This window comes from Enhydra lutris, unplaced genomic scaffold (genome assembly GCF_002288905.1).
Source record: "Enhydra lutris kenyoni isolate GAN:26980312 unplaced genomic scaffold, ASM228890v2 scaffoldscaffold10, whole genome shotgun sequence".
Classification (NCBI taxonomy): Eukaryota; Metazoa; Chordata; class Mammalia; order Carnivora; family Mustelidae; genus Enhydra; species Enhydra lutris.
This window is the reverse complement of record NW_019154094.1, coordinates 430,712-497,999: the sequence shown is the minus strand read 5'-3', so window position 1 is coordinate 497,999 and position 67,288 is coordinate 430,712. Positions and strand designations below refer to the sequence as shown.

General features: G+C 46.9%; 3 protein-coding genes across 7 annotated transcripts; 1 reads left to right on the top strand and 2 right to left on the bottom strand.

Annotated features, from left to right (window-relative positions):
• Nucleotides 1-19,692: 19,692 nt before the first annotated feature.
• On the top strand, nucleotides 19,693-29,954 carry LOC111143983 (ilvB acetolactate synthase like). Of its 4 annotated transcripts, none has more exons than XM_022498042.1 (16): nucleotides 19,693-19,703; nucleotides 20,367-20,514; nucleotides 21,706-21,907; nucleotides 22,033-22,160; nucleotides 22,247-22,385; nucleotides 22,476-22,587; nucleotides 25,875-25,974; nucleotides 26,110-26,207; nucleotides 26,326-26,462; nucleotides 27,491-27,625; nucleotides 28,408-28,522; nucleotides 28,622-28,791; nucleotides 28,868-28,938; nucleotides 29,021-29,092; nucleotides 29,264-29,369; nucleotides 29,484-29,954. In XM_022498042.1, exons 2-16 carry the CDS (start codon nucleotides 20,380-20,382, stop codon nucleotides 29,660-29,662), a joined length of 1,899 nt encoding a protein of 632 aa, XP_022353750.1. In that variant the 5' UTR covers nucleotides 19,693-19,703; nucleotides 20,367-20,379; the 3' UTR covers nucleotides 29,663-29,954. The 4 variants fall into 4 exon arrangements, with proteins under 4 accessions (XP_022353750.1, XP_022353748.1, XP_022353747.1 ...); XM_022498040.1 differs by lacking the exon at nucleotides 19,693-19,703 and adding an exon at nucleotides 19,773-19,795 and having other exon boundaries at nucleotides 20,370-20,514; XM_022498039.1 differs by lacking the exon at nucleotides 19,693-19,703 and adding an exon at nucleotides 19,806-20,060 and having other exon boundaries at nucleotides 20,370-20,514.
• A 48-nt stretch (nucleotides 29,955-30,002) lies between these two features.
• LOC111143982 (synapse defective Rho GTPase homolog 1) lies at nucleotides 30,003-36,824 on the bottom strand. Of its 2 annotated transcripts, XM_022498038.1 has the most exons (9): nucleotides 36,737-36,824; nucleotides 36,611-36,617; nucleotides 34,789-34,922; nucleotides 34,043-34,687; nucleotides 33,675-33,889; nucleotides 32,928-33,054; nucleotides 32,557-32,717; nucleotides 31,746-31,971; nucleotides 30,003-31,393 (listed from the first exon to the last, which is right to left on the bottom strand). In XM_022498038.1, the coding sequence occupies exons 1-9, from the start codon at nucleotides 36,822-36,824 to the stop codon at nucleotides 30,996-30,998; spliced, it is 2,001 nt and encodes a 666-aa protein (XP_022353746.1). In that variant the 3' UTR covers nucleotides 30,003-30,995. The 2 variants fall into 2 exon arrangements, with proteins under 2 accessions (XP_022353746.1, XP_022353745.1); XM_022498037.1 differs by lacking the exon at nucleotides 36,611-36,617 and having other exon boundaries at nucleotides 34,789-35,130.
• An 8,974-nt stretch (nucleotides 36,825-45,798) lies between these two features.
• LOC111144345 (olfactory receptor 1I1) lies at nucleotides 45,799-46,749 on the bottom strand. Its single transcript, XM_022498603.1, has one exon. The coding sequence runs from the start codon at nucleotides 46,747-46,749 to the stop codon at nucleotides 45,799-45,801; it is 951 nt and encodes a 316-aa protein (XP_022354311.1).
• Between the last annotated feature and the right edge of the window lie 20,539 nt (nucleotides 46,750-67,288).

Sequence of the window (67,288 nt, the reverse complement as noted above, 5' to 3'; positions counted from 1 at the left end):
TATTTATTTTTTTTAAAGATTTTATTTATTTATTTGACAGAGAGAAAGAGAGATCACAAGTAGGCAGAGAGGCAGGCAGAGAGAGAGAGGGAAGCAGACTCCCCGTTCAGCAGAGAGCCTGATGTGGGGCTCGACCCCAGGACCCTGAGATCATGACCTGAGCTGAAGGCAGAGGCTTAACCCACTGAGCCACCCAGGCGCCCCTTGATTTTGATTTTTTAAAGAGATTTTATTTATTTATTTGTCAGAGAGAGAGCACAAGCAGGGGGAAGGGCAGGCAGAGGGAGAAGCAGTTTCTCCACTGAGCAAGGAGCTCTATGAGGGGCTCAATCGTAGGACCCTGCGCAGAAGGCAGACGCTTAATCAACTGAGCCATCCAGGCATCCCAATCTGTTCTTTATAATTAAGCATCTGTAACTTGATTTCTCTCTCTCTTATTTTTCTCCCTTTGTTTGTTTTGTTTACTTTGCTTCTTAAATTCCACATGAGTGAAATCGTATGGTGTTTGTCTCTCTGACTGATTTCGCTCAGCGTTATACTCTCTGGTTCCATCCACATCGTTGCAAATGTTAAGACTTCATTCTGTTTTTATGGCTGAATCATATTCCATGGTATATATATATACCATCTCTATTTAATTCATTCACCAGTTGTTCAACTCTTGATTTCATCTGGGGTCATGATCCTGGGAGTTGTGGGATGGAGTCCCACATCAGGCTCTGGGCTTGGTGGGGAGTCTACTTGGGGTTTTCTCTCTTTCTCTTCCTCTGTCCTTCTCCCACTCCTGTGCTCTCTCTCTTTTTAAAGATTTTATTTATTTGACAGAGAGAGAGATAGCGAGAACAGGAACACAAGCAGGGGAAGTGGGAGAGGGAGAATCAGGCTTCTTGACATACAGGGAGCCTGATGTGGGGCTCAATCCCAGGACCCTGGGATCTTGACCTGAGCTGAAGGCAGACACTTAAAGACTGAGTCACCCAGGCGGCCCCCCTCTCGTTCTAAAATAAATTAAATCTTTAAAAACATTATGGTAAATGAATAAGCCAGATATAAAAGTACAAATATATGATTCCACTTACATGAAATATCTAGAATAAGCAAATTTATAGGGACAGAAAGTAGATTTGAGGTTACCAGAGACTGGGAGTAGGGGGGGATGAAGAATCATTGTTTCTGCTATCCTCATTCTTCCAAAATAAATTCTCTACTTTTTGAAATTATAGCCACCCTAGTATATGTGAAATAGCTTAGTCATTCACTTTTGTCTAATTAAACCTGATGATGGATTGAAATCCTCCTGAGCATCTTCTCTGACCACTGTGGGATGAAATAAGAAATCAGTGACAGAAGGAAACTGGACACTTGCAAAATATGTAGCAATGAAACAATACACTCTTTTTTAAAAAAGATCTTATTTATTTATTTGACACACAGAGAGAGAAGTCACAAGTAGGCAGAGAAGCAGGCAGAGAAAGAGGGGGAAGCAGGCTCTCCGCTAAGCAAAGAACCCGATGCAGGACTCGATCCTAGGACCCTGAGATCATGACCAGAGCCGAAGGCAGAGGCTTAACCCACTGAGCCACCCAGGTGCCCCTAAACACTACACTCTTAAACAATGGATCAAAGAAGATTATAAGTTAGATTGGAAAATAGTGTGAGATGAATGAACATTAAAACACAACATACCAAAACTTATGGGATACAGCAAAAGCAGTGCTCAGAGGGAAAGTCATAGCTGTAAGTGTTTCCATTAAAAAGGAAGAAAGAGGGTCGCCTGGGTGGCTCAGTGGGTTGAGCCTCTGCCTTCGGCTCAGATCATGATCTCAGGGTCCTGGGATCGAGTCCCACACTGGGCTCTCTGCTCAGTGGGGAGCCTGCTTCGTCCTCTCTCTCTGCCTGCCTCTCTGCCTACTTACTCTCTGTCAAATAAATAAATAAATAAATAAATAAAATCTTTAAAGAGGAAGAAAGATACATAATCAACAACCTAACTATACATGCCAAGGAATTAGAAACAAAAGAACAAGCTAAACACTGAGGATGGGGTTTCCACCTTGAGATTCACCAGCAAGATATGGTCTGTGTGTTATATGCTGTATCTTCCATTTGTCAGAGCAAGACCACCCTTTTGTGTTCATCTCTGTCTCAGGAGACCAACCTGTATGGATCACATTGATGGGCTCTCTGCCTTCTGGCTTCTGGTTGGGTTTGGTCAATGAGAGGCACTGTCAGGAGATGGAGGGTAGGAGGAGACACAGGCCAGGGTATTACTCTCTCCAGTCCCTCTCTACATGTGTCCATGGGTGGCCACTCTTAGTCAGAGGTCACAGTGTTTTCCACACAACCAATCTTTCTGGCTATAACCATGGTTTCCTTAGTTTCTTTAGGCATGTAGGTGCTGACAGCTCTCCAGTGCTGCTAGTTCTGGGGTGCTGCTCCAGCCCCTAACTCTGCTCACACCTTTACAAACAGCACCCACACTCCTTTTAAAAATATTTTATTTATTTATTTGACAGAGAGAGGTACGATGAGAGAAGGAGCCAATTAGGGGGAGTGCGAGAGTGAGAAGCAAGTTTCCTGCTGAGCAGGGAGCCCAATGTGGGGCTTGATCCGAGGACCCTAGGATCATGACCTAAGCCTGAAGGCAGACGCTTAATGACTGAGCCGCCGAGGTGCCCCTATGAACAGCCCCTTTTTAAAAACTGCCCTTCCAGTACCCACTCAGAGTGTATCACAATTTCCTGTTGGATCCTTTTGATACACTTACAAATGGAATTCCTTAATAAAAGAACAAAACACCTCATAAAACTTTCCCTATTGACATATCTCTGATTGCCCTGGGGAAACCAAGCCACTGTCTCTGACAACCCTGACTTCTCACGTGAATGCCTGTGCCTTGCCTGGGACATGCCTCTCCTTGCTTCTCTGTTTTCTAACTCTGCTAACTCTGCTACTCATTCTGTGTATTTACTTGTACTTGATTGTATGACTTTTTCAGGGATAAGATTAAAAAAATCCCAAACAGATGTGTTTATTGAAATCCTCTGCATTCCCCTGGAATGATTCTGCCATTGTGGTCCTGCAGAAAAAAGAGGGCAATGCCTACTTCAGGAAGGTGTCAGCAGGGGGTGGGGTGGGGTGGACTGCTTTTGCAGTAGCAGAAGAAGAGAAGAAGAGAGGGTGCACGTAGAAGCTGGGGAAACAAAAGGTCAACACTGGAGTCCTGAAATGCAGAAGAGGGCACAATATGGCAAAGAGCCTTGAAGATAGTCCCCAGTGATCCTATCTCCTGGTGCTTATGACCTCATGTAATTCCCTCCCCTTGAGTAACTAGCTTCTAACCAACAAAATATGAAAATATTGAGGGAATGTCATTTTTGTGGTCAGGTTACAAAGACTCTGGCTTCACTCCTGCTACTGGACACTTTCCCTTACTGGTTTTGATGGAGCAAATTGCACACAAGAGTTAGAGAAGCCCACTGAGAGTAGCCTTCAGCCAACAGTAAGACCCTGAGGCCCTGAGTTCAATGGCTCTTGAGGAACACAGTCCAGTCTGAAAACAAATAAGTGAACTAGGAAAAGGATCCTTCCCCACTTGAGTCTTCAGATAAGACCTCAGTCCTGGCCAACATTCTGATCACAGCCTGTGAGAGGCTGTGTCACAGAGGTCCTTGGTAAGCCTTGCTCAGATTCCTGATCTACACAAATGTTGAGATAATAAGTGTGTGTGATTTTAAGTCATTAAGTTTTGGGTAATATGTTATGCAGCAATAGATAACTAATAAAGGTATATTTTTTGGGGTGAAAAAGTAAGGGTCTTCTTTTCTCCTCCTTGGAATGAGTTTTTGGAAGAGCCTTTCATGTCAGGTGGTTCACCCAACATTTGTTTTTCTCCCCCCTACCCTTTAAAAAAAACCATTTATTTATTTTCTTGAGAGAGGGTAGGGAGACAGAGGGAGGGGGAGAGAAGCCCAAGCAGACTCCACACTGAGCATGGAACCCAACATAGGGCTTGATCTTATGAGTCTGAGACCATGACCTGAGCTGAAACAAGAGAAACCAAGAGTCAGATGCCCCACCAACTGGCAGCTCTTTTCCTGCTAGTATGATTTTGGGTTCTGGAGATTGTTGTAGAAACTGATTAGTTACAAATAGTACATGAACATCATGTTGGGAATCATAGACTGTAGTGTTCCTTTAGTGTTACTGTGCTGTCTTGATCCCTCTTCCCTGGAAAATGGAAATTTATTATGTGTGTTTGTGGGAGGATAAGGCTTTTAACCTCTCTCTTTTCCAAGGGAAGCATTGGCAAAATCCAAGAAAGAATGAGTCTGGACAAAATGATGAATTAAAAGTTATGCTATCACACCCACTGGGATGGTTAGTACAAACCCCACCCCCAGAAGGTAACAAATGTTGGTGAGGATGTTGGTAAACTGGAACCCTTGTGTCCTATGTGTGTGTGTGAAATGGTGTAGTTGCTGTGGAAATCATTATGGTGGTTCCTCTAAAAATGTAGGAGTATGTAATGATTCCACTTCTGGATATATATCTAGAAGAATTCAAAGCAGGGTCTCAAAGAGATGTTTGCATGTCCATGTTCATAGCAGCATTATCTACAATGGCCAAAAGGTGGAAGTAATTGTTCACTGACAGATAAATGGATAAACAAAATGTGGTCTATCCATCTGATGGAATATTATTCAGCATTAAAAAAGAAGGAAATTTTGGGGTGCATGGATGGTTCAATCTGTTAAGTGGCCACTTTTGGCTCAGGTCATGATCCCAGGGTCCTGCAGTTGAGCCCCACGTTGGGATCCCTGCTGAGCAGAGTGCCTGCTTCTCCCTCTCCTTCTGCCTGCTGCTCTGCCTACCTGTGCTCTCTATCTCTCTGTCAAATAAATAAAAAATAAAATCTTAAAAAAAAAAAAAAAAGGAAGGCGTCTGGGTGGCTCAGTTGGTTAGGCGACTGCCTTCATCTCGGGTCATGATCCTGGAGTCCTGGGATTGAGTCCCCCATTGGGGGAGTCTGCTTCTGCCTCTGACCTTCTCCCCTCTCATGCTCTCTCTTAGTCTCTCTCTCTCAAATAAATAAAGTCTTTAAAGAAAAGAAAAGGAAGGAAATTCTGACCCAGGCTGCCACATGGATGAATGGATGAGCCTTGAGGACATTATGTTAAATGAAATAAGTCAGACACAAAAGGACAAGATTATGGGAGTCTGCTCATATGGTCAAAGTCATAGAGACAGAAAGTAGAACAGTGGGAGGCGGGGGCTGAGGGACATGGAGGAATGGGGAGTTGTTGTTTCATGGGGACAGAGTTTCAGTTTTTTTTTTTTTTAAAGATTTTATTTATTTATTTGACAGAGAGAAATCAGAAGTAGGCAGAGAGGCAGGCAGAGAGAGGTGGGGGAAGCAGACTCCCTGCTGAGCAGAGAGTCCGATGCGGGGCTCGATCCTAGGACCCTGAGATCATGACCTGAGCCGAAGGCAGAGGCTTAAACCACTGAGCCACCCAGGCGCCCATAGAGTATCGGTTTTTAAAGAGGAAGAGTTTTAGAGACATTCTAGAGACATTCTAGAGAATGTACTTAGCACTACTGATCTGTACACTTAAAGGGGTCAGTGGATTACATGTTAAGATGGTAAATTTCATGTTATGTGTATTTTACCATAACTAAAATTGAAAAGTAGCACTGAGGCAGGAATGCCATGTGTGGCAGTTGATATTGGCAAGAGAAGGATTTGTTTATCTTGCAGATATCTTGGTGCTGATGAATCTGAAAGCAGCTCCCTAGACAAGCAGAACCAGAAGGACAGGTGCCGCTGTTCTTACTGTCATAGACTATGCCCACACCATTCCTTCTCCTGCATGCAGCACCCTTGCCCGGGGATGTAGCCCAGCCAGTCATCTGTTCACTGTGTAGTGTTTGAAATAGGAGCTTTCTTCTTCAAGCCTTGCAGTGGCTTCTCCCATTCTGGCCACCCATGAGCTTTTTATTTTTTTTCTTTTTTTTTTTTTTAAAGATTTTATTTATTTATTTGACAGACAGAGATCACAAGTAGGCAGAGAGGCAGGTGGGGTTGGGGGGAGGCAGGCTCCCTGCTGAGCAGAGAGCCCGATGCGGGGCTCGATCCCAGGACTCTGGGATCATGACCTGAGCCGAAGGCAGAGGCTTTAACCTACTGAGCCACCCATGCGCCCCGCCACCCATGAACTTTAGAAATCTCCAATCTCTGCGTGAAATAGATGTTAAAACCACAATGAACAACAACAACGACAAAACAACAAACCTCAGCGGGGGCCTGGGAAGCTCACAGAAGTCGCTGAATTTAGCAACTTAAAACTTTTGTTAGGCTCCTCCCCTTGCTGTAAGCCAATTGGTTGTACCACTGTCTTCCGCGGCCCTGGGCTCTGCCCTCCCTGAGCCTCCTCACTGTGCCCTCCATCACCGCTTCCGAAGTTTTCTCAGTACATCTCCTGCGGCTATGGTTTTGGGGACCTCATCGTGAAACACTGGGGCATTGTTTTATGAGCCCACTAGTCAACATTTTTTTTTTTTTAAGATCTTATTTATTTGACAAAGAGAGAGAGACAGCATGAGCAGGGGGAGGGGGAGGCAAAGGCAGAGGGAGAAGCAGCCTCCCCGCTGAGCAGGGAGCCTGATGTGGAGCTCGATCCCAGAACCCTGGGATCATCATCTTAGCAGAAGGCAGATGCTTAACTGAATGAGCCACCCAGGCGCCCCCTCAACAGTCATTTACAGGCTCTCAGTTTTTCTAAAAAATTTAGGAGGTGCTCCATCTTTGTGTGTCCAGGCAGCTCCAAGTGCAAGCAAGCACAGCCAAAGATTTCCTCTCCCTCGGTTCTCTTTTGTTTCCATTTCTTTTATTGTGGTAAACTACCCGTAATGTAGAATCAACCGTCTTAACCACTTTTTACCTGTACAGTTCAGTGGCATTAAATACATTCAGAATGTTATGCAAACATCCCTGCCATCCTTCTCCAGAACTCTTCCTCTTGTAAAACGGAAACTCTTTCTCAATTAAACACTAATTCCATTCCTCCCTCCCTGCCAGCCCTGACAACTGTGCTTCTACTTCCTGTCTTCATGAATTTGACCACTCTAAGGACCGCATGTGAAAGGACTCATACCACCTTTGTCTTTTGGGGATGGCCTTATTTCACTTAGCATCAGGTCCTCACGGTTCATCCGTCTGAGATAGGTTGATTCATTTATTTGAGAGTGAGAGAGAACGAACACACATACGATTGGGGAGGAGGGGCAGAGGGAGAGGGAGAGAGAATCATCAAGTAGACTCCCCGCTGAGCGTGGAGCTGGAGGAGGGGCTCGATTTCACGACCCTGAGATCATGACCTGAGCTGAAGGCAAGAGTTGAATGCTTGACTGACAGCACCATCCAGGTGCCCCTGGCATTAACTTTTATATCAGTTATTGTACTGTGGGAGCTGCTATAACAAGGAGATTCCAAAACACAGCAGCTGAAACTGGATGTTGCAGTCTCTAGGTGGTGATTGGTTCCGTGCTGGTCAAGTGATTCCTCTTTCCTTATAAACCATGTCTTCAATCCCTGGTCCAAAGTAAGTTCTTTACGTCGCACCATTATATCTACAACCCATGCTACAGGAAAGGGTGTAAGGCTCAAAGGAGCACATGCTCTTTCCTCTGAAGGGCACAGTGTGGATGTGGTGGTCGTCACATCTGTTCCTGTCCCATGGCCAGAACTTGGACTCTTTGGCAGACAGCAAGGGTGTCTGGACACATGCTTTTTAGGGGGATTGACATGTGCTGGGCCACATCTTGGGAGTCCTATTTATTTTTATTTTTAAAAGGAAGCTCTACTTACTTTTTTTTAAGGTAAGCTCATGGGGCTTGAACTCACAAGCCCAAAACCAAGAGTGGCATGCTCTACTGCCTGAGCCAGCCCAGCACCCCCTGGGAGTTGTATTTTTAAAGGAGGGAGGTGAGAATAATTTTTGGCAGGAAAGTAGCAACACATTACTTGTATCCGCCCATGGATCAAGATTGCTATTTCCGGGACACCTGGGTGGCTCAGTGGTTAGGTCTCTGCCTTCGGCTCAGGTCATAATCCCAGGGTCCTGGGATCGAGCCCCGCATCGGGCTCTCTGCTCAGCGGGGAGCCTGCTTCCTCCTCTCTCTCTGCCTGCCTCTCTGCCCACTTGTGATCTCTGTCTGTCAAATAAATAAAATCTTTAAAAAAAAAATTGCTATTTCCATTATATTGGTGAGAAACACTGAGAGTTTAAAAACCTCGCCCCATATCACACAGCTACTGAAGACCGAAGGTGGGATTCCGTCCCATGTGCTGTGTGCTCTTAGGAACCTTCCCAGTTCACTGGGAGCCAGGAGCCAGTGGAACGAAGAGATCACACATGATCTGAAAGAAATGTGGGATGAAAAGTGGAAGGGAGAGTAGAGCAAAGACATTCCCAGATTTCCATCTCATGTCATTTGATGGGTGACTCAAGAGAATAAAAAAATTCGGACAAATTTCTAGATGCTGTGTGTTCATGATTATCTACTTTCTCTCTTTTTTTAAAAAAGATTTTTTTATTTATTTGACCAAGAGTGATAGCAAGAGAGGGAATACAAGCAGTGGGAGTGGGAGAGGGAGAAGCAGGCTACCTGATGTGGGGCTGGATCCCAGGGCCCTAAGATCATGACCTGAGCCGAAGGCAGGGGCTTAACGACTGAGCCACCCAGGCGCCCCTGACTATCTGTCTACTCTTAAAACTTTCCTTCTGGGAATGGAAAGTTCTTTTAATCCCTTCAGCCTCTGGGGATACTAAAGAAGAGACACATTTGGGTGGGGTGTGTTTCAAGACTACACCTCTCTTCTCTGCCAATAATAATTGCCTTCCACTTTATAATACATAATGTAAGATACAGTATAATGTAACGGTAGTAGATGCCTGCTACATCAGTGAGAGCATTCCACAGTGTGGTGATAGCCCAGTCTGACCATTCACCTAGTGAGGGGTGTATTGTTTTGTTATTTGAGATTTTGACCATTACAAATAAAGCTGATCGTAGAGTGTTTGATTTCCATTTCAACTTTCTTTTCTTTTTTCAATTTGTATTTTTTTCAATTTATTTTTTAAATTTTTTATTTGACTAAGATGACAAGCAGAGAGGCAGGCAGAGAGAGAGGGGGAAGCAGGCTCCCCGCTGAGCAGAGAGCCCAGTGCAGGGCTCCATCCCAGGACTCTGGGGTCATGACCTAAGCTGAAGGCAGAGACTTTAACCCACTGAGCCACCCAGGCACCCCTCAATTTGTATTTTAAAGGTCACATTAAGCACGTTAAAATTTTTGTAGAATGCTTCTATTTTTCTTTTAGATTTGGGAATCAGATGATTCATAAATCACTAAGAACTACCAGAAACTTAGCACGGGCACCTCATTTGATTGCACATAGCTTTGTGGTGCTTCCTTTTCCAACACTTTGCAGACGTTGCATTTTCTACAAATTGAAGGTGTGTGGCAATCCTGGGTTGAGAGAGGCTACTGGCGCCAGTGTTCTAACAGCGTGTGCTCATGTCACATCTCTGTGTCAGTTTTTGGTAGTTCCAGCCATATTTCAAACTTCACTAGCATGGTATTTGTTATGATGATCTGTGGTCAGTGATCTTTGATGCTACTACTGTAATTGTTTTGGGGTGCCATGAACTGCGCCCAAGTAGTAGGTCAACTTAATAAATGTGTGTGTTCTCCCAGGTCCACTGACGAGCTGGTACCCCATCTCTCTCCTCTCCTTGGGCCTCCCTGTTCCTCGAGACACAACAATATTGAAATTAGGCCAATTAACAACCCTACAGTAATTTCTAAGTCTTCAAGTGAAAGGAGGAGTCACACATCTCTCACCTAAAAGCCAAAGGAAAGACGAGCAAGCTTAGTGAGGAAGGCAGGCTGCAGGTAGAGAGAGGCTGGAGGCAAGTCCTCTTGTGCCAGTTAGTCAACCTGTGATGCAAAGGAAATGAAAGTGCTCGTCTAGTGAACAAAGAAAGCGAAACTGCCTTCTTGCTGATAGGGAATAAGTCTGAGTGGTCTGGATAGAAGATCAAACCACCATGTTCCTTTAATCCAAAGCCTCGTCCAGAGCAAGGCCCTAACTCTCTTCAATTCTGTGAGGGCTCAGAGAGCTGGGGGAGCTGCAGAAGTAAAGTCTGAAGCCAGCGGAGGTTGGCTCATGAGGTTCAAGGAAAGAAACCAACTTCATAACCTGAAAGTGCCAGTGAAATGGCAGGTGCTGATGTAGAAGCTGCAGCAAGGGACCGGGAAGAGGTGGCTGAGATGATTCATGAAGGTGGTGACACTACTCAGCAGACTGTCAGTGCACATGAGACAGCCAAGATGCCACCCAGGACTTTCAGAGAGAGAAGTCAATGCCCGGCTGCAAAGCTTCAAAGGACAGGCTGACTCTCTTGTTGGGGGCTAATGGGGCTGGGGACCAAGTTGAAGCCAATGCTTATTTACCACTTGGAAAATCCTAGGGCCCTTAAGAATTATGCTAAATCTACTCAGTCTGTGCTCTAGAAAGGGAACAACAAAGCCTAGATGATAGCACATGTTTGTAGCATGGTTTACTAAATATTTTAAGTCCACTGTTTGAGACCTACTGCTCCAAAAGAGAAAGAAGGAAGAAAGAAAGGAAGAAAGAAAGAAGAGAAAGATTCCTCTCAAAATATTACTGCTTGGGACACTTTGCCTGGGTGGCTCAATGGTTGAGCTTCTGCCTTTGGCTCAGGTCATGGTCCCAGGGTCCTGGGATTGAGTCCCACATTGGGCTCTTTGCTCGGTGGGGAGCCTGCTTCTCCCTCTGTCTACCGCTCCCACTGCTTGTGCTCTTGGTCTCTGTCTTTGTCTCTCTGACAAATAAATAAATAAAATCTTAAAAAAATTATTGCTTGTTGACAAGGCACATGGTCACCCAAGAGCTCTGATGGCATGTGCCATGAGATTAATGTTGTTTTCATACCTGCTGTCACAACATCCATTCTGCAGCCCATGGCCAAGGAGAAATTTTGACTTTTTAAAATATTTATTTATTTATTTGAGAAAGAGAAAGAGAGAGACAAAGTGCAAGGGGGCAGAGGAGCAGAGGAGAAGAACAAGCAGACTTCAGGTTGAGTGCGGGGCCCAGTGCGGGACTGGATCTCATGACCCTGAGATCACCACCTGAGTGGAAATGTTTAACGACTGAGTCACCCAGGTGCCCCAGTCATTTTCACTTTTAAGCTTATTCTTTAAGAAATACATTTTTTAAAGACTACAGCTGCCATAGACAGTGAGTCCTCTGATGCATCTGGGCAAAATAAACTGAAAACCTTCTGGAAAAGCTTTACCATTGTAGATGCCATTAAGAACATCTGTGACTGGGGCGCCTGGTTGGCTCAGGAGGTTAAAGCCTCCGCCTTCAGCTCAGGTCACGATCCCAGGGTCCTGGGATCGAGCCCCGCATCGGGCTCTCTGCTCAGCGGGGAGTCTGCTTCCTCCTCTCTCTCTGTCTGCTCTGCCTACTTGTGATCTCTGTCAAATAAATAAATAAAATCTTAAAAAAAAAAAAAAGAACATCTGTGACTTGTGGGAGGCTGCGATAAGGCTTGAGATGAGGACCAAACCAGGCCCTGACTTGTGCCTCCTTTAAAGTCTGAATAACCTAACAAAAGGTTTAGGACAGGAAAAGTTGAGTAGCACTGAGAAAGGGTCTCTGCTATGTGTTGTGCGCTCGCCTACGTGACTTCCCACACGCTTGCTAAACAAATGAGAACAATTCGGTGGGGTCATAAGTTCATGGCTGGTCCTTGCTGCCCTAGTACAGCCCACAAATTACTTTCAGGTTTGCTTTATCAATACAGAACAATTGTACTGGCATCAGCCATTTGGCATCACGAGGTCTGCTTATAGTCAAATGTGAAACTTATTATGGGAACTCGTGGTTGTTTAACTAGACACAGGTGTATTGCTTCTCCTATTGTAATATCATTATATATATGGCCTTAATGCTTTGAATAAACTTAGCACTGTTGGACATCTTCCTCAGTGCTCCTCCTGCCCCCATCTCTCTGCTTCTCGAGTTCTTTTCTTCATCCTCTTACTCTCATGTTCCTGGTCGATTTGTCACGCCAGCCACGACAGTGACTCATGGGAAGAGGTCAAAATATGAACATGAACAGGAGTTTGGAAGCAGTGGATTCCAACCCTCATGGATGACTGAGGGTTCAAGACTTTGGTGGAGGAAGTAACCGCAGGTATGAAGGAAACAGCCAAAGAACTAGAATCAGAAGTGGAGCCTGATGATGGGACTGAATTGCTCCAACCTCACGCTGAAACTTGAAGGGATGAAGAGTTGCTTCTAATGGATGAGCACAGAGCATGGTTTCTTGAGCTGGAATCTACTCGTGGTGAAGATGCTGTGAAGACTTGAAATGACCACAAAGGGCGTAGAGTCTTCTAGAAAACGAGCTGATAAAGCAGTGGCAGCATTTGAGAGGACGGACCCCCATTTTGAAAGAAGCGCTACCGTGTGTCAAATGCTATCAAACAGCATCACGTGCTATGGAGAGATCGTCTGTGAAAGACAGAGCCAATCGGTGAGGTAAACTTCCTTGTGGTCTTATTTTAAGAAACTGCCACAGCCACCCGAGCAGTCAGCGGCCACCACCCCGATCGGCCAGCAGCTATCACCATGGAGGCAGGACGTTCCATCAGCAAAAAAGATGACGACTCACTGAAAACCCAGGTGACGGTCGGCATTTTTAGCAATCAAGTACTTTTAAACTAAGGTATGTCTGTGGTTATTTCAGGCACGATGCTGTTGCACACACACTAGACTACAGTATTGTGTAACATCACTTCTACATGTCCTGGGAAACCAAAAAATGCATTTCGCTTGCTTTATCGTGGTGGTCTGGGACTGAATCTGCAGTATTTGGGAAGTGAGCCTGTTTTTGCAGTTTCTGTGGACTTATTTGTTTACTTATGCATTTATTTATTTATATATTTTTCTGTTTGAGGACTGACCGGCTTTCATTTCTCTGCTATGGAGGATGGAAATGAAGGCTCGCCCGGCCTTATGAGGCATTCAGGGCAGGCAGGGGGCCAGGTAGGACTCCCAGGTCCTGAGGAAGACTGCAGGACCCAGTGCTGCCCCCTCTGGTTCAAGCAGGTGCAAGCAAGGCTTGGGGGCTTCCATCAGTTTCCAAGGAGCTCTGGGCACCTTGCGCTCCCCCTCCCTCAAAGGCTGTGTGAGCACTTAGAAACACTATCCACTCAACCAGAACCTGGAGATCTGGGTGCTAGTTTCTCTCTGAACCACTCGTGGGGGCATGGGAAGATCCCTCCCCTTCTCTGTGACTCAGAGGTCATTAAATGGAGGAATTGACTCTGATGATCTCTTCTCTCTTGGACATTTTCAGACCCTATGCTGTCTCTGGAGCTCATAAGTATGAGGCTTGGTGAGGATATGAAGGTCTGGCAAGGTCACTGTTTCCCAAAATGTGGAGCACAGAGGAGTAACGTTTCCTGAGGATGGCAGGAAGAAAGAAAACTTGGCATTACCAGGCAGAAATGCATTCCTTTTCCTAATTCTCTCTCAAGGCTACTGATTACTGCAAGGAAAAAATTCAGTTTGATGCTAGTGGATCTTTTTTCTAGTTATTACATTAAAAAAGATTTTATTTATTTATTTGACAGGGAAACAGTGAGAGAGGGAACACAAGCTGGGGGAGTGGGAGAGGGAGAAGCAGGCTCCCCAATTAGCAGGGAGCCCGATGTGGGACTCGATCCCAGGACTCTGGGATCATGACCTGAGCTGAAGGCAGATGCTTTACTGACTGAGCCACCCAGGCACCCCTATTTTAAAAAAAGATTTTATTTATTTGACAGAGAGTGAGGGAGAGAGAACACAAGTGTGGGGCAGAGGGAGAGGCAGAGTCAGGTCCCCGGTGAGCAGGGAGTCTAATGCGGGACTCAATCCCAGGATCCTGGGATCATGACCTGAGCTGAAGGCAGATGCTTAACGACTGAGCCACCCAGATGTCCCTATTTATTACATTTTTAAAATTTGAGTATGGTACACAGTATTACATTAGTTTCAGGTGTACACCATAGTGATTCCATATCTCTATACCTTATGCTGTCCTCACAGCCCATGTGGCTACCATCGGTCATTGGACAACAATATTACAATATTATTGACTTATTTCCTATATCGTACCCTTTAGTCTTGTGGTTTATTCATTCCATAACTGAACACCTGTACCTCCCATTCACCTTCACCTATTTTGCCCATCCTCCTGGCCCCTTTCTCTCTAGCAACTATTGGTTTGTTTATAGGTCTCATTCTGCTTTTTGTTTATTCTTGTTTGTTTTTTACATTCCATATATAAGTGAAATCAGATGGTATTTGTCTTTCTCAGTCTGACTTATTTCTGCTAGTGTATCTTTAAAAAATTATTTACATTGTGTATGTAGAATATCTACCTAAACACACATGTATGAAATTATATGTATAATTTATTTACATATATATATATTTTAAAGATTTTAAAATTTATTTGACAGATCACAAGTAGGCAGAGAGGCAGGTGGCGGGGGGGAAGCAGGCTCCCTGCTGAGCAGAGAGCCTGATGCGGGGCTCGATCCCAGGACCCCGAGATCATGACCTGAGCTGAATGCAGAGGCTTAACCCGCTGAGCCACCCAGGCGCCTATATTTACTTATATATATATATATTTTTATTTATTATTTTTTAAATATCTTTTCAGCGTAACAGTATTCATTGTTTTTGCACCACACCCTGTGCTCCATGCAATACGTGCCCTCCTTAATACCCACCACCTGGCTCCCCCAACCTCCCACCCCCTGCCCCTTCAAAACCCTCAGGTTGTTTTCAGAGTCCATAGTCTCTCATGGTTCACCTCCCCTTCCAGTTTCCCTTAACTCCCTTCTCCTCTCCATCTCCCTACGTCCTCCATGTTATTTGTTATGCTCCACAAATAAGTGAAACCATATGATAATTGACTCTCTCTGCTTGACTTATTTCACTCAGTATAATCACCTCCAGTCTCGTCCATGTTCCTACAAAAGTTGGGTATTCATTCTTTCTGATGGAGGCATAATACTCCATAGTGTATATGGACCACATCTTCCTTATCCATTTGTCCGTTGAAGGGCATCTTGGTTCTTTCCACGGTTTGGCGACCGTGGCCATTGCTGCTATAAACATTGGGGTACAGATGGCCCTTCTTTTCACTCCATCTGTATCTTTGGGGTAAACACCCAGTAGTGCAATTGCAGGGTCATAGGGAAGCTCTATTTTTAATTTCTTAAGGAATCTCCACACTGTTCTCCAAAGTGGCTGCACCAAATTGCATTCCCACCAACAGTTATTCACTTATATTTAAAAAAAAGTTTTATTTTTAGAGAAAGAGTTGTGGGGGAGGGGCAGGAGGTGAGAATCTCTAGCGGACTCCACGCTGAGTGAGGAGCCCGATGTGGGGCTGGGTCTCTGACCCCGAGATTATGACCTGAGCCGAAACCAAAAGTTGGACACTCAACTGACTGAGCCACCCAGGGGCCCCAAATTTAAAAATATCGTACATTAAAACAGATTTTTAGAAAGTGTCCAATTCAATGAATTTTAACACATGCCACCACCACTATAACCCAGATACAGAACATCACCTCAGAAAACTCTCTAGTCCTACCCCCTTTATAATCATATCCTTCCCTATCCTCTAGCAACCGCTGATCTGGTTTTATACTTGGAGAATATAATACTAATGCAATCATACAGTATGTAACCTTTTAAGACTGGCTTTTTTCACTCAGCATCATTCTCTAGGTGTGTGCATGGCTTGTGGATAGAGAATACCACCCCACCCCATTTTTTCCCCCTGTTCTTTTTTCCCCAGTATATACATATTTTTAAATTAACATCTAATGTATTATTTGTTTCAGGAGTACAGGTCTGTGATTCATCAGTCTTCTACAATACTCAGTGTTCGTTACAACACATACTCTCCCCAACACTCATCACCCCATTACCCCATCCACCCACTCCCTTCCGGTCCAGCAATCCTTAGTTTGTTTCCTAAGATTAACAGTAGTCTCTAAGAACTTAACACAGTGTTGGCTGTTTCTTCTTGTTTTGCTCTTAGATTTAGATTGGCACTGTCACCAATATTCTCAACTCTAAGTGAAAATAAAAATTTTCACAAAGTCTCATTCTGTCTTAATTACACTACAGTGAATTAGATACTCTAAAAAGAAAAAAAATGGTAACTTTAAACTTATCAAATGTACTTACTTGGTTTATTTGTTGACTTATTTTTTTCTAAAAGTAGGCAAGTTCTTTTTGCTTTTATCTTTCAACAAGTAAAAATAATTTGCCCAGGCTAACATTTAAAGTTTTGAAATGCCTGAAACTTACAATTTCTTTGCTTAGGATAATCTATTTCTGTCACACGTTTTAATGTTCAGCACAATTTGATTTGTAATGATAATCTGAGACCACAGAGTTAATAGTCTTTCTAAAATTAAAATATAAGTGATATTTAAAATAAACCTTTTTAATAATATCTTATTTCTCTATTACAGAGATGGCACTCCATTCAACACAGAATAGTAAATGTTTCCGGAGATTAAAATAATTTTAAATAGTCAGGATTATGTGACACCAGCATAAGGAATGCTGATATCTGATATATTAATCCAATGTATAATTTATAAATCTTCATTCTTTAAAACTATTTCACCAAAAATATCATTGATTTCATCAAAAGGTAGAGGGCTAGAACATTCAAATAGAACTCAAGAGTCTGTCTAGGAATAATAAGATATGCAACATACAATCTCACAGACCTTTACTAGAAAGAAACATAAATTGTTTTATGTTTCATTTCATTTCATTATGTTTCATGATGTTTGTAGTTCTGACCTTTCTTGCCTCCCCTACCACCGGTTTTACTGAAGTATAATTGACATATAACATTGTACTTTAAGGTATACAACCAAAGGTTTGATATACATATATATTGCAAAATGGTGACTACAATAAGTTGACATCCAACACTTCACATCATTACAATTTTTTTCTTATGACAAGAACTTTTAAGACCTACTCTCTTAGCAACTTCCCAATCTACAATACACTATTGTTAACTGTGTTTTCCAAGCTGTCCATTACAGTCCCAGGACTTACTTATCTTTTAACTGGATGTCTGTAACTTTGATCAGTTTCCCTCCCATTCTTTCCTCCCACCCTGGCTTCTGGCAACCACAATCTGTTCTCTGAGCACACTTTGAGATTCATCCAAGTTGTGTGTTTCAATAGTTTTTCTTTCTATTGCTGAATAGTGTTCCATGATCAGAAGGGACAACCGCTTGTTTAGCCATTCACCTATCGAGGGCATTAACCTTAAAGATAAAACCATCATTTATTAATCAACAAAAATGGGCTTATTCAGGGATAGCAGAAAATTACAATTCAGGATACACAAGCTACAGCAAAACTGTATATGCAAATCTGGGGAACACAGGCAAGGTATGTTCTTTATAAAGGAAAAGGAAGGTTTGGAAGGAGCTGTTGCAAACCAAAAGCTCGTTAGAGTAAACTGGGAGTTCCAAGAATAGTGACTTTTCATTGGCTGAGCTGTCACAGTCCCTCATTAGCTGGGCTGTTGCTGGGGGAGGAGGAAAACCTGTCTTTCTCCTGCTGGAGTAGTACAATAGTATCTATTCTCCAGACTTGTGAGGTAGGTCTCTTCCTGAGGTCTACAGTTGATGATGAGTGGTAGGGCATGTGAGCTTCCCTTCTAGCCTCCCAACTCCATTTTATTTTATTTATTTTTAAAAGATTTTATTTATTTGACATAGAAAGAGAGAGCACAAGCAGGCAGAGTAGCAGGCAGAGGGAGAGAGAAGCAGAATCCCTGCTGAGCAAGGAGCTCGATGTGGGACTCGATCCCAAGATCCTGGGATCATGACCTGAGCCAAAGTCAGCCGCTTAAGCGACTGAGCCACCCAGGCATCCCCCAACTCCATTTTAAATGCGGTTTTCTTTTACTGATTTTCACAAGAGGCATTTGGTTTTCCCAGTTTTTGGCTGTTACAGATTAAGCCCGTATGAATAATTGTGTGCAGGTTTTGTGTGACTTAGGCTGTTCAAAATCTTCTCCCCTTTCCAACTCAGAATAAAATCCAGTGTTAAGTGGAAGGGTGTCTGGGTGGGCCCCAAATGTTACATCCTGTGATAGGCATGGGGAAGCCATGTGGTTGAAGCACCGTACCTGTTCTCCCAGACTGAGAGCAGCATTGCTTGAGTTCACATTGTGCCTCTTTCACTTATAAGCTGTGTGACCTTGAGCAAGTTCCTTAACCTCTCTGTGCTCCCGTTTCCTCATCTGTAAACGGGGATAATATAAACTACCTTACAGGGCTATTGTGAGGATTACATGAGTTGATGTGAAGAGTGTATGGAACAGCCCCTCATATGTAATAAGTGCTTAATGAAAAGTAATGGTCACTATTTCATTATTGGCTTTGGGAATTTAATTGGACCTAGAAGACCTTTCTAGGAAGTTTTATCCTGTTAATTATAGAAAGGGAAAGTGGGGTTGAGCTGGTAGATGAGAGACAGAAGGGAGAGGAACCGGTTTTAGAGACTGTCTGAATACTCCTAACAGATTCCATAAAGTGGCGGGAAGAGACTCTTTGGAGTGCGTTCAAGAGGGAATAGAAGGGCTCATGAGACAGTAAGTAAAGACAAGTCATTGGAGGAATTTCGCTAAAAAGAGGTGCAAAGGGACAGTGACAGGTGGAAAATGTGGGGCAAACGGAGTTTTCTTTTCTTAAATGGGTGAAATGAAAAGTAGGAAGATTCAACATTAGATAAAACAATGGGGTGGAATACTCAGAGGGAAATTCCAGAAGTTGACGAGGGATGGGAGCCACCGTTAAAATGTGAAGATTTATTTTGGAAGGTAGTAGGGTACTTAGTACTAGAATTATTTCTCCTTTGCTGATGGGGATCATTTTCCAGAGGCCGGACGGCTGGAAGCAGGTCCCTGGGCCTACCGAGCTTCTCCTCCCCTGCACTCTGAACTCTGAACTGAGAAACGCAAAAGTCGGGAAAGAAGGTGGGGCCAACAACAGAGGCCGGCCTACGAGCGAGGGGGCGGGCCTCTGCCTTTGCAGGGTTACGTAAGATGGGAAGCGGGGCCTGTGCAGAGCTGGGAGCGGGGCTTGCTTGGGACGTGGGCCCGGGTGGTGGTGGATTCTGGGGAGAGGCCCGTGACGTCCAAGTCCGGCTAATCTGAAGGGGCATTCGGCACGGCTGGTGGGAAAGCCGGCGGGCTCGGAAAGCCCGAGGACTACAGGCTGAAATGTGGGGCCAATGAAGGCCGCGGAAAGTCGGCTCCAAGGGCCTCGGCTTAGACCAGATGCCAAGGGGCGTGGCCTCTTGTAAAGAAAAGTGATAGGCTTGAAGTGAGAGCCAATGAGAGGCGGGAGGCGGGGCCTGTGCGCGCGCCGCCAGGAGGGCCAGAGTCCTTATAGGCGGTGCTTGTGTCCCAGGGCGTGGTTACGGCTCTGCGCACGCGCGCCGGGCCGGACCACAGGGCACAGCCAAGCCTTGTCAGAGAAAGGGGCGCGGCCACAGCTCCGGGCCCAGCTCCCGCAGGCCGCGCTACTGGGTCACGTGAGACGAAGGGCGCCGAATTCCTTCGCAGTCAGCGCCATTTTCCGCAGGTGAAGGCCAAAGTGCCCCGGGGGTAGGAAAAGCCTTCTGATGCGATCTGACCTCGACCCCCCCGGCCTGGGGTGTGGGGTCGAGTTCTGGAGCTCGCAGTGGTTAGAGATCTGGCTTCAGGAGAGGGGCTCACTCGCGAGCTTGGGGGCGTGGCCTCGTCCTAGGTGACGTGGACGCGGGGTGGGCGGGCTCACCTTTAGGGCTGAGATTCAGATCCAGGTGTAAAAGAGAGGCGGGGCACCCTACCAATTCGTTGAGAAGCCGGTGAGTGTTAAAAACTATCTTAAGGTCGTTCTGGCCGCATTGACGTGTGGTGGTCTAGTTTCAGTGGTGGTGGTGGTGGAGGAGACGTAAAGGGAGGGTCTGGCGCCGCAGGAGGCGTGGCCTCTCCGAGAGGCGGGGCCTGGTTCTCCAGGGGCGTGGCCTCGTCCAGAGATGAGCGGCGTAAGGGGCGTGGCCGCGCCGAAACGGGGGGTGGGGGAGGTGAGGCCCGGCATTCGTATGGGAAGGGGCGTACCTTCTTCCGTAAAGGATCTCTGCGTCCAGCTGCTGGCCTTGTCCTTTCTCTTTCAGGTGCGGTGTCATGGAGACCCTCGCGGCCGCCGCCCCTGCCGGGAACTTCTTCCCCTCATTCCTGTTCTTGGCCTGCGGGACGCTAGTGGCCGCTCTGCTGGGCGCCGCGCACCGCTTGGGGCTCTTCTACCAGTTGATGCACAAGGTGCGGGGGCACAGATCAGAGGAGGGCTGGGGGCAGCCAAAGAAGGAACGAGCGCCTGGCACTCCCTCTAGCTCACGTATTTTGCAGGCGGAGAAAGTGAAGCCTGACTAATCTAGGGGTTCGGTCGGGAAATTTTATCCACTTCCTTGTCCCCATTGCCAGGTTGCAGACAAGGCCCTGGACTTTGCCTCTAGCAAGAGAGAATCTGGAGTATCTGCGCATTGGCCCAGCGCTCGGCCCACTCCTTCCCCAGCGGCCCGGAGCCCTTTTCACAGAGCACTGCTCCCTGAATCCTGTGCGGTCAGAGTGGGCCAAAGGCAGGCACCCAAGGGGGCTGTGACAGTTGTCATGTACCTCTCAACACGTCCCTGAATAGTTTTTTGTTTCTGCCCTCATTTTCCACAAGAGGAAATAAGCTCAAGACATTTTGTGGGGTAACTTCCCATAGTTGATCTTTTTGGGAAGAATTGACCCCACAGACCTCACTCTTGGTTCCTCCCCTCAGGAATCTACCCCTTCCCCGCACTCCTTCCCCAATCCTTCCTTTCTTCACCAGGAGCAACAGGAGCAAGGCTGCTAGTCTTGAGGATTTGTGGAGGTTTAAGGCAGAGGCCTCTTGTGCCGCCGGGCTGTGAGGAGGCTGGGTCTGGGAAGCCTCAGGCACGATCTCTGCCAGCAGGCCACTCCTGGTGGCTAGCAGCAGGCCAGCTGGGCCCGCCAACTGGGTTTGCCCTGTGAGTGGGAGGAAGTCTAGTAGGCTGGAATTAGTAGTCAGGCTGCCAGGCCCTGGAGGGCAGGCAGTTTTGGAATCTCAGCAGATAGCCTCTGGCCAAACTACTTTGGGTTCTTGGGATCCATTTTCCCCTCTCCTGTCACCCTGATTGCCTCACTGCCCTCAAGACAGGCAGTGTAACAGAGAGCGCTTAAGAGCATGGGTTCTCTGGGACTTTGACTATTGCTGAGGAAAGTCTTGGTCTTCCTAGCTGCAAAAGGATATAATCACCAGAGGATCTGATAGGATAACGTGCCCTCCTCTGGGCCTGGCATATGGTATTATAGGTGCCTAACCAACATCCAAGTTCCCCTGACTGTCCTGCCCTCCTTCCTGGAGGAGCGAGATTGCCTTCTCCCTATGTGTCCTAGTGCCCTTGCCAGTCCTTGATAATCTTGCACTCTCTTTCCGGGGCCCAGGTGGACAAGGCAAGCATTCAGCATGGCGGGGAGAATGTGGCAGCTGTGCTGAGGGCCCATGGCGTGCGGTTCCTCTTCACACTGGTCGGTGGGCACATTTCCCCACTGCTGGTGGCCTGTGAGAAGATGGGCATCCGTGTGGTGGACACACGCCACGAAGTCACAGCCGTCTTCGCTGCCGATGCTGTGGCCCGCCTGACTGGTGAGGGCAGAGCAGAAAGGACTAAGGGCTGGGGAGAATGGGATGGGGAAGGTCTTCGAGGGGCAGAGTTTTTTTCAGAGGTGGCCAGGCCGGTGGGCACAGCTGCAATGGATTCTGTGTTTCAGGGACGGTGGGTGTGGCTGCAGTGACAGCAGGCCCGGGCCTCACCAACACGGTGACTGCAATGAAGAATGCCCAGATAGCTCAGTCCCCAGTCCTGCTTCTGGGTGGGGCTGCCAGCACGCTCCTGCAGGTGCCTTGTCCTTGGTGGGCGGTGGGGGCCCCAAGGGAGCCTCAAAGGGCTCATGTGTTGACTCTGGACACCTCTGTTTCCACCAGAACCGGGGTGCACTCCAGGCCATTGATCAGATGTCCCTGTTTAGGCCACTGTGCAAGTTTTGTGCTTCCGTGCAGAGGGTGCGAGACCTTGTGCCCACTCTGAGGGCTGCGATAGCTGCTGCCCAGTCAGGCACCCCAGGTAGGTGGGGGGTGCTGGGCAGTGGTCAGGCCCTAAGGCTTGGGTCTAGGGAGGCATGGCAGGCTCAGTATCCTCCCTGCCCCGCTGCAGGCCCAGTGTTTGTGGAGCTGCCCATCGATGTGCTGTACCCCTACTACATGGTTCAGAAGGAGATGGTGCCAGCCAAGCCGCCCAAGGGCTTCATGGGTCGAGTGGTCGCCTGGTGAGCAGCCCCACTCCCACCATGCTCTCTCCAGCCCCTTGCCCTCCTTTTGTAACTTCTGCCAGCATCTGTCCCTCCTTTGACTCATTCATGGGCTTGCATATCAATTGAGTGGGGGAAGGGCAGCCATGGGAAGAGCATTCTAGGTAGAGGGACTACAAATGCAAAAGTCCTGAGGCAGGAGCAAACTTGGTGGGTTAGGAAAGCAAGGTAGCCTATGTGACAGCAGCAGGTGAGCAAAGAGGGGCAGGGGCTGAGCTCGGAACAGCCAGCAGGGGCCATTGGGAGGACCTGGATTTTTTTTTTTTTTTTTTTTTAATTTGAGTTCCATTGAGAAGCATTACAGGGCCTTAAGCAGAGGCATAGGATACCCTGAGTAGGAAAATGGACTGTGGGGTTGGGTGGAAGCTGGGAAGCCAGGGAGGAGGTGTGGTGGGCCTTGGGACTAGAGGCATGGTGGCCTGGATCTGGGTGGTGGCTGTGGGATACAGAGACATGTGGATGGATCACATGTGAGTGCTTAGACCTCCATCTGGCCAGGATAAGGGAGACACATAAAGGTTTTTCTAGAAGAGCTACAAGCTTGAGGGGGGCTTCTTTCAGTTGAGAGGATAGAAAAGGGTTCCAGGTAGGACCATAGCCCAGGCAGAGGAATGGGAAAGGTGTTGGTTTTTGGTAGCCACTGAAATGGGCCTGGCTGAAACTGCACAGGAGAGAGTCGATTGTCCTCCTTCCCCTCTGTCCCTCCCCTTTGCCTGTGTTTGCCCTTCCACCTTCTGTTCCCCTTCCACCACATACTTAGTGCCACGTACTTAGCAGGTACCAGGACAGGCGCGAACAAGACAGACAGGCCACTAACCCCTGGAGAGACAGCACCTTGAGGGCCAGCTCAGGGAGTAGTGGTTTCATGCATATGGCTTTTATAACAACCCTGAGTCAAGATGGCAAGGTATTATGCGCATTTCATAGGTTGGGTAACTGGGACCCAAGGGGGCCAAATGACTGGCATGAAGTCATCCAGCTTGCTCATGGCACACGACGATTCAGCCTGGAGGATCCCTCAGGGCCTTGTCACAGAGCTATGTGCTGTCTGTAATGAATGAAGTGAGTCCAGAGAGAGGGGTCCAAATCCCAGGACCACCACTAACTAGCTGTGTTCACCTTGAGCAAATGGTTAAGCCTTTCTTTTTTTCCACAGTTTAACTGAGATACAGTTAACAGAGGGTGAAGTTTGAGGTGGACAGCATAATCATTTAACCTTTCCTGACTTCACCTTCCTTATCTGTGAAATGGAGAGCATTGCCTGTTTTTCTCTCTAGACTAAGATTCTGTGGAGAATGAAACAAGGTCATTTTGAGAGTGTAAAATGCGGCAGTGAATAACTAACTGTTACTGTCTTAAATAAGGCTACTGTTGGGAATCCAGTGTCCCTGTCAGGTGTGAGGCAAGGTATCTCCCATCCTTTCTCCAACATGGTTATGGAACCACAGGTACAGAGGGGGATTCAGGGGTCCTGAACACATAGGAAGTGGCTGGTGACCCTGTCTGGTGACCCTGACCGATAGGCTCAAGTTTAGCAGTTTTATTCTGTGGCTGTGACAGCAGCCTGTTTGTTCCCTGGCTCTTCCCCTTCCCTCTCCCCCCATTCACTTCGTTTTTTCTTTTCTTTTTTTTTTTTTTTTTTTTAGATTTTATTTATTTATTTGACAGAGATCACAAGTAGGCAGAGAGGCAGGCAGAGAGAGAGAGAGAGAGAGAGAGAGAGAGAGAGAGAGGAGGAAGCAGGCTCCCCACTGAGCAGAGAGCCCCATGCGGGGCTCCATCCCAGGACCCTGGGATTGTGACCTGAGCCGAAGGCAGAGGCTTTAACACACTGAGCCACCCAGGCTCCCCATTCTTTTTTTCTTTTCTAAATTAAAAAAAAATTTTTTTTTAAAGATTTTATTTATTTATTTGATAGAGATCATAAGTAGGCAGAGAGGCAGGCAGAGAGAGAGAGAGAGAGAGAGAAGCAGGCTCCTTCCCGAGCAGAGAGCCCGATGTGGGACTCGATCTCAGGACCCCGAGACCATGACCTGAGCCAAAGGCAGAGGCTTAACCCACTGAGCCACCCAGGTGCCCCTTAAAATTTTTTTTCTTTTTTTAAGTTTATTTATTTGACAGCGAGTGAGAGAGGGAACACAAGCAGGGAGAGTGGAAGAGGGAGAAGCAGGCTTCTTGCCGAGCAAGGAGCCTGATGCGGGGCTCGATCCCAGGACTCTGAGATTATGACCTGAGCCAAAGGCAGATGCTTAAAGACTGAGCACCCCCGGTGCCCCTAAATTTTTTTTTAAAGATTTTATTTACTTGACAGAGAGCATAACCAGGGTGAGCAGCGGTGGGAGAGGGAGAAGCAGGCTCCCCGCTGAGCAGGGAGCCCCATGCAGGCCTCGATCGTAGGACCCTGGGATCATGACCTGAGCTGAAGGCAGACACTTAACCCGTTGAGCCACCCAGGCGCCCCTCCATTCTCCTCCTCTCTCCTAGGCTGCCCCCACTTGGCCCCTGGCTCTTCCTTTGACTTTTCTTTTTGCGTTGGTTCCTTCCTTGGCCTCTTCTCATTCTCTGTAGCCTCCGTTCCTCCTTGAAAGAGAAAGAGAAGTATCAGGCTCTGTGTGCTTTCTGCCAATGCCCACATGTCTTGTGTTTGGTTGGGCTGGGTCTTCCTCAGGGAGGTCAGAGCTGGGCAGGTAGTATCTCTCTGTCTTGAGGCCCTGCACAGGCCCACATGGATGGTCGGAGCCCTACGACTGAACGAGTAAGGATACAGAGGTGTCAGAAGCCAGAGAAAGCGGCTTGAGTCTTGGGGATATTAGTAGCTTCACTGACTGAGTGTTTTACAAAGTGCTTTATAGTTTGGATGGATAGGTAGTGAACCTTAGGAAGGAGATTCCCTTTTACGTTTTACAGAGGAGGAAGCTCAGAAAGGTTAAGTCACTTGTCTGGTCACACAGCTAGGAAGTGGTGGAGCTGCATGTGGCTGTCCGCGCAGCTGTTTGTGGCCCTGATTGTGGTACTCCATGCCTGTGTCACTTGTTTCTGAGGGTCTGTGTCCGGCTGGGTAGTCACCAGAAGCTTCTGAGGGAAGCAGGCTTGCTGGAGACTCGGCCACTGGCGTGTGCCTCTCCTGGGGTGTTGCTGGTCCACTCCTGTGCCTGCCTCACTTCCCTCCTAGACCCTGGCCGCCTCTAGCTCTGGGAGCCCTGGTCACTGACTCTGGTAACCAGCTCTTGCTCTCACCTTTGCAGGTACTTAGAGAATCACCTGGCCAACCTCTTTGCAGGAGCTTGGGAGCCTCGGCCTGAGGGCCCTCTGCCTCTGGACATTCCCCAGGCATCCCCCCAGCAGGTGAATCGCCTCTCTTCCCTGGCTGAGGACCCCACCTGCAGGATGGTCTCTCTTTGAGTCAGTATTGGGGCCTTGATCTTGGGGGCTGATGGTGACTCACACGGTTGGCTCTTTGAGCCCCATCTCTTATCCCAGGTTCAGCGCTGTATGGAAATCTTGAGCCGAGCCAAAAGGCCCCTTATTGTACTGGGAAGCCAGGCTCTGCTGCCCCCGATACCTGCTGATAGACTTCGGTGAGAAAGCTCAGCCCTGCCCTTCCTATCATATACCTGGTCCCTGGTTCCCTGATGCCTTGTGGGGTGGGGCACACCCTTGACATTACACTCACCTCTGTTTTGTCCGGATCCCCAGGGCTGCTGTGGAGACCCTTGGCATCCCTTGCTTCCTGGGAGGGATGGCACGAGGACTGCTGGGCTGCAACCACCCCCTCCACATCCGGCAGAACCGTAGTGCTGCCCTGAAGAAAGCAGATGTTGTCCTTCTGGCAGGTGGGCCTCGGCCTCCTCTGCCCTCTTCCCTTCCCCTCCCTCCAGGCCCCCCTGCCCACTGCCCCCACCTCTGTGACCCTGCCCCTCCTAGTCAGGTACTTACTGGCACCCAGCCCTACTAATCACTAACCTACTAATCACCTACCGTCTTATCTTGGGCCCCACCCCTTCAGCTTTCAGGGCTTTGGACAACTGTGTACTTCAAGTCCCGGTAAACTCTGGCAAGGTTGGAGTTGTGTTATAGGCTCAGCTTCGTGCAAAGGAGAATGCTTGGATAGTGGGTACCTGCAGTATTTATATTCAGCATTTGCATTTATACAGGGTTTCTGTAGCATAAACCTGTATGTCATGTACATTCTCACATAAAGTATTTGGACTCCTGCCCAACACGTAATAGTTGTATCAGTTTGCTGTTGTGTAGTAACCATGGCTAAACTCAGCGACTTAAAATGAACTTATCATTACTTAAGGTCCACCTAGAGGTTAGGTGGTAGTTTTCCAGGTTTTGATGGGGCTCACTGATGAGTCTGTAGTTGGAGAGACAGGACGGCATCTGGGCTGATCGGGCGGGGCTGCTGCATAGGCTGCTGCACTTGGCCTTGGCGGGCTACGGATTAATCTGCCGTGGCCTCCGCTGGGATAATTGAGTTCTTTTGCTCTTCCCTGCCTTTTCCTCCAGCTTTCTCACCACCCAGTGGGCCAGCCTGGGCTTGCTCACTTGGTGCAGGATGAGAAGCATGCAGGGATAGGAGAGTGAGGTTTTTAAGAGAGAGACAGCAGAAGCCACAATTCTTGAAGCTTGGTCTCAGGAACGCTTGCCTTCACCTGCCACACTTTATTGGCCAGGGCACGTCCCCGAGGCCAGCCCAGATTCGAGGGGTGGGGAGCTGCGAAGTCAACTGCAGGCGGTACTGGTACAGGGAGAAAGGAAGAATGGGGACCCTTTTGCATTTAGTCTGCTATGGTGGATTAAGTAAGGTGGTGGGATACTGGCTGTCCAGCCACTGAGCCCCTGTTCCCCACTCCAGGAGCCGTGTGTGACTTCCGCCTGTCTTATGGCCGTGTCCTTAGCCGCAGCAGCAAGATCATCATTGTCAACCGTAACCGGAAAGAGATGTTGCTTAACTCAGACATGTTCTGGAAGCCCCAGGAAGCTGTGCAGGGTGAGCTCCTGGGATCCCCCTCCTTTCTGCCCCAACACATATATGGGCACCCAGTCAGCCAGAGACACGGGCTCTCAGACTGATGGGTGCTTCTGGATGAACAAACGGTGGGGCGTGCATAAGAGGGAAGGCCTGGGAATGTGCATGTGATCATGCTCCTGGTTGGAAAACCTCCCATGCTGCCAGCTTCCTGGAGGACAGAGAACTCCCTCCTGGGCCCCAAGGCCTCTGTTGTCCTGCCATACCATCCCTGTTCAGTCTGCTCCCATAGCCTTTATGGGTTCTTCTTTGCCCATCATTCCAAACACATTGATGGTACTACGTGGACCTCTTGGATCAAGCAGAGAAGTGGCATTGCTACATTCATGTTCGGGAAGGTCCACTGTAGTAGCTGGTGGGCAGTGAGTTAGAGAGGGCAGGTGGAGGCCAGGGGCCCGTTCAACCAGGCCAGGACAGAAAGGATGAGGCCTGGAGCAGGCACAGACAGGGATGACAAATTCTGCTTCTCTGCGCTTACATGGGATCATTTCTAAGACCAACATGAAAAGTACATCACTGGCCCATTTCTCAGTCAGTTCACAAGCATGCTGCATGTCTGGGTCGGAGAGACATGCTTGGCTCATGGAGGTGTTTGGAGGGATGTGTTTTGCCCTAGAACATTCTCAGTCTGCCTCCTTGTCTCTTTCTGGAATGTTGCCATTGGATTCCTGCTGTCACTGGGCCTCTGATGCTGGAAGGGCAGGAGGCCACTTCCCTGCAGCTGTATCCTCTTCCTTCCCTAGGAGACGTGGCCTCCTTTGTGTTGAAGCTGGTGGAGGGCCTTAAGGGCCAGACGTGGGCCTCAGACTGGACAGAGGAGCTTCGGCAAGCTGACCGGCAGAAGGAGCAGGCCTTTCGGTGGGGACCTGGTAGAGTGGACACGGGAACAGGGGTATTGTTGTGGTTTCCTGGAAGGCTTTGTTGCTGGCCCTGCTGACGTGCATTGCTCCGTGGCAGGGAGAAGGGGTTGATGCCTGTAGCCCAGCACCTGAACCCAGTGCGGGTACTGCAGCTGGTGGAAGAAACTCTGCCTGACAACTCGATTTTGGTGGTCGACGGTGGGGACTTTGTGGGCACTGCTGCCCACCTGGTGCAGCCCCGTGGGCCCCTGTGCTGGCTTGATCCTGGTAAGGAGGGACCTCTGCCTGGGACATCTTGCATTGTCCAGGCCCCTTTACACCCACCTGCTCTTGGTTTTCCTAGGGGCCTTTGGGACTCTGGGCGTTGGTGCAGGATTTGCACTTGGGGCCAAATTGTGCCGGCCGGATGCCGAGGTGAGTGAGGGTGCTGGAGGCTGGGGGCGGTGCGCTGTTTTGTGAACAGTGAACCACTCAACCAGCCTTGTTCCCTGCTCAGGTGTGGTGCCTGTTTGGAGATGGAGCGTTTGGCTATAGCCTCATTGAATTTGATACCTTCGTCAGGCACAAGGTGACCGAGCTGCCCTGAAGGAAGCTCAGAGCTTGGGATTCTGGGAGTGGTCATGAGGGGTGAGCAGGGCTAGGGAGGGAGCTGCTTCTGTCTGGCAAAGGTCCTGTCCCTTTGTCCTCTGGTTAGCCTTAAAGCTGAAGGCTATGGCCTGGCCTCATCCTTTCTCTGCAGATCCCAGTGATTGCTTTGATCGGGAATGATGCTGGCTGGACCCAGATTTCTCGGGAGCAGGTGCCCTCTCTGGGCAGCGATGTGGCCTGTGGCCTGGCTTACACTGGTGAGAGGCTGCGGTTGGGTGGAGAGGGAGAAGCTGTTTTATGTTTTCCTCTCCTGGGTTGACTGCATGGTGGCCTGGGTCCCTGCCACCATCTGACTTGACTTCCCCTTTTAGATTATCACAAGGCAGCCATAGGACTTGGCGCCCAGGGCTTGCTGCTCTCACGGGAGAAAGAAGATCAGGTGGTCGAGGTGCTTCATGATGCTCAGAAGCAGTGCCGAGATGGCCACCCGGTTGTGGTCAACATCCTTATTGGGAGGACGGACTTCCGAGATGGCTCCATTGCTGTGTAGGGCCTCGTGGGTTAGTACCCTTGGCCTTCCCACCCCTGGACTGTGCCTAGCTGGTTTAGAGTCTCATCCTTACCTGCCTTGGAGCTGGCCTATCAGGTCCAGTGACTCTACAACCCTCCCTGAAGACAGGGTGGGGCTGGGGTTGGGGAGGTGTGAGTCAGAGCTCAGAGAGGTTCACTGGCAGCACTAGAGAGCTCCTGGGCCTTTTCCTCTGTGGGCACAGCTACCCTTTCTCCCTTCCTCTCATGCGCACTGAATAAACCACCTCTGGTCCTTGTGGCCCCAGCACTCATTCCAGAACTTGTGCATATTGATTTATTGTCCACAAAGATGGAAGTGAGGGAAAGGGGGAGACAGGAGGGGGCCTACTCTCCCGCTGGAACTCAGACCCACTGAGGCTCCATTATTGGGGATTTCAGGGTGCCTGGCCACTGCAAATTCTTTTGCCCTTAGAGGTCCGTGAAAGAGCCTCATACGCCTGCTCCAGACGTGTCCATGCACACTAGTCCTCACATACAGACACACACGCACGGAGGCAATAAATATGTTCCGTACCAAAGTGCCCCCAGCCTGACATTTCAGGTGGGGCCCCTCCGAAAGGGAGGTCTTGTAAGTGCTCAGTTTTTTCAGGGATGTGGAGAAAGAACCGGGGAGGGGAAAGGCCAGACTCTGCTATCTCCATTTCCTGGTTTGAGGCAATCATGGGGTTTTCCTTGGAAGAGAGGGTGGGGAAACCAGCTCTTTTTCTAAAGACCCTTGGCTCCCCTTATCCAGCCAGAGCCCAAGATAGGGGCTTTCCCCTCACCCTGCCTCAGATAGCACCTCATGATAGTCCTTGGACCCTCCAGGGGAGGGAGAAGCAGAGTGTGGTGCTTAAAGCTAATGCTGATTTGGTGGGGAGCGGCAAGAGGACGGAGGGGGGGGGGGGGCGGAGGGGCAGGGGAGAAGGAAGTGGGGGCAGTGTCCTCTCACCATCCTGGGGTGATGCTCACAGTAACTGGTGTTTCCCTGGCCAAGGGGGAGGGGGCAAGAGAGGCCAGGCCAGCAAGCGGGAGAAGTGCCTTTTGGCAGCAAGGGAAGAAGCCCTTGGTACTCAGAAAAGATGTCCCCAACAGCTGGTCCCGAAAGTCCCCAGTCCCCAGCCTTCGCAACCAGTGCCCCACCACTGGGCACTGGAAACGAGGAATGATTCTCAGCAATGGGCTGGTCACTAGGCAAATCCCCAGCAACCGGGACGGTGGCCTGGGCGGCCCTGGTCCCCCTCCGTCGCCGGGGCACCGCCTCAGCTGCCAGGAGTCCGGCCCTTCTTGACCGAGGTCCCGCCCCGCCCGGCTCAGAGGCACACGTTGATCTGCTTGGAGAGCTCTCGCTCCAGGTCCAGGATGAGGGCGTCGAAGTCTTTGAGGTTCAGGTGCGGGTTGAAGGGTGCCTCGAAGTCGTCTTCGAAGTCCGCGGCGCCCGCCGGCTCGCCCACCTCCTCGTCCTCGCTGTAGCTGCCCGTCACGTGGTCGTAGTCCGGCCCGGACAGAAAGTCCCGCCCGCACGGCAGGAAGTCCCGTCCGCACACGCTCCAGTCGCCCGCGTAGCGGTTACTCGGGGGGCTCTCGGGGCCGCCCCGGCCGCGGGGCCGCGCCACCACTTCGGGGCCGGAGAGCGGCAAGTGCAGCGGCGGCTGCCGTTTGGGCCGCAGGTATGGGGCGAGGTCGGGAGGCTCCGGGGCCCCGCGGGGATCTGCGGGGGAAGAGCGGGGCTCGTGATTGGCCGCCTAGCTAACCGGGCCCCTGATTGGCCCGGCGGGAGACGGCACCTGCGACCGCATCGGGATTTCACTGGCCGAGCTAGAACTGGTTGCTTTGGCAACCGGCCCTCTGATGGGCAGGTTGAGAGGCAGGGTCTCTGACCGCGTCAAGCATGGATTGGCTCAATCTGAACGGGTTGCTGAGGCTACCAGGTACCGTTTACGCAAGGGGCCAGGCGAGAGGGGCGTGGCACGTCTGAAATCCGGGACTCTGATTGGTCGCCCGGAAAGCATCCTTGCGGCGGCCTGGCCTGGATTGGCGGCGCGGGCCAGGGGCGGGCTCACCTGGCCAGGCCTGCAGCAGGTAGTGCAGCACCTCGATGTGGCGCTTGAAGTCCACTGCGTTGGTTAGGCCGGGGCCAGAGCTGCGGATGCGGGGCCTGGCAGGTGCCTGGCGCGCCGGCAGCAGCACGGGACCGAAGCACACGGCCAGGTTCTGCGGGGTCATGCGGTTGTGGGCGTGGAAGGAGGAGACGAGGCGCAGATGGTCCAGCAGAAGCGTCAGCGTGGCCTGAGAGAAGACGGTTGGGAATCATGAAGCGGGTGAAGCTGGTCCCCTGTCAAACCTGAAGGGAGGCTAAGGCGGCCCTTAGTCTTGAGAGTGGGGAAACTCGAGATTTCATAGCTGGTTGATGGCTGAGCTCAGGCTTTGATATTAGTATTATGATCTATTTTGCTGGAGGGGAGACTGAAGACAAAGGCATCCTAGCTTTGGAATGGCAGAGCTTGGATTTGAACCCTCCCCACTGTCTGTTAGGCAGGGCTAGCATTAATCCTGTTTTAGGGTTTATACCCTATGAGGATATTGAGGCACAGAGGGTCAGGACTTCTCCAGAATCCCACAGCCAGAACCTCCCTGGTGGTAGGTTTACAGACCTGTATTCAGAGCCTGCATTTTTGTGATCTCCTGGCTGTGCAACCTTGGGCAACTCACTTAACTGCTCTGGGCCTAGGTTTCCATAGCTATGAAGTGGGGATGCTAATAGCACCTACTTTCTAGGCTTGTGACAGTGTACACCATGGGCTCAGTGAGGGTGAAACACTCTCCCGATGTCAGCTCATTCAGTCCTGCCCTCTCCCACCAGACCCAACTCACCCTCTCCACATCTGGCAGGCAGTTGAGGAGCCCACGGGTGCCCTCAGTGCTGGAAGGTGCCCTGCTTGGGGGTCCTTGGGCCATGGCCTCCAGCACCACCTGATAGAGGGGCTGGGTGATGAGTGGGGTGGGCAACTCCCGAAGATAATCCTTGAGGATGCCTGTGGACACAGGGCCCACTCTGGTCAGGGCACCCCTGGCTTCTGAGGCTGGAAGGGCCAGCTGGGGCTGGGAGGCGGAAGAGGAGGACAGGCACAGGAAAGTGAAAACAAAGCTAGACAGAAAGGGTGATGTCCCAGAGGGACCACAGGGACTCCCTTGAGGTGAAGTTTCAACAGGGAGCAGGCAGGGGACAGAAGGGGCTTGCTGACCAGTGATGACATTGATATCAGGATACAGGTCCTCAGAGAGGCAGACGGCTGCACTGTCCCGCTCAAAGGCATCCCGAAGCTCTTTCTTCACGGCTGCCGAGCCACACAGACGGTACAGCCCCACCACCTGGGGGTGGGGACAGAGAGAGATATTCTTGCCAGTGCTACAGACTGATCGGGGCCGGGTGGGGTGGGGTTGGAGGTTTGGGTGAGGGTGGCAGTGGGCTGAGGGGTTGGGGGGCTGGCTGTGGCTTCCCCAGATGCCTTCCTGCTCTTCTGACACCTATCATGGGGGTCCCCACCTGGCTGCCTGAACAACCTGGCCCCGTAAACCCTCTGCTTGGATCATTTGTCCTGCCACCACCCTCCTTCTCAGCTCACTTGTCACCTCCTCTGGGAAGCCCTTTCTGACTACTCCAACCAGCATCAAGTCCTGCTTCAAGCTCTCCCAGCCTCAGTCTTGTCCCAGCCAGTTTTACACTTGTGAGTTACTGGATTCATGTCTTTTCTTCCATCAGATTCTGAGCTCCAGTAGGTCTGGGACCATGTATTACTAAATGGATGGATGACCCATGGGTTCTGGGCTGGGTGCTGTGGTCTACAGAAGCCTCCTGCCCTTGTCGAAGCTGGGATTGGACCTAGGAGTGTCCCAGGCAGGGTATATTCGTGTGGAAGGCCTGGCCTCTGTATGCTGGGTGTCCTGGGCTGTAGGTCTGAGGGCCAGCTGGGACGGGGCAGGGGGCTCACCCGCAGCCCTCGGCGCTCGATCTGCCCAACGCACTTCTGGATGATGAGGGGCACCTGGCCCGGGGGGTTTTCTCGCTCCACCAGCAGTGGCAGGGGCAGCCCAAAGACTCGGGGCTCAGTTGTGCCTGGTGCTTCCTGCTGCTCTGACAGGGTCAGCTTGGCATACAACAGCCCCTGAGGCTCCAGGCGCACGGCCAGTTGCTGGGCCTGGCACCCTGAAGACACAAGGGCATCTGTGGGGTCTGGCCGCCAGGCTCCTATGCCCTGGCCCCCTGCTCTGAGCCACACCCCCACCCTGGACACTCTGGGGGGAAAGGCAGAGCTGAATCCTGTGCCAACCGCTCTTCCCTTGCAGCCAGGTATCCTACCTCGGAAGACTGTGGGTAGCAGCACAGTGCCCTGGGCGCAGGGCCGGTGCCGCCGGACACCAGGGTCCCACGCCAGCACCAGGGCCCGCAGTAGCCGGGCAGCCTCAAGTTCCAGGTGGAAGGTGTGATCCAGCCGCAGGAAGTCTGGCCCCCCTCTCAGTGGCCCCGTTCGGGCCCGGGCCACCCCATCCACCTGCAGTAGGCAGCAGAGGTCTCTTGGGCTGGCCCCGGGTGTTGGCCGCAGACCCCCCAGCCCATACAAGTGCAGGCTGAGGCGGCCCCAGAGTGCGGCGGGGGGTGCTCGGGCTGATGGGCCCACCTCATAGGGCCGGAAGGCAGTGGGTGATGGGGGCCCTGCTGGGCGCTCCGGTGAGTCCCCATCACTGAGGTAACCGGCCCGAGGGCCCCTTGTGGCCCCAGCCCCTGCTGCCCGTCCCGGGGTCCCCACACTGCTGTCCAGGTGGTAACGACTGATGACGGAGCCCTCGGGGGCGGCCCGCTCACGCTCTCGGCCAGCCCGGGTGCCCCGCAGGCTCAGTCGCCGCCGCAGGTCAGGCAGCTTCTTCATCTTCATGGAGAGGCGCCGAGCTGGGCCAGGGGACTTTGTGCGGGAGGCTTTGGTTGGGGGGCTCGCAGGGGCTGCGCCTGTAGAAATAGCAGATCTCAGAGTTCAGAAGCCTGGGCTTGGGATAGGGGTGAGGCTTGTGGTCATCGTAGGGAGCTGGAGGAATGAGGCTTGTGCTCACCTTGTGAGGCTGGGCCCTCTGGCTCAGCTGAGCCTGGTTGTGGTCCCAGGGGCTCTGGTGCCAGGGGTCTGGAGTCTTCCTCGGGGATAGGGTTGTACCAGATCTCACCTGCGGGCTCCCCGCTGCCAGGTGCTCTGGGCCCCAAAGCAGCCTCTTCCGGTGGCTTGGCCCCACCCAGCACCCATCGTCGACTGCTGGGCTCCAGGCTCTGCAGGTAGGCCCCCCGAGCTGGGCTCCGAGATGCCTCAGGGCTTGGGGGCCCCTCTGCTCCAGCCTGGGATCCTTCAGGGGCCTGGGGCTCTGGCTCTGGAGGATTGGGCTCCGGGCGCTGGGCTGGGCGGCCTGGCAGAGAGCAAGGGGAGTGAGACCCAGCTACCCCTCTGCTGCCCCCAGTGCAGCCCCAGCCTGCTGGCTCTTTCCCCAGCAGGGACCATGGCTGGGGTGCACACAGTACTGGCACTCACTCCACATGTTTGTTTGGAATGGGCGGGGGCAGGCCAGCAATCTCATTGGTTGCCAGCTTACAGCCTGCCCCCACTTCGTCCCTGGGGGTCCCAAACGGTGTTCCTCTGCCCTTCAGCCTCAGGGGTCCAGTGGGGTTTCTCCAGACCTGGGCCCCGCATTCTCAACTCTGCCTCCCACCCCTGGCATGGAGCTCTGCCCCTGTCCCTTCTTACTGGGTGGCTTTGGGGAAGTTGCTTTCCATCTTTGAAGCTCAGTGTCCTCCTGTGAAATGGGGGGGGGGGGGTCAATGCCCTCCTCCAGGGAGGTATCAGAGAGCTTGGTGTGGGGACTGCTTCTCAGGTGTCCAAGTTATGGTCAAGAATGTAACCCACAGTGAAGGCTGCCTTGCTCCTTTCGGAAGACAACTAGTGCTCGGGCCTCCCTTAGCCCTCCCTTTCTATAGCGCTCCCCCCACCGCCCACCCCTTGCCTGTCTTCCAGGCTCTGCCCCCACCCTGGAGTGAGCCCTGTGTCTCAGCCCAGTCCAGATCCCCATGGTCAATGCCTTGGGGCCTCCCCTTTGCTCCATCCTCCCTTCTCTGACATCCTGGGCTGTTTCCTGTCTGTGTTTGTGCGTGGGCACCCCTGTCCCTTCTCTCTGCTCTAGGAAACTTGGGAATCTTTGGGAAGGGATGGGGGTGGGGGGTGGGGGGTGGGAGAAAGGTCAGATCCTGGAGTCATCAGGCCTCCCTCCTTTAACTCCTTCCTTCCTGGGACTTTCTGTCCCAGGCAGCTCCCAGTTCCTTAAGGTCTTGTCTTGTTTGCTGGTGGACTCTCTCATCTGGTCAACTCTGATTTCCAATGCCCTTGACCCTGTCTCAGCGGGTCTGTATTAGTAGCATGTCCAAAGAGCTGTTTAAGTCACTTCAATGGCTCTGGACAAATGACCCAACTGTTCCGTGCCTCAGTTTCCCCTCCCATCTAAAAGGGACAATATCCTAGGGCTGCCTAAGGTGGGCGCAACTGCAGTCACTGGTTTATAGGAGGTTTAGGGGGTGGCCACTGTGGCTGATGCGCTGCCTCTCTCCCTCCTCTGCAGGAGGTGGCTACCCATCTTCCATCCCGGGTCTCCAGGGTTCAGGGTGTCCCAGCCTGGCCTGACTGGGCCCGTTTGCCAGTTTCCCAACTCTTCCTCCCCTCCGCCCTCCAGGCGCTCGGTCTCGGGCCCATTTCCTGTCAGGGGCGAGGCCCCCTCCCGGGCCTCGCAAGGAGCCCGCAGCGCTGGCATCCCAGGTCAGGCACACATAACGGTTCGCGCCCCCTCTGCCCCCTGCCCAGCCCCTTCCTGCCAGGACCCCTGCCCGCTCTCGGTTCCCCACCCGGGGCCTCAGGGGGCTCCGCGGGGCTCCCCCCACCCCCTAGTCGTCCGCGCCTTGGGGCTCCGGGACCATCTCCCGGCCGGGGCGGGGTTCGGCGCCCCCTCCTCCGCCGCCTCCTCTGCTCACCGCGCTCCTTCGCGTCCGACTTTTTCCGGGGAAGTTTTTCCCGGCCCCGCAGGCGGGAGAAGGTTTTCCTGAGCAGCGGCTCGGCCATGCTGGGGCCCGGGCCGGGCCGAGTGCGCGCCCCGGGCTCCGGCCGCGCCGCCCCCCGCCCTCCCCGCCCCGGCCTCCCCGCCTACCCCCCCACCCCCACCCCCCTTGCTTCGCGCCAGCAGGAAGCGCATTCCGGGAATGCTTGGCCCAAACTTTTTTTTTTCCCCTTCCCGCGGCTCGAGCGAGCGATGCTGGGATATGTAGTTGCCTTGGCCGGGTGGGGAGGAGATGGGGGCTCTAGGCTGCCTTGCTGGCTCCAACTGTAAATATCGTGGCACACTCCTGAGCCCTGTCTTCCCTCTTACCCACTCTCCTTTGGTAATCGAACACAGCACGTTCTCTTGGATTTACTTTCAGAACGCATCCTGCACCTATTTCCACCTCTTTCCACCTCTTTCCCCCATGTACTGCTCCAGCCTGGAGCAAGCCCTGGCCTCACTCCCTTTGTTCCATGACACCTCCTCTTCTTTAGTCTCCTGGACGCCACTTGGGTGGCTCCCAATTTTCCCATCCCCCAATTTCAGTTACTACAGATGTTTAACAGACCATCTCCAAACTAGTGGTGTAGAAGCCATTTTATGATGCTGCAGATGCTGTGGGTAAGGAATTTGGGCAGGGCAGAGCTGACATTGATCATTTCTACTCCTTGGTAGGAGAGGCTTTGAGGTTTAGGGGTAACTCAGCAATGGGGGACTGGAATCATCTGCAAGCATGTTCACTCACAGGGCTTGCAACCTATCACAGCTGAGGGCTGGGACCTCTTACGTGCTGTGGACCAGGACAGCTACATGGGCCTCTCCCTCTGGCCTGGGCTTCCTACCAGCATTTGTCAGGAGGGTTGGGTTTCCAGGACTCCAAAATCAACAAGACCAAATCTGCATTACATTTCCTAACCCAGCCTTGGGTGTCATGTTGTGTCACTTCTGGCATCAGATTCAAGAGGAGGCGACATAGACCCCACCTGCTCAGTAGGCCTTATGTCAAGGTGACCTTGTGAAGAGAATGTGGGATGGGAGATATTGTGGTCATCTTGGAAAATTTAACCTGCTTCAGTCCTACATTCTGTTCTCCAGAGTGGATTTAAAAACCGAAGTCAGATTATGACACACCCTTGCTGGAGAGTCTTTCCATGACTGCTCACCCCACCTAGAATAAAATTCAGATTTCCAGTAAGATTTCTGGCCTCATCTCCTTTGTTGTCCCCATTGCTCACCATCTCCTCCTCTCTGGTCCTCCTTTACATCAAACTGTATGTGTACCAGGCCCTTTGCACATGTAGTCTCCTCTGTCTGGGGAGCCCTGGTTCTTCTGAATTTGCCTCTTTCTCATCGTTTAGTTCCAAAAGCACCCCCTTTTTGAGTCCTCCTTGAGTCCCCACCCCTGTCCATTCATTATCACCTCATTGTGTTTCATTTCTTTGAACACTGTCACAGATTGAAATGAATAGCTTCAGTGTTTGTTCTAGTTTATCTGTGTCCTTGTTGAAATGGGGACTCCACCATATGCATGTCTGTCTTGTTCACTGCTGAGTGTTCAGGTAGGAGATCAGGTGCCGGGTGCCAGAGGCCTGGCTAGGAGTGGGTGGCCAAGCGGCTTGCATAGAGTAGTTGTGTGTGTTTGCTAATTTTGTGTCTCAAAGTGGATCTTTCTGTTTATTCTACTTGGAGTTTGTTGAGCTAGTTGGATGTGCAGATTCATATCTTTCATCCACTCTGGGAGGTTTTCTTGGGCCATTATTTCTTCAACTATTTTTTCTATCCCTTTCTCTTCTCTCCTTTTGGGACTCCCATTATACATATGTTTGTAGGCTTATCAGTGTTCCATGGGTCTCTCAGATTCTGCTCATTTTTCTTGGATGTGTGTTTGGCAGGAGACATGCTGAAGAGTGGTGGGATGCACCCCAGGAGTCTTTGAGGTAGCTACTGACAGTGGGGGAGAGGTCAGGGTCAAGACAACATCTGTTCACAAGTCCCAGGAAGCGGGGACAGGAGAGGGGGACCCCTCAGGGTATGCCAGTACTTCAGAGAAGCTGGAGGCTGACATGGGGATGAGAGCAGCCCTTGGTCCCACCCATATCACATCAAATGACTAAAACCCACTCACACAGCATATCCATATTTACTTATTCATTCTTGGTAAACACTTTTGACGTTGTTTCTCTGCTTTTCCTGTTGCATTTATTTGGCTCATTATTTAGCTCATTTAATTCACAGTTGGCTATGATTCTTTCTCAGCAACCAGAAATTCTTGGTAAGTGTTAATAAAATGGTTATGAATACTGAGTTTCACATTCTGTGTAGGCGGGCTTTTGGTAGTTGCTGTTGGGATTTAAGAGCGTGTGTGTGTATTCTCTTTCCCCCCAGTGTTCTCACTGGCTGCAGACATGATGTGCTGTATTTATGGTGCCTGATGGATAAATCCAGCCCTCAGAAAAATGGGGATTTGTTGAAAGAAGAAGTGCAGGTGGAGGGTGCTGGTGAGGTTTGAGCAGAGCTCTGCACATCTGTGGCAGACAGTGTGTGGATATATATCCTAGCCCCCTCACCCCTCATGTGGGATGACTGAAGGTTCATGTCCCACATCAACCCTTACAGGTCCCCATGGGACCGAGCTCCAGCTCCCCACACTGGAAACTTGAATGTCAGTACACTTTTTACTGACTTCCTTCCCTTCTGTTTCTCACTTCTGCACTGCCTCCCCCCCACCTCCCTCTGCCTTCCAGCATTTCCTGGATCACTTCCCAAATAAACTCCCTGCACTTGAATCCTTGTCTCAGGGTCAGCTTTTAGAGGACCCCAAATGCAGACCTTCTTTCTAGCCCTCAGTTTCCTTGTACATACAAAAGGAAGAAAACTCCCCCTGTTACCAAGACTGTGGGAGTGGGAATGATGGAGGCAGGGCATGTATCTGTGGGCTAAGCCTCCTGTCTGCCATCTCCCTGGAATCCTTAGTTCCTGGGAATGCAAGATGAAGAAGATCATGGGGAGCAGTCTCCCAGATTTCCCCCACTCACTTTTGTCACTTCATGTTGTCCCTGTGCCTGAGGCTCACCTGTGTCAGGTACCTTCCAGGGTGAAGAGGCACTTGCCTGGCTGGGAGTCCGTCCTTAAAGAATCCAGGGAAGAGGTGCTTGCCCAGAGATGTCCACCAGGGTAGCATTGAGCAGCTAGAGGGGGAGAGGTGGCCAAGTCACCATGAGGCAGCTTCCTGAGGTGAGATATGGTGTCACCTTGCAGGCATTTAGTGGGGCAGCTTATCTGGGCCAGAGCCCCCCAGTGGCCCTTGGCAAAGCCAGCAGGCCACCCATGGAGCTGAAGCCCAGGGGCAGCAGAGCCCCTAGCCGCCCTTGCAGTGCCCTCCTTCCATCAGCTGCAGGTCTGCTGGGCTCTCCTGCTGGCCAGCCCCCTGCACATGCCCAGGACACCTTCAGCAACTGGTCACCAGGAGCCATGCCAAGAGCTGCCATGGTGTTCAGCTTGCAGGACCTCTAGTTGTCCCAGAGAAAGGGGAGGCAATTTGGAGAGGGGTGGCCAACCCATGGGCTGGGGCAAATGGCCCAGGGTGGGAAGGACCAGGCAGAGACCCCATGTCATTTCTTAGCTCCTTCCTCCTCTCTCTGAGGTCTCTGGGTTTGACTTCACTTACACAGACATGCCTTGCCGGAAGTGCCTTTCTTTCCCACCTGCTGATCTACCTTTTGCCTCCCAGAGTCCCACATGGGGCTGCAGCATGACCTTGGGCAAGTCACTCACCTGGGAGGCCATTCGGCATGGTGGAGGGAAGGTTCAGGTTTTTGGGTCACACCACACTGCATTGGAATACTTCCTCTGCCCTTATCTAGCATATGACATCGGGACAGTTACTTTCCTTCTTTGAGTCTCAGTGTTTGAGTCTCCAAAATTGCTTTGAATCACCCAACAGAATCCCATGTATGGAGAAAAAAGTGTTATTGTGCTCTAATATTGACCGGGGTCATTCTGCTCCTTCAGACTCAGATAAATGGGCTCAAGCCCCTTCCAACACCTTGCTGAGATGTTGGAGAATTACTAGATGATTGTTTACTCATGGACTTCTGTTATTGCTGAATTAAATAGCTTCATGGTGAGCTTGCTCTTCCTGGTTTCTAGGATGGGGTGCATGGGCTTCTTGCCTTGATTTCGCCAGGGTTCCCAGTTGTGTGACAGATTTTACTGAGGTTGGGGGAGTGGAGGGAGAGTTTTCATTGCATATCACAGCAACTTAACCTTGACTGTTAGATGTCTCTGTTCCAACCCGGCCTACCTCCTAGAGTCTTGTCATTGCATTGCCTCCCCATCCATTCCTTTCTTCATCCATTCATTTGTTCATTCATTCATTTGCTCAGTCAACAACTATATTTTGAGTGGCTGCTGTCTGGGTTTGGGCAAGATAAAGCAAGAAAATATGGTTTCTCAGCTCTCAGCTCATAGTTAAGTGGGTGAAATAGACATTCACCAGAGAATCACACGAATGAATATAAAACCACAAATGTGATGAGAAAAATAAGGACTACTGAATGTATTTGGGCACCTGATATAGCTGGGGTAGAGAGTGGGTGAGAGGCTTCCCTGAGGAAGTGGGGTTTGCCTTGAAATCTCAAAGCTGAGGAGACATTAGCTATGCAAATGTCCTGTGGCACCATCCATCCTTTCATTTTCTGGTCCTAGGATTCAGCCCATTTCACCTCTCACTGTTTGTTTCTTGTTGGTCTCTCTGCTTCTTGTCACTCCCATTCATGTGGACCAGGATTTGCAAAATAGAGCCTGTGGGCCAAATCTGGCTCTTGAACTATGACCTTTTTAAAAAATTTTAAAATGGTTGGAAACAAATCAAAAGAAAACATTTCATGAACTACTTTTGATAACTTTGATAATTAAAACTTCAAACCTAGTGTCCATGAAGGGAGCCTTAGTGGTAACCATAGGATTAATGCGTCCAGTAATATGTAATGTTAGAAAGCTCACACTGGATGGCAGATTCAAGACAGAATTTTCTAACTCTCAGATTAATTAGTTTTTTCCCTGTGATCCTGGAGCCCAGCCAACAGATACAGAAGGTGGAAACTTCCTCCTGATTTCCTCTTTATGGGTGACAGTTGAAATATTTTGGTAGTTGAGATATTTGGGAACCCATGTGGGAGGATTTCTGGGGCGAGGAGAAAAAAGGAGTGAACATAGGCCAGTCACTAAAACCCAAAGAGCCAGATCCATTTCTGCAATATATTTTACTTTCTTAAAAAAAAAAAAAAAAGGAAGGCACGTGTTCTATTTTGTCACTACAATTTGCAGGAGAGAAGCACACAGAAGGTAGATATACACTGAGAATCTTTCTGAATCATTTTGATGATGTCAACCCATTTTTTTTTTGCAAGAGTAAAAAAAAAAGACTATTTCATCACATGTACAATGTTATGAAATTCAAGTTTCAGTTTCTACTCTTTGATGTATTGTTTATGGTGACTTCCACGTTGGAACAGCAGAGATGAGTCATTATAACAAGCTGTATGATCTCTAAAGCTGATAATTACTATCTGGCCATTTATAGAAGGTTTCTGACCCCCAAACCATGGGATGACTCATCAGTGGATTAATTCTGAAACATGGGCCCTCCCTACATCCCTGCTTAATATCATGGTCCCCCTCTGCCCTGTGGACCAAGCCCCATGGTGACTGACCCCACTGTCCTCCACAGACTCCCACACACCCCACTCCCCTCGCTGTGGGCTGGAGACACACCTCTCTGTGATTTCTCTGAACAACCCAGGCTCTGTCCCACCACGGGAACTTTGCACATGCTCTCCCTCCCAGGGGATGATTGCACCTGAGGTAGGGGAACTGGGGCAGTTTACAGCCAAGATAAATGCTTCTGAAAAAGAACAGCTTTATTTATTTTTTCATTAAAAATTTTTTTTAAAAATTTAATTTTATTTTTTCAGTGTTCCAAGATTCATTGTTTATGCACCACATCCAGTGCTCCATGTGATACCTGCCCTCCTTAGTACCCACCACCAGGACCACCCATCTCCTCACCCCCCTCCTTTCCAAAACCCTCAGTTTGCTTCTCAGAGTCCACAGTCTCTCATGGTTCCTCTCCCCCTCCGATTTCCCCTAACTCACTTCTCTCCTTCATCCAATGTCCTCTGTGTTATTCCTTATGAAAGAGCCGCTTTAAATCCAAGTTGTGAAACAGCACTGTCGCCACCTGGTGGCCATGTCCTCAAGTTGCAGCTTCAATTCTTTCAAAGCGTTTGGTGTGGTTCTTGGACTTCCCTCTCCAGAACCATGTCTATGCCAGGGAACTGGAAGACGTCTGTGGAAAAATGCCCCAGATCCGGTTCTCCTGTATCTCTGAACTGAAGGCCTATTTGGATCCCACATCTCTATAACCCTCCTTTCCATCCTCGACCTATCTCTGTGATCACCAAACTTTAAGGCTCATATAAGCCCTATGGGTTGCTGTTAAAATTATGATTCAGTGGTTTGGGATGGTGTCTGAGTCTTCATTTCTAGCAAAATCCCTATGATGCTGATGCTTCTCGTTCATGGATCTACTTGAGTGTCAGTTGCTACTTTTTCTATTGAAAAGGGGTCAGTAAACTCCTTCTGCAGATAGCCAGACAGTAAATATTTTAGGCTTTGTGCACCATAGAGTCTCTGTCAAGATTATTAAACTCTGCCCTGTAGTTTGAAAGCAGCCGTAGGTGATACATAAATTAATGGGCATGGGTGTGTTCCCATAAAACTTTGTGAGCACTACAATTAGAATCTTATATAATTTTAATCTGTCATAGAATAGTCTCCCCCCCCCCCAACTATTTAAAAATATAAAAAAAATCCTCAGCTCGCAGACCATACAAAAAAGGCTGTGGTCGGATTTGGCCCAAGGGTCATAGTTTACACATCCTTGCTCTAGATGCCAACTTCTAGTCAGTATCATATAATGTTAAGATCTGGGCCTTTGGGATGGGTCCTGTGTTTGAACTTTGGCAGCTTCATTTTGCAAACCTCAGCTTCCTTATCTGTAAACTAAGAACTTTCATCACCTACCTTGTAGGGTTGTTGTTTCCAAGGGCTAGCACTCTACCCAGCATGCAATAAATCTCATTATTGTCATCACATTGAGACCCAGAAAATGAATCCATACAACTTAAATCCTTCATCTTTTCCTGCAGATGTAACCCAGACTTTTAACCAGACACGCAGTGAGTCATGGGCTTGAGGGGATGAATCTGGGTGTGGTCTTTGCATGATGCCTGGCCTTCCTAAACTCACTGTGCTCATTTGCTAGGACTGCCATAACAAAAGACCACAAACCGGATGAGAGATTTATTGTCTCATGGTTCTGGGGGCCAGAAGTCAGAGATCAGGTATTAGCAGGGTTGGTTCCTTCTGGGAACTGTGAGGGAGGATCTGCTCCATGCTTCTGTCCTGGCTTCTGGTGGTTTGCTGGCACTCTCTGGCATTCCTTGGCTTGTAGAACCATCACCATCATCTCTGCCTCCATCTCCACATGGCCTTCTCCCTGTGTGTGCTTCTGTGTCCAAATTCTCCCTTTAGATAAGGTTGGCAATCATATTGCATCAGGACCCATCCTAATGACCTCATTTTTAAATTGATTACCTCTGTAAAGACCCTATTTTCAGGTAAGGTCACATTCTCAGGTCCTGGGGGGTTAGACTTTGACACATCTTTTTTGGAGGACACAATTCACCTTCCAGCACTAACTTTCCATGCTTGCCAGCCCATCCTATCTGCTTGTTTCTGATTGTGCCTGTAGAATTAGATTGGGTTTGAAGTCAGGTGATGGACATCACAGGAAACACATGGACTCTGCAGCTTGTCCAGGGCTTGTGTCCTCAGACAGAGGACTGTGTACTCCCTGCTCAGGGCCACCTGGAGAGCCTGTTAAAAAGGCAGATTGCAGGGTTCAGCGCCAACCTGAATCACAATACCCGGGAGCCAGATGTCATTGTCTCTTATCATCCAATGCATGGGAGGTGGGGGAGGTGCACATGGGAGGCCCGATTATGACAAAGATCCCCAAAGTCATGAGCACAAGAGGTGGCCACAAGGTCCTTTTGAGACAAGGCTGGTGGCTGCTGAAGCAAATAATAAGTGAGCTAATCTCAACAGATACTTTCACTTTCCTTCTTCATGTCACTTAGGAAGCATGGTGATGTAACTGGCTAATATGTATTGTCTTTATCAATTAAAATGGTGTAGCCAGGGGTGCCTGGGTGGCTCAGTGGGTTAAGCCTCTGCCTTCAGCTCAGGTCATGATCTCAGGGTCCTGGGATCGAGCCCCGAATTGGGCTCTCTGCTCAACGGGGAGCCTGCTTCCCAGCCCCCCTCGCTTGCCTCTCTGCCTACTTGTGATCTCTGTCTGTCAAATAAATAAATAAATAAATCTTTTTTTTTTTAAATTTATTCATTTGACAGATAGAGATCACAAGTAGGTAGAGAGGCAGAGAGAGAAGAGGAAGCAGGCTCCCCGCTGAGCAGAGAGCCCGATGTGGGGCTAGATCCCAGGACCCTGGGATCATGACCTGAGCCGAAGGCAGAGGCTTTAACCCACTGAGCCACCCAGGCGCCCCTAAATAAATAAATCTTAAAAAAAAAAATGGTGTAGCCAAAAAAAGGAAAAATGGTGTAGCCAATTTTTGTTCAACTGTATTAACCCAGGTAGCAATCCCATAAGCCCAATACCCCAAAGAGGACCAATTTAAGAGTTCTTTGAAGTCTTTTGATCTTCATGGGGAAAATGCACAGCTCTCCCTTTGAGTTCCCAAAGGTTTTCATTCATTTTTGTGACACATTTACCACGTTGGGCCATAATGACACATGTCTATCCCCCACTCAATTCTGAATGCCCTGAGGGCAGGGATGGGATGTATCTCTGTGTTCTCACCACCCAACATTGGTTATGGAACAAGCTGAATGCCCAACAACTGTTCTACACTAGGACTGAGAGGAGACTGCTTTGCTGACGAGCTTCTTCAGGGCTGTCTTCATGTCCTTGTTCCTTAGGCTGTATATAAAGGGGTTCAGCATGGGGATGACCACCCCACACATCAGGGCAGCTGCCTTGTCCTTCTGGGAGGAGGCAGGAGATGTGGGCTGCAAGTACACGGCAAAGATGGCGCCATAGAACAGTGATACCACGGTGAGGTGTGAGCCACAAGTGGAGAAGGCTTTCCACTTGCCCTGAGCAGAAGGGATCTTGAAGACTGCCCAGAAAATGCAGGTGTAAGAGAGAAGGATGCACAAGAAGGGGCTGATGCCCATGATGATGCCAAAAGCAAAAATCACCAGCTCATTGGTGTGGGTATCAGAGCAGGAGAGCTTCAACAGGGGCATGAGATCACAGAAGAAGTGGGGGATTTTGGAGCCAGCACAGAAAGTCAGCTGAGCCATGAGGCAGGTGTGGACAAGTGACTGGAGATTGGTGATCAGCCATGGGCCCCCCAACAGCAACCCACAGACACAAGGGCTCATGATGACTGAGTAGCGTAGAGGATAGACAACGGCCACAAAGCGGTCAATGGCCATCGCAGCCAGGAGGAAGCTGTCCATGGTCCCGAACAGGTGGAAGGTGTACATCTGAGCAAGGCAGCCCACAAAGGAGATGGCCTGGTTCTGGGTCCAAAGGTTCACCAGCATCTTGGGGACAGTGGTGGAAGAAAAGAAGGTATCGACGAGGGACAGGTTGGAGAGGAAGAAGTACATGGGCGTGTGGAGGTGGACATCTGTGATGATGGCCAGGACGATGAGCAGGTTCCCAAAGATGGTGACCAGGTACACAGAGAGGAACAGCCCAAAGAGGAGAGTCTGATGCTCTGGCTTTTCTGTGAGTCCCAAAAGGAGGAATTCTGAGATTGTTGTTCGATTTTTTTGGTGTTTTGGTTCCATGGACAACCTGTGTCTACTGTAAAAGAAATAAAAGGGGAGAGGAAAGCAATGTAAAGCTGGGAGTCAGAGATGGAGTTCCTGTCCTGGCTCCCCATCGAGATTGAAGTTCTGTGAAGATCCAACGGGTTTCTGTTTTTCTCCAACAAACCCATCCACGCCTGAGATAGTTAGCATCTCAAAAACAGAACTCATGTGTTTAGAGAGAACTTAGACATTTGCCCATAAACAGCTTTGTGTTTTTAGTGGAGTAATGCTTCGTAGAAAACAAAATTAAGCTGGATCAAACCTAAACTGAAATCCACTACAGGGAGAGGGAATCTTATCAGCCTCTTTTCTTCCTTGTCTTCCTTTCCCTTTATCCCCTCTTTCCTCCCCTCCTTCCATTTCATCCTTCCTTCACATGACACAATTTTTGCATCTGTTTCAGGTTAATGACCAAGGATACAAGGACAGATAACACTTCTCCTCTGTTTCCAGTGATGGCCAAATTTATTTGGGGGCATTTATGATCTTCTACCACGTCATCACTACAGTAAACCCACTCTCATCCTTTGTGAGACAGCACCCAGTATATGTTTGGGAGGACACAGAGACCATGACCACGGATGAACCCAGAAAGCTGGTTAAATGGAGATTTTAAAGAAAACTTTCATGGTAAAAAAGAATATCTGGAGGTCTGAAGCTAATGGTCTTTTGGAAGTACATTTTGTCATTAGTAGTAGTTTTGCAGGACAAAAAAAATTTTATACTTTCTTATGTTCTAGAGAGGCTGTCACTAGAAGTTGGAATACTTTTGTATCCTCAGGAAAATACACATTGTTATAGAATGTCAAACAGCATTTAAGAAGTTTATTCAAAAGAAAACTCCCAGACATAGTCCAGATGGTTCAAAAGTAAGCTGGTTTCTTAAAAATGACAACAATGTGCCCAAATCCCTGTTTGATGGAAATCAAAGTGTGCCATGTGCTTACTCCTGTAGGAACTATGATGACAAGAAAAGTGAGTTTATAAAATGAACGGATATGAAAACAGTGACCAATGTGAGACCAACATTTAAAGAAATGCCCACATGTAGGCATGTTGTGATAATATTCTCATTCACCCATTTAACACTGGTATGGCCCTGGTTTTATTTTCCCATGTATTTAGAAGGGAACTGGGAGTTCATCCTAGACCACTGTAATCTGTAGAATCAGAGATGACTTTTGAGTTAGTCTCTGCTTTGGCTTCAGCTGTTTGGGACTTAGGAGAAACTTCATGTTAAAGATGCAAAGAAAGCATGTGTTTATCCCATCCACACGAGACCACCAAAGCCTGGTTGCATTTGCCTTTCCAAGTCTCCACCTCCTGGTATGCACAGCGATTCTTCCTTTCACTTGATGAACATTTACAGAGAGTGTGTTAGGGGTCATATAGTTCTCTTATGATACATGGATGATATAGGTAAAGCCCAGCATGGCACGACTCACCACATTTTTTTTAAAGTTCAGATGCATTTTTTCCCATTTTATTTTTTTTCAGTGTTCCAAAATTCATTGTTTATGTGCTATACCCAGTGGTCCATGCAATACATGCCCTCCATAACACCCACCACCAGGCTCTCCCAACCCCCTACCCCACCTCCCCTCCAAAACCCTGTTTGTTCTCAGAGTCCATAGTCTCTCATGGTTTGTGTCCCCCTCCGCTTTCCCCATCTCACTTCTCCTCTCCATCTCCCAATGTCCTCCATGTTATTCCTTATGCTTCACAAGTAAGTGAAACCATATTTTTATAAAATCTCAATATTGAGGGGCGCCTGGGTGGCTCAGTGGGTTAAGCCACTGCCTTCGGCTCAGGTCATGATCTCAGGGTCCTGGGATCGAGTCCCACATCGGGCTCTCTGCTCAGCAAGAAGCCTGCTTCCCTCTCTCTCTCTCTCTGCCTGCCTCTCCGTCTACTTGTGATCTCTCTCTGTCAAATAAATAAATAAAATCTTTAAAAAAAAACTCAATATTGACTCTTTTCAGCAAAGAGAGGATCTTCTTTAACTCATTGCTTAACTGGTTGGGTCCCCATGGCTTAAAAGCAATTGTGGACAAGAACACAACAGAGGCATTTTGTGACCATATCTGTAGAGTGTTGAGTCTTTCTTTTCTTCCTCTTCTTCTTCTTCTCCTCTTTCTTCTTCTTCTTCCTCTCTTCCTCCTCCTCCTCCTCCTCCTTCTTCTCCTTCCTCCTCTTCCTCTTCTTTTTTAAAGATTTACTTATTTCAGAGAGAGACAGAGAGAGAGCGAGCGAGAGCGAGCTGGAGGGAGGCACAAAGGGAGATGGAGAAACTCAAGCAGATTCTGTGTTGAGCACAGAGCCTGATGCAGGTCTTGATCTTAAGACCCATGAGGTCATGGCCTGAGCTAAAACCAAGATCTGGGCACTTAACTGACAGTACCACCCAGGTGTGTGGAGTGTTGAGCCTTCTTAGGAATTACAGCTTCTTTATGCACAGCGGGAGATGGTGTTGGCCACACCTGACAATGTTGGCCACACCTGAAAGCGATGCTAGGGGCCCTTAGCTTGCACCTGCACCATAACCCACCTGGACAGATTTATTTTTGCTCTCTCACATGTCATTGCTTCTCTGAGTGCATTTCATGAGGAGAGGCATTTCAAAGCTAAACTCTGCTGTCAACACTTGCTAGGAAAACTGTTCAGTCACAAGCATCTAAAATTATTGCCACTTCCTGATGGCGCACGGGAGAAGAATGAGGCTGTAAGAGAGCTGTAAGTCAGCTGCAAGGAAGAGGGAGCAGGGATCGACAGTAGAAAAGACTGTCGCCCTGAACAACTTCTCAGTTCCATGTTTATTAGATATAGACAGTAATCAACAGAGGAGCCAAAGAAGGCCACACATTAATCATATGGCTTATAGATAAACAAGAAGGAAGGCAAAGTATATCTGGTCAAGCAATGTAAGTTTATAGTTGAGCAAGCACATTCAAAGGGATCATCTAATTAGCCACAGGTGCTCTCTGGAGAAGGAGATAATGGAAAAATGAAGCAGGTGACCTTCCACCCTGAGCGGGCCGGCCATCTTCAGAGGCCTGTTGCCAGTACATGTTTTTCTTAAGACTGTATCTAAGCATGCTTGGTAACTAGTATAATTCCTTTAAGTTATATTTTAAGGAATATATTGTTCTGAGGGACAGTTGCAATTATCTTCCCTCTGCCCATCGAGGAATGCTAGTCTCCAGAAAGATTTATGGTGAGCTGAAAGGGGGCAGGATTTACATGGGAGAACACAGTAGGTGGACAGGTGTGTATACGAGAGGTGATAGGTGACTCTGAGGTGTTGTGGGAACAAGGGGAGGGATGCAGATATCTGCCAGGACCCTCGGAGGTGGAAGAGGTGTCGAAAGGGGGCTTTCAGGAAGGGAAGCAGTGTAATCTCCTCTTTGCTAACCTCATGAGATCTCTAGCCAAACCTCTTACTACTTACCACGATTTTTCAGAGGACTCTTTGAGGCTTTGTAAGGTAATGCTCAGGTTCTCTGGGCTGCATATGTAACTGAGAGTCCCTTCCTGGCAACACATTTCAGCTGTCCTTGGTTGTTGAGATGAAGTCCTTGGTTGCACTAGAGTGGTAGTCCTCAACATTGATCTGCATCAGTGTCTCCCAGAGGGCTGGAGCTATGCCCTGGAGTGTCTGTGGTGGGGCTTGAAAATCAGCACTTCTAGGAAGTTCCTAGGGATGCTGCTGCTGCTAGCTAGGGGACCACATCTGGAGAACCGCCACCCACAGTGGAGAGAGCTGTTTTTCAATCTCTCCCATGTGTGTGGGTGTCCCTCAACTGCAGACCCTAACTATTCTTTCTTCTCATGACCTGCTACATAGGTGTGTCCCCTGCGACCTCTATCCACCCAGAGGGTATAGAATTGGTCTCAGACACTTCTCTTTCTTTGGGTATCCAGAAAAGGAAGGATTTCCTCTTTCTCAGTTCCATCCAGCTCATTTCTCTTCCCCATCCCTCACTCACTTACCAGGATGGTGTCACCAAGAAGATGGTCTTGGCAAACCTCCTCCTCCACTGACTTCCAGGGGATCCTGAGGTCAGTGCTAAGCCTTCAGGAAGGACAGAGGGAGACCACTCAAGTTGTGATGGCTGGGGCAAACTTGATGTCTGGGGTGGGGGGAATGATGTGTTGTCCCCATCCTGGGGCAGGTGAGCAGGGGGCCAGGGATGCAGTAGGATATTTACATTTTGGGGGCTCTTGGGGACTCTATCCCCATGGCTCCTTGTTAAGAAGGAAAATGCTAGTTGCTTTGTTTCCACAAACATGTGGCTTATTCCCTGGGGTATGTGCACTCTCGGATGATGGAGAGGTGAGGAGATGGAAAAGTCACCAGGGATTCATTCTCACCGAACACCCCTCAAAATCCTCTCCTAGCCCAGACTGAGCCTCATAGCAGTTCCTAGACAGGGAGGTCTGGTGGTCCAAACCCTCCACAGGGCACTCAGATGTCTGAATCAGTGTCCTTTCATTCATTCCATCATGATGGGAATTCTACAAGGAGGAGAATTTATGCAGTCTGGTTTGCCAAGGAAAGCTGCTAGAAGGTTAGAAAGAAAAGTCAATAAGGTCAAATGAATGACTTTATCAAACACTTCCTGTCATATTCCATAGGTCAGATGCTGTGCTTGACACTGGGGCTTTGAACCACATGCTTGTTAAAAATGCCTTCCTGTCAGCCACATGCAGGGCTCAGCATTCATTAACCCTACCAAGTGCACTTTGCATGGGGATTAGGGAATCTCTGTTCTACTCTTCCACCAGCAACATTGGTGAGCCTTTGTTGGGGTGCTCACATCATGACCCCAATTTCTGCTCCCCTATCTTCTGGAACCCTTTTATTTTTACCTTTTCTTCTATTGGCTTTCTGTTGTATTTAAAAATTTCTTTTAAAATGTGTACAGTCTAGGTCCCCATCCCTCCAGTTCTGAACAAGCCACCTCAATGGATTGCCCCTATTAATGATTTCTTTTTTTAAAAAAAGACTTTATTTATTTATTTGACAGAGAGATCACAAGTAGGCAGAGAGGCAGGCTAAGAGAGAGAGGAGGAAGCAGGCTCCCCACCGAGCAGAGAGCCCGATGCAGGACTCGATCCCAAGACCCTGAGATCATGACCTGAGCCGAAGGCAGAGGCTTAACCCACTGAGCCCCCCAGGCGCTCCCTATTAATGATTTCTTATGTAACCTTCCAGAGTTTCTTTACACACACACACGCACACTCACTCTCTCTCTCTTTCTCTCTCTTACCTCTTTTTGTACATAAAAGTAACATATTATAATACTGTTCTGAATCTTGCATTTTTTACTTACTTAGTATTTTTTTAGTGCTTTTAAAAATTAATTTCAGAGGTAGAATTAAGTGATTCATCAGTGCAGAAAACACACAGTACTTATCTCCTCCCCCTTACTTAATTTATTTTGGTGGTATTTTCATATCCTTAATTTTTCTACAGCTCTTTATTTCCCATCAAATAGATGGTGCCACAGTCTATGTCATCAGTTTTCTTTTGATGAATGTTTCCAGTCTTTGCTAAGATGAATACTTTGTACATGTATTATTTCACACTATAGCTTTGTCATGTCCAACAGGTATAATAATATAATATAATATAATATAATATAATATAATGTAATTTAATATAATATAATGGAATCACACATTTTGTAGGCTTTTGATAAAGCTTGGCTTTTTACACTTAGTGTAATCTTGATAGACAACCAACTTGTCACACACAGCAGTGGTTCCTTCCTTTTTAGGACAAGTAGTATCCATAGTATAGATGAACTGTAATGTGTTTTCCAGTCATTCACTGAAGGTTGTCTCCAATCTGGCTATTACAAATAAAGCTGTTATGAACATTCATGTGCAGGTTTTTGTGTGGACATACATTTTCACATCTCTGAGAGTATGAGTGCTGGGTTTATAACTGTATATTTAAATTTTTAAGAAACTATAGGTATGAATATATATTTTATATACACATATATTTGTAAGAAACTAGATATAAAACTGTATATATTGGGGCCCCTGGATGGCTCAGTGGATTAAGCCTCTGCCTTCGGCTCAGGTCGTGATCTCAGGATCCTGGGATTGAGTCCCATATCGAGCTCTCTGCTCAGCGGGGAGCCTGCTTCCCCCTCTCTCTCTGCCTGCCTCTCTGCCTACTGGTGATCTCTCTCTCTGCCAAATAAATAAAATCTTTAAAAAACTGTATATATTTTATCAATCATTTATCACCTATCTATAATCTATTTATCTATCATCTATCTATATCAATCATCTATCTAGTACCCTTAAACCCCTTTATGACTCCACCTTCTTATTCATCTCTTCTCTTCAAAGATAACCACTTTCTGGATTTCTAATACCTTAGATTAATGTGCTTTTTCTTGAACATTATTTAAACACAGTCATGTATACCTTTTTTTTCATGTTGTCTATTACTTAACATTATACTTGTGAGAGTCATTACAGTTGCTGTGTATAAGACAAGTATAACTTGGTTAAGATATTTTGAATTGAGTTTCTTTTTCTTGGAAAGGATCCCCAAAATTGATATCCAGTGTTTGAGTGAGCATGATAAACAAAATACTCCAAAGGCCTGAGAATCTACTTCATAGGTGCTCAGTAAACATTCTCCGTGAGAGCTTGGCTCAGTCAATTGGAAGAAGTAGAGCTCAGTCTCTTGGGTCTATTTCTATGCTACTAGGCACCCTCTCCTGTATATGCCTGCTGGTCTCTGGGAAGGCTGGGAGGCAGAAAAGTGTAGTGGTTAAACTCAGACAAGACTTAGCTCTGCCACTTACTGGATGTGAGATCCTCGGGAAGTATTAAATACAACTGAACCTTTCTTTCCTCACCTGAGATATGAGGATGATACTTACTCACTTGCCGGCAGGTTGTGAGGTTTGTACGGCACAATGTATGTCAAGTGCTTAGGGTAGCTATTGCATTCAACCAGCCCTCAATAAAAGTGCCTGTGGTTATTGCACTGTAGCTCCTTGGTGGTTTCTAGAGCTCAGAAGGCTTGCTTGTGTTTCCAGCACCCGACATGTTGGCCCAGATCTCAACTGACAGTGTTGCATTCTCCAAGTCATAGCCCTTAGTCAGATCTAGCCAAGAAGGAGTAAAGTCTGACTGAGGAAAAGAGGAAGAGAAAGGCTATTCTGATCAGTTTGACTGATTACGGCCAGGTATATAGTCAATGAGGAACTGATTCATGTGAAACAAAGTAGAAAGTTTGGAGGGGTGGGAGGTGGGAGGTTGGGTGAGCCTGGTGGTGGGTATTATGGAGGGCACGGATTGCATGGAGCACTGGGTGTGGTGCATAAACAATGAATTCTGGAACACTGAAAAGAAATTTAAAAAAAAGAAAGAAAAGAAAGAAAAAAGAAAAAAAAAGAAAAAGAAAAAAAAAAGAAAGTCTCAGACTGTGCTTCTTCTTAATTTTGATTGTTGCTGTTGGTCGATATGGAGCTCCTAAGTAGAAGTCATAGTTGTAAAGAAGAGCACTGAGCAAAGATTTTTCCTGGCTCTGCTGCAAAGCTGGCAAAGCTGGCAAAGCTGGCCAATTGCCATGTACCTCTGACTTTGTACCTTCATACCTCTGGGCTTCTAGAGGCTGATGCCCTTGGAGAGATGTGTGTGGGGGTGTTGGGCCATTTCATAATCATAGACACATGCACCTTTAAGGATGTATTGCTGTAGTCGGGCACCTTTGGTTTTTCTATTGACAACAGTGAGCCGAACAGGAAGAGCTCTGGCTTTGCAAACAGACCACAGTTAGAATATCACCCCTATTCCTTACTTGTTGCAAAAATGTAAGCAAGTGGTGTCACCTTTTGAGTCTCAGTTTCTTTAGCTGTCAAAAAGAAACTCAGTTTCTTTAGCTGTGAAATTATTGCTGTTTGTTTCTCAGGACTGTTTCTGTGCATCCTCCTACCTCCCAAGTCTTGATCCTTTGTCCTGAAAGGGTATTCAGTACACTCTCAGTGCATCCCACTCAGAACTGCCTCGCCCTGCATGCTGTTTCAGTCTGGAAACTTCCATCTTCCTTGGTCAGTGCACCAACGTCTGCTGATCATTTCTTTTTTTTTTTTTTAGATTATTTATTTATTTATTTGACAGAGATCACAGTAGACAGAGGCAGGCAGAGAGAGAGAGAGAGGGAAGCAGGCTCCCTACTGAGCAGAGAGCCCGATGTGGGACTCGATCCCAGGACCCTGAGATCATGACCTGAGCCGAAGGCAGTGGCCTAACTCACTGAGCCACCCAGGTGCCCCCACTGCTGATCATTTCTAATGATGACCTCTTTTGACAGTTTACTCTGTTGTTCTCTCCATTTTGCTCCCTACTGCTGCCATCTCCTGACAGAAATAAGCACCCAAGATCTTGTCTTAGTATCTGCTTTTGGGAGAACCCAAGTTAACAAACCATGGAACTTAGATCTCCGCCAGCCTAAGTATACATACACAAATGCATAAGCACACATCCACATACACACATTTCTGCAAATGTATCCAACCATTGATAAGGTCAATAGAAATCCATCAAGTCCCTTACTCTTCTGATATAGATATCATTTGGTAGATGTTTTGTGAGCTCATAGCCTGAGGAAGAGGACAGACATATAAACAAAGAACTCCAGTACACAGAAATAAGCATTAGAGTTGAGTGCAAGTGGCAGAGAGAAGAGATTGAGTCTGGTTACTGCTTTATTCTCACTTCTGGAGGAATGTCAGTGCTCAACTGATATTTGTGAGATAAAAGAATGAGTGAATGAATAAATGGAGGTCTCTAAAGTATTAGATATTGGAGGAAGGAGCAACTCATGTACCTGAAAAGACCAGGGAATGCTTCACAAATGTGGTGATGTGAGTAAGGTCTTGAAGGAGAAGAGAATGTTTGTGTATGTATATTGTGTGGGCATATGTGTATGTGTACATATGAGTACATGTGTGTGTAGGTGAGTGTGCACACATGACTGTGTATTGTGTGGGCATATGTGTATATGAGTACACGTGTGCATGTGAATGTGCACATATGTGTGTATTTGTATGTGTGGGCATATGTGAGTGTGTGTGTATTAGCTTCCTAGGGCTGCCATGGGACACTGTATGGCACACTGGATGCTTAAGCAACACTTTTATTTTCTCACCGTTCTGTAGGTTGGAAGTGTGAGATCAAGGAGGCAGCAGGGCTGGTTTCTCCTGAAGTTCTCTCCTGCAATTGCGGCTGGCCGTCTTCTCCCTGTGTCCTCACATAGTTCTCTCTCTGTAACCGTCCATGTCTTAATCTCTTATTATAAGGACACCAGCTATATTGGATTACTCATCTAGTGGCCCATTCATATGACTTCAGTTTACCTTAATTAGCTCTTTTAATACTTTATCTCCAAATACAGTAACATTATGAGGTACTGGGGGTGAAGACTTTAATGTATGAATTTTGGGAGGACACCATTCAGCCCTTAGTATTGTACACATGCGTGCATAAGTGTGTATGTGGATATGTGCTTATGTGTGTATTTATATATATGTATGTGTGGTGGGTGGGCATGTCTATGTATGCATATGAATGTCTAGACTTAAGTGTTTGTATATGTATACTTATGTATGTACATACTTATATATGTGTACCTGTGTGTATGTGTGTGAATGTGTACATGTGTGTGTTGTGTGGACATATGTGTATATATGAGTCTATATTTGTGTATATGAACGTGTGCATCTATCTGTGTTTGTGTGTGTTAGAACATTCCAAGCAGAGGAAACAGCATGTGTAAAAAACCATGCTGTCTTTGGAGAATTTTGCAGTTTGTTTCCTTCAACTCTTGGCCCATATGCATACTTTTTGGAGCTTGGTTGGAAATGCACAGAGCATATTACTTTCCTCCGGGCTTACTCCTACCTAACATTTTGTGCTCACTCTCCTCTCTACTGTCATACACTCTGATTACCACTTCAAAGGCTGTTTAATATTCCATGGAGTGCATAAACAGTGATTTACTCAACCTTTTTGTTGCTTTTTAAAATTGTAGATAAGGTTGAGATAACCACTTAAAATTGTTTCCTTTTTTTTGAATTATTTCTTTATGATAACTTTTCCAAAGTGGAATTACTGGATCAAAAGTAGAGAACATTTTTTTAATAGCTTTTGACAAAGCTAGTGCATTCCAAAGGTTGTAACAGTTTATCCCATCATTCCACTTACCAGAAGTTTTACTACTAGTTTATAAAACATTGTACTAATTTATTAGAGGTTTTTTTTTTAATCTTTTTAAAAGATTTTATTTACTTATTTGAAGGAGAGAGAGAGAGAGAGAGAACATGACCTTGATACCAGGACCCAACCGCTATCATATTTCTAACACCACAGGTTAGTTTTGCTTTTGGAACTTTACAGAAATACAATCATACCAAATCATCCAGATACTTTTATGCCTGGCTTCTTTCCCTCCACATAATGCTTGAGGAAATGCCCATTGCTGCCTGAGTAAGTAGTTGTTCATTTGTATTGCAATATGATACTCCACTGCACGAATATATCACACCACCATTATCTATGTGCTATTGTTGGACATTTGGATTGTTTCAGCTTTGAGGTATTATAAATAATGCCATAAGGGGCATTCCATTTTATGCCTTTTAGATATATACCTTTTGGGTTTTGAACTATGGAGTGTAATCCTACTTTAAAATTAAATCAAAATTTGAAGTAATGAACAAATCAGTATTTCTTTAGGTTTCTTGCTGAAAAACAGTACAAAGTGTACAAATACATGCTTGCATGTAAACTTTTTTTTTTTTTTGAGGGGAGGGGTGCAGAAGGAGAGGGAAAGAATCTTAAGTAGGCTCCATGCCCAGTGCGAGCCTGTCCTGGGGGGTTCAATCTTACAACCCTGAGGTCACGACCTTAGCTGAAATCAAGAGTAGGACACTTAGCCAACTGAACCACCCAGGTGCCCCATGTATAAAAGTTTTTTTTTTTTTAATTTCTTTTCAGGGTAACAATTCATTGTTTTTGCACCACACCCAGTGCTCCATGCAATACAATTTGTTAGAGTTTTAACAGATCCCTGCAGGGCTGGTGGAGTTTGCATTGCTTTGACTGCTAATGCAGAAGAATTCCTTATGTGCTTGCCTGTGATTTATACAGCCTCTTTTGTGGATTGTTGTGGGTGAGCTCTGCTTAAATAGCTTCAGAGTCAGTGAGGAGGGAGATCTCAAAATTCAGAGCTGACATCAAAAAACCAAACCAAACCAAACTAAACCAAACCAAAACTAAATAAAACCTAAATCCTACCATTTGCAACTGACATGGGTGGAATTAGAGAGTATTATGCTAAGTGAACTAAGTCAATCAGAGGAAGACAATTATCATACATCTCCCTGATATGAGGAATTTGAGAGGCAGGGCAAGGGGTCATGGAGGTAGGGAGGGAAAAATGAAACAAGATGGACGGGGGAGGGAGACAAGCCATAAGAGACTCCTAATCTCAGGAAACAAACTGAGGGTTGCTGGGGGGTGGGGGGGTAGGGAGAGGGTGGCTGGGTGATGGACATTGGGGAGGGTATGTGCTATGGTGAGTGCTGTGAAGTGTGTAAGACTGATCGTTCACAGACCTGTGTCCTTGAAGCAAATAGTACATTATATGTTAATTAAAAAAATTCAGAGCTGAATGGTTTCAAGGGAGGTAGTTTGTAGTGTGATAAGATTCTTCTTGAGGTAAAGCTAAAATCTCTTTCCTCACATTTCTGCCTGTGGGTCCTTGCTTTTCTATGGGTCCCAAACCACAGGGTGGTCTTCCCTTTAAGATCATAATGTTTTCAAGGTTTTTTATTCTTTTTTTAAACTGCCAAATTTAAGTGAAACCATATATGTGGAACATAAGGAATAAGCATGGAAGACATTGGGAGAAGGAAGGGAAAAACGAAAGTGGGAAATCAGAGGGGGAGATGAACCCTGAGAGACTATGGACTCCAAGAAAAAAACTGAGGGTTTTAGGGGGGAGGAGAATGGGGGGATGGGTGAGCCGGGCGATGGGTGTTAAGGAGGGTATGTATTGCATGGAGCACTGGGTGTTAATGTGAAAACAATGGATCATGTAACACTACATCAGAAACTAATGTACTGTATGCTAACAACACAATAAAAAAAAGAGACAACTTAAGAATAACATAAAAAAATGTCAAATGATATTCTGTCATATGGGTAACAGTTTGCTTTTAAGTAATAAAAGAAAAGAATTATGTTAAAGGAAAGTAGAATACAATAATAGTACAGAGGTATGTAGGTTGGGCGTGAAGGTAGCATGCCAAGACCATCACATCTTCCCATGATTCTCACTTGCTCTTCCTTTAAATAGATCTCTGCTCAGATACCATTTCCCTGACCACACTCATCTGGGCATGGTGTTTCCTTCTGGGGAAATGAAAATGTTCTGGAACTAGATATAGATGATGATTGCACAACATCGTGAATGTACTGATGCTCCTGAATGGTACACTTTGAAATGGTTAAAGTTGTACATTTTAGGTTATGTGTGTTTTACCCCAATAAAAAAGCATCTTTCCTGCATCATTGTTGAACCCCTTACAATGCCTTTTCCCCCTCCATTGCACACAGTGCTACCCATTATGCTCTTGTTCATCACAGTCTCCCCACCAGAATCCATAACATCAGGGTCTTTGTCAACCACACTATTTCCAGTACCTAGAATAGTCTTTGACATTTGATAGGGGCTTGATAATCTTTTTTTTTTTTTTTTTTTTTTTACTGTTTGTGTAACATCCTTTCTCAAGTTTTTTTTTTTTAAATTTAATTTTATTATTTTTTTCAGTGTTCTGAAATTCATTGTTTATGCACCACACCCAGTGCTCCATGCAATAGTGTCCTCCTTAGGGGCTTGATAAATTATTTTAATGCAGTGAATAAGTGAACATATGGAAGATAAAAGTGCTCACACCTTTGACTTAGCAGTTCTGCCCCTAGAGAAATGTCTGTACATGTGCACAAAGAGGCATAGACCAGGATACTGGTCATGGTATTGAAAGATTTCATGGAAATTTTTTTAAAAAAAGATTTTATTTATTTATTTGACAGAGAGAGCACAAATAGGCAGAGAGGCAGGCAGAGAGAGAGGGGGAAGCAGGCTCCCTGCTGAGCAGAGAGCCTGTGGGGCTCGATCCCAGGACCCTGAGATCATGACCTGAGCTGAAAGCAGAGCCTTAACCCACTGAGCCACCCAGGTGCCCCAAGACTTTGTGAAATTTACATTGGTGGTACATTGAGATGACTTTTGGTCATTTTGAACATTTAAAATTTTATTGTATGTGTGTATTTTTTATTGAGATGTAAATGACAGATAACATTTTGTAAGATAGGCAATGTGTTGATTTGATACATTTATATATTGCAATATGATTATCACCATAGTATTAGCTAACACCCTTACCACATTGCATAATTATAATTTCTTTTTCTGTCGTGAGAACATTTACGATCTAGCTTTTTAAATTTAAATTCACTTAGCCAACATATAATACATCATTAGCAACTTTCAAGTATATAATATAGTACTGTTGACTATAGTCACTATGTTATGTATTAAATTTCCAGAATTTATTTATCTCCTAGTTGCAGGCTTGTATCCTTTTTTTAAAAAAAGATTTTATTTATTTCTTTGATAGACAGAGATTACAAGTAGTCAGAGAGGCAGGCAGATAGAGAGGAAGAAGCAGGTTCTCTGCTGAGCAGAGAGCCCGATGTGGTGCTCGATTCCAGGACCCTGAGACTATGACCTGAGCAGAAGGCAGAGGCTTTAACCCACTGAGCCACCCAGGATAAAGGTTTGTATCCTTTAAAACATCTCCCCAACTCCCTACTCCCACTGGTAACCACCATTCCACTCTCTCTGAGTTCAGCTTTTTTAGATTCTACATATAAGTGGTATCATATACTATTTGTTTTTCTTTGTTGACTTATCTCACTTAGCCTAATACCCTCAAGGTGTATCTATTTTCTCAAAAATGGCAGGATTTCCTTTCTTATGGTTGAATACTATTTTAACGCTTATCTCCAATTTATGGCAAAGGATACTAACTTTCCACTTATCATAATAGGTAACTGTTTCCTAAATAACTGTACTGATACATAATTCACACACCATAAACTCACCCTTTGAAAGTATAGGATTCAGTGATCTTTGGTGTATTCAAATTCTAGAACTTGTTCATCAGCCCAAAATGAAACCACATACCCATTAAGCTGTCAGTCCCATTTCTTCCTCTCCCAGCCCCTGGGAACCACTAATCTGTTTTCTCTTGCTATGATTTGCCTATTCTGGTCATTTCATATAAATCAAATCATATAATAAGGGCTTTTCCCACTTGGCATAACATTCCAAAGTTCTGTAGCCCAAATGCTGTAGCCCAAATCAGTCCTTTGTCCCTTTTAATAACAAATAGTATTGTGTGGATAGTTGTTGCCTTTAAATAAAAAAATGAATCCTTTAAAAAAATCAATGAAATAATGAAGGCAGAGATATGTACATATGGGATGAAGGTAGAATGCAAAAGACCAAAGTTTGGGAAGCTGGAAAATAGGAAACCCATTTGGATATATGCATAATTGATGAAACTACAGGGGTGCGTCTTCTGGGTGTGCAAACATTCTTTAATTCTGTGGTTTGGAAGGGAGGATTATTTTTTCAGTCTTCCCACCAGCTCTGGCTTCACCCTCTTCTGTAGAATAATCAGTGGGAAAATGTTGGGTGTAGTCAGGAAATGCTCAGTATCTTTCCTTAGTTTCTTCTGTCAAAGTAAATCTGTCTAAAGGAGCAGATGTGTTGCCTTTGTTAAAGAGTTTAACCCACCTGGGATGGTGTAGAGTGGCTGAATGATAATTCATCCTGACACAATAATGTTCTAACCCGAGCGCCAGGATCGAAAACTTAAATTCTTCTCCAGTTAAGCACAATGTCAAAATTCAACATGACCGAACAAAAATGGAAACAAAACCAAAAAACAAAAACCAACTAACCAAACAAAAACCCCTAAACCAAATTCAGAAAAGGAGATCAGATGACTAAACTTACTATGGTCATTATTTCACAATGCATGTAAGTCAAGAAATTATGCTGTATGCTTAAATTTATGTAGTGCTGGATGCTAATAATATCTCAATAAAACTGGAAAAATGAAATGTTAAAATGCTGAAAAAATAAGCATTGCAGAAATATCAAGCATTACACAAAAATTTTATGATTTGCCAATCTTTTATCATGCCTTGGAAATTGCATTGTATTCTAATAGCAACGTATTAAAACTGATGAAATGATTTACATAGAAACTTCCCCTACTTTATATTCAGTGATGATTACATTCTTTAGCAATCAGGGTTAAGTCAGGGAAACAAAAACTATGTCAGTTACAATTTTTGTTTGTTTTCAATAAACTCTTTGTTTTGGAATCCTTTAGATTTACTGAAAAGTTACAAAAATAATATAGAGAGTTTATGTTCTAATTTCTTTAATGTTAGTATCTTATGTAGTCCGAGTGCATTTGTTAAAACTAACATTGCCACAGTACTACTCACTCTTATTCAGAGTTCACCAATTTACACACACATGTCCTTTCTCTGTTCCAGGATCCAAAGCAGGATGCCACATTGTTCTTATGATCTTGTTTGCTTAGTCTCCTTTGATCTATGACAATTTCTCTGTCTTGTCATGTCTTTCGTAAACTTGATAGTTTTAAAGAGTGTCATTGGTCAGATATTTTGTGAGATACCCCTTATTTTAGGTTTGTCTGATGTTTTCTCATCGTTAACATGGTATTATGGAATTGGGGTTGAAAACACCCTATTTATTTATTTTTTAAAAACGAGACTCAGGACTTTATTTAAATTTGACCAGTTTTTCCAATAGTGTCCTCTTTCTGTTCCAAGCTCCAACATAGGGTACCACAGTATTTTTAATTGTCATGTCTCTCCACTCTGCTTTAGTTTGTGACAGTTTTTCAGTCTTTCCTTGTTTTTCATGATCTTGACAGTCTTGAGGAAGACTGGTTGGGCAGCCTGTGGGATGTCAACTGATCTGAATTTGTCTGATATTTTCCCCATGATTAGGTTGGGGTTATGGATTTTTGGAAAAAATGCCCTAGAGGTGAGGTGCCCCTTTTATCATATCATTTCAGAAGGTACATGGAATCCACACAAATACCTCCTTCACTTGGTTAGTTTTCTTCACTGCAAAGTACTCAAGTTTTTTTTTTTAATTTAAATGCAATTAGCCAACATATCTTACATTGTTAGTTTCTGATGTAGTGATCAATGATTCATCAGTTGCATATAACACCCAGGGCTCATCGCTATTTTTTAAACAGCTTTATTGAGATATAATTCACATACCATACAATTTACCATTTAAAGTGTTACAATTCATTGCTTTTAGGTATGATACCTTTTTAGTTTTTAAAAAACTGTTGTAAAATATATATAACACAAAATTTGTCTTTTTAACTAGTTTTCAGTGTACAATTCAGTGAGATGAATTACATTCATGATGTACAACCAACATCACTATTTCCCCAAACAGAAACTATGTAATCATCAAATAATAGACCCTCATTCTCCTCTGCCTCCAGCCCCTGACAACCTCTAATCTACATTCCATCTCTTTTTTAAAATTTATTTTTATCTTCTTTTATTATTATTATTTTAAAATTTAAAATAAATTAATTAACATATAGTTTCAGAGGTAGACTTTAGTGATTCATCAGTTTCATAGAACACCCAATGTTCATTATTATTTTTATTTTTTTAAGTAGGCTCCACACCCAACATGGAGGCCAACATGGGGCTTGAACTCACAACCCCGAGATCAAAACCTGAGCTGAGATCGAGAGAGGGATGCTTAACTGACTGAGCCATCTTGGCATCTCTAATCTACATCCCATCTCTGTGAATATACCTACTTAGGGTACTGCATGTAAGAGGAATTGTATAATGTTGGTCCTTTTGTGTAATGGCTTAGTTCACTTAGCATAATGTTTTCAAGGTTTATCCATGTATAGAAACACTCAAGCTTTTTAACAGAAAGAATTGAATATGGGAATTAGTTAAACAGGTAATGGAGGACAGAAAAGGCAATCTAATACTAGGGTTAAAACAGAGAGACATCCTATGGGAATCAGTTGGTCAACATAGCTTGGGAAACAAAAGGAAGAACTGAACTTATCAGATCCCAGAAGCTTAGAGGAGGGAGAGATGGGTGTCATGGGAGTATCATGGGATCTGGTACCAATAGATAGTTCTGAGGAGGGCTTGGTAATCAGCTGTTGCTGGTACACATGAGGGGGCATGATGATGCTTGTTCTGTCCATGGGGCAAAAAAGTTAGAAACTGGAATGATGTGATATTGCTGGCCACCAAAACGAGAAGATTCAACTCATGCATTGCTCCTCCTCCTCCCTATCTTCCTCTTAGTATCTCATGCTGTCAGAACATAACAGGAAACCAGATGGACATAAGGAGCTTGACTTGAGGCCATGGGTGTGGGCTGTGGGCAAGGAAGTATAGCAGGATGGTGATTGGTTTAGTTAATTGACCAAATTAAGGTGACCTCATTTTCTATAATTGATCGTCTGTAAGAACAACATCATAAACAGCTGACATGTTTTATATTCCAAATAACCTAGTCAATCAGAATGAAGGCAGACCAGTTTGTATTCCAAATTTGGGAGGATAGACATCCCATCAAGTTTCTCATGTCTTATGTTGAACTGGAGGCCTTTGAAATGACTTAGGTCATTAGTTCCTTGTGCTTCCCTTGTTAGTGGATATACTTTTTAAAAAAAATATTAAGATTTTTTTCCAGCTTTATTGAGATAGAGTTAACATATAACACTGTCTAAGTTTAAGGTATACAACAACACAACAATTTGATATATGTGTGTGTTGTGAGATGATTAAGAGAATAAACTTTTCATATGATTCAATGTATTCATATATATAGGAAGTGGATTTGTTTTTATCTCATGGCTTCTGTGAGCTTCGTATTTGGCTTCTAGGAACCTCAAAGCATTTTTCATTATAATGTCACTTTTAAACTGAACCCTCCACTTTAGACCTTTGACCTTGTCTGGTGTATCAGTCAGATTAGGTTAGATTATGCTGCAGTAACAAATGATCCCTGAAGCACATTGGCTTATTTTAGTTATATTTTTTATTATTTTATTATTTTTATTTTTTTACATTTAATTTAATTTTTTCAGTGTTCCAAGATTTATTGCTCATGCACCACACCCAGTGCTCCATGCAATATGTGTCCTCCTTAAGACCAACCAGCAGGCTCACCCATCCCCCCTTTCCCCTCACCTCTAAAAGCCTGTTTGTTTCTCGAAGTCCACAGTCTCTCATGTTTTGTCTCCCCCTCCAGTTTCCCCCTATTGACTTCTCTCCGTCTCCCCATGTCTTCCGTGTTATTCGTTATGCTCCACAAGTAAGTTAAACCATATGATAATTGACTTTCTCTGCTTGAGTTATTTCACTCAGCATAATCTCCTCCGGTCCCGTCTATGTTGATACAAAAGTTGGGTATTCATCCTTTCTGATGATTGTGTAATATTCTATTGTATATGTGGACCACATCTTCTTTATCTGTTCATATGTTGAAGGGCATCTTGGCTCTTTCCACAGTTTGGCGATCGTGGCCATTGCTGTTATGAACATTGGGATACATATGGCCCTTCTTTTCACTACATCTGTATCTTTGGGGTGAATACCCAGTAGTGCAGTTGTAGGGTCATAGGATAGCTTTATTTTAAATTTTTTGAGGAATCTCCACACTGTTTTCTAAAGTGGCTGCACCAACTTGGATCCCCACCAACAGTGTAAGAGGGTTCCCCTTTCTCCACATCCTCTCCAACATTTGCTGTTTCCTGTTATTTTTGGCCTGCTAATTTTGGCCATAATTAACTGGTGTAAGATGGTGTCTCAATGTGGTTTTTTTTTTTAAGATTTTATTTATTTGACAGACAGAGATCACAAGTAGGCAGAGAGGCAGGGATAGAGAGAGAGAGGAGGAAGCAGGCTCCCTGCTGAGCAGAGAGCCTGATGCGGGGTTCGATCCCAGGACCCTGGGATCATGACCTGAGCCAGAAGCATAGGCTTTAACCCACTGAGCCACCCAGGCGCCCTCAATATGGTTTTGATTTGAATTTCCCTGATGGCTAATGATGATGAACATTTTTTTTCATGTGTTTATTAGCCATTTGCATGTCTTCTTTTGAGAAGTGTCTGTTCATGTCTTCTGCCCAGTTTTTGACATGATTATCTGTTTTATTGGGTGTTGAGTTTGAGGAGTTCTTTATAGATCTTGGCTATCAGCCATTTGTCTATAGTGTCATTTGCGAATATCTTCTCCCATTCTGTGGGTTGCCTCTTTGTTTTGTTGACTGTTTCCTTTGCTGTGTAGAAGTTTTTATCTTGATGAAGTCCCAAAAGTTCATTTTTGCTTTTATTCCTTTGCCTTTGGAGATGTGTCTTGAAAGAAGTTACTGTGGCTGATGTCAAAAAGGTTACTGCCTAGGTTCTCCTCTAGGATTTTGATAGATTCCTGTCTCAAGTTGAGATCTTTCATCTATCTTGAGTTTATCTTTGTGTATGGTGTAAGAGGATGGTCAAGTTTCATTCATCTATACATAGCTGTCCAATTTTCCCAGCACCATTTATTGAAGAGAGTGTCTTTTTTTCCACTGTATGTTTTTTCCTGCTTTGTCAAAGATTATTTGGCCATAGAGCTGAAGGTCCATATCTGGGCTCTCTACTCTGTTCCACTGGTCTATGTGTCTGTTTTTGTGCCAGTACCATGCTGTCTTGGTGATCACAATGTTGTAGTAAAGCTTGAAATCAGGAAACATGATCCCCCCAGCTTTTTTTTTCTTTTTCAATATTTCCTTAGCGATTCAGGGTCTTTTCTGGTTCCATACAAATTTTAGGATTGTTAGTTCGAGCACTTTGAAAAATGCCAGTGAAATTTTGATTGGGAATGCATTGAAAGTATAGATTGCTCTGGGTAGTATGACAGTTTAACAATGTTTATTCTTCTGATCCATGAGCATGGAATGTTTTTCCATCTTCTTCAGTTTCTTTCAAGAGTGTTCTGTAGTTCCTCCAGTACAGATCCTTTACCTCTTTGGTTAGGTTTATTCCAAGGTATCTTATGGTTCTTGGGTGCTATAGTAAATGGAATTGATTCTCTAATTTCCCTTTCTATAGTTTCATTGTTAGTGTATAAGAAAGCAACTGATTTCTGTGCATTGATTTTGCATCCTGCCACATTACTGAATTGCTGTATGCATTCTAGTAATTTAAGGGTGGAATCTTTTTGGTTTTCGATATAAAGTATAGCACATTGGCTTATGACAACAGAAGTCTTGTCTTGGAGCCATTGAGTGCAGATTTTAGTGTGACTTGTGGTTTGAGGAAA

Excerpts from the sequence above, each read along its gene's own strand:
- LOC111143983 (XM_022498041.1), top strand. The coding sequence starts at position 20,380 with ATGGAGACCCTCGCGGCCGCCGCCCCTGCCGGGAACTTCTTCCCCTCA. Across the intron at positions 22,161-22,246 it reads CTGCCAGCACGCTCCTGCAG|AACCGGGGTGCACTCCAGGC; the intron begins GTGCCTTGTCCT and ends TGTTTCCACCAG. Across the intron at positions 25,975-26,109 it reads CCCAGGCATCCCCCCAGCAG|GTTCAGCGCTGTATGGAAAT; the intron begins GTGAATCGCCTC and ends CTCTTATCCCAG.
- LOC111143982 (XM_022498037.1), bottom strand. The coding sequence starts at position 36,824 with ATGGCCGAGCCGCTGCTCAGGAAAACCTTCTCCCGCCTGCGGGGCCGG. Across the intron at positions 35,131-36,736 it reads GTCGGACGCGAAGGAGCGCG|GCCGCCCAGCCCAGCGCCCG; the intron begins GTGAGCAGAGGA and ends GCTCTCTGCCAG. Across the intron at positions 31,972-32,556 it reads GCCTGCCAGATGTGGAGAGG|GCCACGCTGACGCTTCTGCT; the intron begins GTGAGTTGGGTC and ends GTCTTCTCTCAG.
- LOC111144345 (XM_022498603.1), bottom strand. The coding sequence starts at position 46,749 with ATGGAACCAAAACACCAAAAAAATCGAACAACAATCTCAGAATTCCTC.